The 71633-nt window shown below is 46.2% G+C and overlaps 1 pseudogene; it reads left to right on the top strand.

The window, feature by feature from the left end:
- Window positions 1-39846: 39846 nt before the first annotated feature.
- Window positions 39847-40306, top strand: LOC100629785 (small ribosomal subunit protein uS15-like; annotated as a pseudogene).
- Window positions 40307-71633: the final 31327 nt, after the last annotated feature.

The following is a 71633-nucleotide window of genomic DNA, read 5'->3' as shown; positions in this document are numbered from 1 at the left end:
CTAGTCTTTCATCCAGCTTGCTGATCCATTCTTCTGTATCTACTCTGCTATTGAGTCCCTCTAGTGAAGGTTTCATTTCTAGTATTGTATTCTTCATTTCTGATTGATTCTTTTTAAAATTAAATTATTATTTTTTTTAAGATTTTTTTTCCCTTTTCTCCCCAAAGCCCCCTGGTACATAGTTGTATATTCTTCATTGTGGGTCCTTCTAGTTGTGGCATGGGGGACGCTGCCTCAGCATGGTTTGATGAGCAGTGCCATGTCCACGCCCAGGATTCAAACCAATGAAACACTGGGCCGCCTGCAGCAGAGCGCACGAACTTAACCACTCGGCCACGGGGCCAGCCCCTGATTGGTTCTTTTTTATATTTTCCAATTCTTTGTTGATGTTCTCACTGAGTTCTTCTCCCAAGATCAACGAGCATCCTTATGACTCTTTGTTTGAACTCTTTGTCAGGTAGATAGTTTATTTCTGTTTCATTTAGTTCTTTTTCTGGGGTTTTATCCTGTTTCCTTACTTGGAATGTATTCCTTTATCTCCTCATTTTGCCTCTTTCTCTGTGCTTATATCTATGTATCATGTATGCCAGCTACATCTCCTGATCTTGGAGAGGTGGGCTTATATAAGAGATGCCTTATGAGGTCCAGCAGTTTGCTTCCCTCTCATCACCAGTTCCAAATGTTCCAGGAGTGTCCCCTGTGTGCGCTGTATGTGCCCTTCTGTTCATGTTGCTCTTGCTGCAGGTGCCTGGGGAGGCTAGGCTTAAGGTTGCTCCCAGCTGGCCGTGAAGCATCTCTGCTAGAAGGTGGTCTTTTTCTCTCCAGAAAGGAGTTTCTGCCTCTTCCACCTCAGTCAGCCCTGTCCCTTTTTGTGGGGGTTCTTTTTATCCAGTTTTCAGTTCTCTCTTAGGGGTAATTTTTCCAAAGGTAGTTGTAGATTTGTTGTGTCCATGGGAGGAGATGAGTTCAGAGTCTGCCTACACAACCACCTTGACCTAAAGTGGTAACTTTGAGTAAAGTTGGGCTGGGAAGTCCTTTCAGGCTGCATCTCAGAGTGCTGTAGTCCTGTATCTGGGATGATTCCTTGCCAACATCCATGTACAAACATGCCCTAATGTGTGTTAAACAGGCATACCTCCTTTGACCCCAGATTCCTCTCCATTTCCCATTCTGTTTCTCTGCTCCATTCAAGCTGCCTCTCCTCAGGTTCTCTCCTGAAGCAATTCAGGAGTTTTCTACACACCACTTCACCGAAATGGCTTTTTCCAGGTAACCAATATTTCCATTTTGCTAAATTCAAGGTTAAGTTTTTGGTCTCATCTCACTCAACCTTTCAGCTGCATTTGACACAGATTATACAATTGAACACTCCCTCCTTCTTGAAACACTTTCCTCTGGATTTCCAGACACCCCTTCTCTCCTGGATTCCCTCCCCCTATCTCTCCCTCCTCCTGCTCCTGCTCCTCCACCACATCTCTAGTAATACTCCCTTCTCGTTCCTGTGTGCTCTCTCTTCTCAGAGGAGTAAATATTTTTCCTATTATCTTAGTGGCTACCCTACTTTATCAAGGTCTAACATTAATTAGTATTTATACCTTCTTCCCAGAGAGTGCAAGAATCCCATTTACCTCTTTCTGACTTCTAGATTATTATTGTTGTGTGCTTAAATTATCATATAACTATAAAACTGTAAATGTAATATATGAAAATATATATTTGAAGCCTATCACATATTATCTTTGTTTTATAGATTATTTATTTGGAGCTACCCACATATTTATTAATTTTGCTGTTCTTAAGTTGTTCCTACTTCTCCATCCTGAGGTTTCCTCCCTTTCTCTCAAAAAATATCCTTCACTATTATCCTTCAGTTTGATATTTTAGGGGAGCAAGAAATTTTCCTCTTTCCTCTTGGTTCTTCTGGCTGGTCTAAGAATTAAATTGACATGAGAAAGAATAACAGGAGAAAATCAAAGAAAGTTAAGAACATGTATACATGGGAGAAGCCCAGGAAAACTGAGTAATTCCCCAAAATGGCTGGAGCCACCACCTTAAATACCTTAAATACTTCAGCTAAAGACAAAAGAGGGTTTTGAGGGCAGTGGTTTGAGACTTCAAAGGGGAGGGAGGCAATTCACTAAGAGAAGGAAAAGCAAATGTTGGTCAACAAAGGTTTGCCATGTTTGGCAGAGAGTGTGGGACATGAGGAGGGTTTTGATCAAATGGGCCTTGCTAGGCTCCTCCCTGTCTACCACACCTAATACATATTACACTATAGTTATCTATGATGAGAGCTCCTTCCTCAAACAGGCCTTCTATCTTAAATTCCTTTAGGAAGTTAGGAGGAAAGTCAAAGGATCTTCTTGGTCTTTTGTTCTTAAAAATAATCGAGCCAAGGGGCTGGCCCCGTGACCAAGTGGTTAAGTTTGCACGCTCTGCTGCAGGGGTCCCAGTGTTTCATTGGTTTGAATCCTGGGTGCGGACATGGCACTGGTCATCAAACCGCACTGAGGCAGCATCCCACATGCCACAACTAGAAGGACCCACAATGAAGAATATGCAACTATGTACTGGGCGACTTTGGGGAGAAAAAGGAAAAAAATTTAAAAATCTTTAAAAAAATAATGAAGCCAAAAGTACACATTTTGGGGTAGCAAATTCTGCTCCCCCACAATGATAAATTTCAGTTTTTGTTTTTCTAGAAATGTTTTTATTTTCTATTGTTTTCCAAAAGTTATTTTTGTTTTCTTTACAGTTCTTGAGTTTGTCATTGTATTGTTTCAGCACATTAAAGCTATTTTTTTCCCACTGTGATCCAGCTTCCATTTTTGCTGTTGAAAAATGAGATATCGGTTGAATTTGTTCTTTCTCTCTTTCCTTATTTCCTCCTCTCCTTCTTGTTTTTGCCCCCTCCTGACTGCTTTCAGGTTTTCTCTTTGTCTTTTCATTCCTCTCTTTTTTGTGATTTTATTATACTCACTGTAGATGCGGAATTTGTTTTTTGTTGTGCTTGTGATCCACTGAGCTTATTGTCTCTATGGAGTAGTCATTCATTAGTTTAAACATTCTTAGTCATTTTCAATTCAATATTGCTGCTGCCCATGTGTCCCTTTAACCTGTGGTAATAGCTGAATGCATTTTAGAATTATTTCTATTTCATTCTCATGGTCTCTCTCTCTCTTCTGCAAAATTTTGCCTCTTTGGACTTTATTCTGGATTTCTTTCCAACCATTTATCCTGCTTATTAATTTTTCCTTAGCTGTCTCTAAGATGTGTACTTTCAAACACATCAATTGAGTTCTTAATATTATTTTACTTGTCAGTTTTAGAATTTTTATTTTCATTTCTCCAAATTTACTTTGTCTTTTTTAAAGTTTTTGTTCCACTTCTCCACCAGAATTTTTTTTTTAAGATTTTATTTTTTTCATTTTTCTCCCCAAAGCCCCCCGGTACATAGTTGTATATTATTTGTCGTGAGGCCTTCTAGTTGTGGCATGTGGGATGCTGCCTCAGTGTGGTCTGATGACCAGTGCCATGTCTGGGCCCAGGATTCGAACCAATGAAACACTGGGCCACCTGCCATGGAGCATGTGAACTTAACCACTCGGCCACGGGGCCAGCCCCTCCAACAGAATATTTAAACTTGTCTTTTATCCTCCTGAATCTTGTAACACAATTATATAAAGATAGTGTCAGGAGATCAGCTGGGCTGAGAGAGAGACAGCTGAACTGCCAGGTGTCAGAGTGACTAATTAAAAAAAAACCCAAAATGAAGGAGTTAAGCCTTTAATCACTTACTGTGATGGTATAAGCAAGAAACTAGAACTGGAATTTTAGTCTCCTCCTATTTAATTTTCTCCCATGGAATGGCTCACTGGTTGAGGGTCATGTGGATCAGCACAGATATGTGGGTCATCTCACTGTTTGGAGAACCCCAGACAAAAGGCTTCATTTTTTTCTCTGGATGCTGGGGGCTAGGAGGGATGAGATAGGAGTGGAGAAGTGTGGGGTACTGAGTCAGAGAGGGAAAAAGTGTCGTCAAGTTTTTCCTCTTCCCTTCATAGGAAATGTCTAGCAGAGGTACCTGAGGAAGAACTCTGTTGGTGGCCTCAGAGAAAGTGACCTGGGAATGGAGGTGCCAGGGCTAGGAATGCAAATATGGGAAGTGCTGAGTGTTCATGAAGCACCATGGTGAGTGCTCCCCAAGCACTTTGCTGAGTGCTCCACAGGCAGGTAGTCTGCTGAGTGCTGACCAGGTACTGTGCTGAGTGCTCACCTGACAGGCAATATCCTGAGTCCTCACCAGACAGGAACTGTGCTGATGGCTCACCAGCCTCTTTGCTGAATGCTCACAATGTAGGCACTATGCTGAGTACTCACCTGGCTGTCACTGTGCTGAATGCTCGCCAGGCAGACACTGTGCTTATCACTCACCTGGCATGAATTTTGCGAATGTTCACCAGGCACTGTGCTGAGAGCTCACCATGCAGGCATTGTGCTAAGTGCCCACCAGGAAGGCACTAGGCTGAGTGAGCACCATGCACAGTGCTGAGTTCTCACAGGTGTCAACGAAAATAATCCATAACCAATCTATAAGTGAAAATTTGGGTGAGTTTATTCTGAGCTAAAATGTGAGGACCATGGCCTGGGGCCCTTCTTCCCAAAGGAAGAAAGGGCACCAAAGAAGTGGGGTGCACAGAGTGGTTATATACCCCCAAACAGCATGTTTCACATAGGATTGATATGTCCTTTTACAACAGTCATGAGACTGCTCTGTCAGCACGGTGATTGATGGAAACAGCAGGTAGGTCTGCTGCCTCAGTGAACACATCAGGGTGGGAGGTCTGCTGTCTCGAGCTGGGTGGTCAAAGGTGAGCACAGCAATCAGTTCCTAGCCTAAGGAAAGATGCTTATCCCTAAGGAAATGCCAATGTGGGGGGAAGTTGCACCTTTATCTTAATTAAGGCCACTTGTTCTTGCCATAGTAAATGTTTTCAAGCAGATATACAATGCCTGCTCTATGGCCGCGCTCAGGCCCTTTTGGAAAAATCAAAGTCAGGCCGAATTAGGCTTACACCAAATGGCTTCCTCATATACTCCAATATATCCTATTGCTTGCCATTTCTATTTGTCACAGGAAGGCACAGTGCTGAGTGCTCACCAGCCACTGTGCTGAATGCTCAAATGGACAGCACTCTGCTGAGTGCTAAACAGGCAGACATTGTGTTGTGCTCCCAAGGCATTGTGCTGAGACATTGAGCCTTCTGGGCTCTTGACTGCTCATCCTCCTTGCTAATGTCATCTCCATAACTGTACACAAATATCCATCATAACCCTGCCCACAGCTCCTTGGGGATGAAGCCAGGGCTCCAGCTTTGAGGAGGCAGAACTGAATTCAGACCATTTTTTTTCTACCAGTTCTGTTTCCTGGAAAAGCCGTTGTGCCTCTCAGGGCTTCCCCACTCTCCCAACTTGCACAATGGTGATGATGCTCAAAACTACCACCTAGGCACATGGTCAGGTGTATATGAGATGACATCTACAACACCTGTGGGCTAGCATCACATGTGTCTGATGCACAAACTTACAGATGAAATAATTACAGGAAAGCATGGGATATACCATGGACTATCTCTCAAAGCTGGCCTGGGTTTCAGCTGTGTGATCTTGGGAAATTCACTGCCCCTCAGGCCTCATATCCAGGCCTGCATCTTTAAAGGGTTGAAATTAAGTGAAATTCAGATATTCATCTAATATCATCCACTGGCATTAAACCTTCCAGGGTCTCCTGTTTTATGGACCCAAGTACCTCATGTTGGCCTATGTGTTCTTCACAATGGCTCCCAATGCTCCCTGCCTCCTGGTGTGCATATCCTCATGTAACCACGATGTGGTTAGTTACTGGCTTCTGAACAACTTAATACAGCCAAGGTGATGGGATCATGTCCAAGTTTTTTGTTTTTTTTAAGATTGGCACCTGAGCTAACATCTGTTGCCAATCTTTTTTTTTTTTTTTTGCTTATTCTCCAAAAGTCCCCTGGTACATAGTAAATGTTTTGGGTGTGTATGTGCAATAGTTTCTATGTAGGTATTATGTTTTTCAAACAGATAAGATAGGCTATTGAATATACCAAGAAAATGGATAAGTTGATCAACTTTTTTCAATGTGTGAAGTCTTTAGAGAGCAAATATCATTATTAGGAGCATAGAAAATGGAGCAAACATCTCATGCTCAAATTCTAGCACAGTCACTTACTAGATATGTGTATTGGGCAAATTACTATGTCATTGGTGCCTCAGTTTCTTCATCTGTCAGTTGGCAATAATGATAGGCGTACCCACTTTGTAAAGTCATGGAGAGTATTAAAGGAGTTAATGTCTGTAAAATGCTTGGAACACCTAGCATATTATAAGCACTGTATCTATGCATTATAAATAAAATTTTAAAAATCTTCTGACACTGTTCATAAGCTCCAGAGGGTGAGGCTAGTGCCCGGATGTATGTAGAGAGCACTCCATGACATACAATGAATAAAAGAATGAACAACACTGTTGAATGCTTTACCACTGTCACATATGTCATCCTACAGGCTTTCCAAGCAGAATCACACCCAAACCTATGTGTTCTGTCCTTAAGCGTCTTCTTTGATTCTATCCAGGAATCACTGGGGCTTCTTGGACCCTAGTGACTGTACCCTCTAAAAGTTCTCTTCTCTCTGTCACAAACCCCAGTCCTTGTCCTAATTGCTGCAGCTCACAGGGTCTGCACTCTGATCCTTTTCTTCACACTAAGGAGAAGTGTCATCCCCAGATCTGGGCGTGCACAGAACATGAGCCTTGTAGAAACGTTTCCCTGGCCTGTGGCAGGTAGAAGCATGCAGTGACAGGGTAGGATTTGTGTAAAACTCTCCAGGTGTTGTCAGAGGGGTGGAGTCAGGGGAGTTGTCAGCAAGGACCGGTCCTGCTGGTGGGCCTTGATAGTTAAATTGTGTGTCGGGGGGGGGGGGATGGCTGTTTCATGGGTCCTAGCATAATACCTGCAATATGATGGTTCATGAAGTCAGAATCATCCTAATGAGGTCCAAATTAATCCAATGTCATCTATTCCCTGACCAAGTCGCTAATCCAGTAGTGATTTATAGTAGTGATGTTTGTATTCTATCATCTCCTTTTCATTGATTGGCTAGTGTAATTCAATTATTCTTTACATATCTTGTATATATTCACATGGTAAAGAAAAGTGAGTTTTAAAATAACTCTCCTTCAAAGAGTCTCCCTAGCATATTGAATTAACAACAGAAGCCATTGATGGAAAATTCACACAGAAAATTTTGACCCTTAGTCTCTGGTTTTAGATCTTCCTAATTGGTAAATTATCTTGATTTCTGATTGCTTTCTTGAGATTAGTCCATTTAGGACTATGTAGGAGTGCAACTTCATGCCACTTGAGAAGTAGTGGTGGGACTCTAGGATGACATTTGTTTCATTGTGTGTGTGTGTGTGTGAATGAGAGTGTTTACTGCCTCTTGCAGTGTGGGCCAGAGTACACTCCTTTTCTTGGGAAAAATGTTCCCTAGCCACTTTTTTTTGAGGAAGATTAGCCCTGAGCTAACTACTGCCAATCCTCCTCTTTTCACTGAGAAAGAGTGGCCCTGAGCTAATATCCATGCCCATCTTCCTCTACTTTATACGTGGGATGACTACCACAGCATGGCTTTTGCAGATCGGTGCCATGTCCACACACGGGTTCCAAACCGGTGAACCCCAGGCTGCCAAGAAGCGGAACGTGCGAACTTAACCACTGCACCACCTAGCGGGCCCCCCTAACCACTTTCTCTGTGCTTTATTTTCACTCATGCCTTGACTGGTACTGTCCAATAGTAGCATTAACACTCTATAACATAAAATCAAAACTTTTTAGTGGCCACATTTAAGAAAATAAAAACAAACAACTGAACCCAATTTTAATAGTATATTTTAACCCATTATAACCATGATATTATCATTCGTGCATGCAATCTATGTAAAAATTAATAATGAGAGAGTTTACATTCTTGGTTTTTTTTATTGGTTCCACAAATCCAGTTTGTACCTTCCAGCTGTAGCATAATCTCCATTCGTAACTTGAATTTTTTCAGATATACATCCTATGTATTGAGATGTTATAACGTTGACAGTTGTAACATAAGATTCACATTTCTAAGTTGTTGCAAACATACTTAAAAGATTTCCATTTAAGGATCACACAGGATGAATAATGAAAAGTTTCTGTTGGGTCTAGTAAGAAAGGAGTCAGTGCGGCCTTACCAAGGGAATCACCCATAGAATAGTGAGGGCAGATGGAGTGTGGGGGATCTGAGGAGGTGGTGGGACAGAGACACATAATATAGATGATCTTTTCGCAATGGTTCACAACTACAGAGAAGGAGTTATAGACAGCAATTTCTCTGTGAAATGTGAGGAAAGTTAAGTGACTTTGAATATGTATGAAGGAATAAGGAAAGTGGGGAATATTAAAAACAAGCTGTAAATTACTGACACATAAAAAGAAAGTAAAATTTTCAGGCTCTATGGATGCTTCCCAGTTGAGGTAGATGATATTGGATATACAGTGGTACCAACACATGTTATGTGCTTTTCTTAGCAGTTAGCATAAGATCAGCAGCAGGTAAGCCATGGCAGATAACCAGGATCTTCTGGGTTTGAAGTTTTACAAGACAGATATGAGCAGTAAGAAAGTTTGGATCATTCCAAGGGAATTATTGACATCATAGCCCATGGAATCCTGGGATGATAGGAGAAGGGAATGAAGAGGAGAAGAGAAATGAAGGTGAGGATGTGGTGATCTGGCATTATTTCCAATCTTGAGGAACGAGTATCTATTGTATGAGCATTTGAGTAAAAACTGGAAATCAGGAATTGGTGGTGGGTGGATATGTTTTCTGAGTTATTTATTTTTGCATATGACCATTTGGGTTGATGGAAATATCTGGGATGTGGGAGTGAGTCGCTAAGAATCAGGTAGATAATTTCACTATTAATTTAAGCTCTAAAGGAGCTCTGCATACCAAGTGGTCAATGGGAGAAAACATTTGCAAAACATATTCCTAGCAAAGCACATGTATTTATAATATATAAAGAGCTCTTACAACCCAATAGTAAGAAGACAAGCAACACTTCCCTACTTGCCAGGAGACAGCAGATCCGGCATGTGATGAGCACCATGAATCCTTCCAAGCAAATGAGAACGATGGTCTAGAAGGGGAGATATGGGCAGACAATTGCTCCTGTGAGCCACCTCCTGTAATTCCCCCAGGGCTGCTGCTGTCCCCTCACTGTGTTGTGACACTCCTTGACATGGGTTGGCCAACTTTCATCATCACCCAAGACCCTGTTTGCATGGTTATCTTTTATGGGTCAGAGCATCAAGATATTCCCTCCCCACCCTGGGCTGGGGCTTCCTTGAGGTTGACTAGAACTCTCAGTCAAGGCACCATTTCTGTTGGGAGAATACCCTGGAAGTGAATAGAATGGAGAATGCATGTGTGTTTTACTTTTTTAAATAAAACTTTTCAAACACAGAAAAGTAGAACAATATCAGAAACATCCATCACCTAGAGGATCAGAGGGGAGGTGACCAGCCTGTCTAGGAGAAGGCCTCCTATATTCCACTGGGTCTCCTTTTCTCTCCCTCAACGGTGGGTAAAGCCTGGGGGACTATGCCACCTCCCACTAGCCTGAGAAGGTTCCATGCTCTCTCCGCTCCAGTCCTCCAGATTCCCAGGAACAACCCCAGGTGTAGAAGTTGGAAACCTACTCCTGCCCCAGTGACCAGGGAGCCTTCCCATCCACAAAGACACTGATCTTGTCCAGGGTAAGGCTCTGTAGCTGGGTACCATTCTGCGTCAGTCACAGGAATTCCTCACAGATGGCAACTCTGTCCAGTCTCCACATCAATGGTGAGAAGTTACACAGACGGTCCCCCAGTGTGGTTACTGTGGGGACAGAGCTAGAAGGGCACAAGGGATGCACGAGGGTGTCTGGAATTCTGCCCTGATTCTAGGTCCTGTTCAAGAGAACTTTCTGTAAGGATGTGAACATTTGTCTGCCCTACCCAATACAGTCATCATTAGCCCTATGTTGTTATTGAGCAGTTAAAATGTGCCTACTGGGCATGAACGAGGAGCTAAATTTCTCATATATTTTAATTTAACGTAATTGATTTATAAATAAGTAGTCACAGGGAAATGTTGGAGAAAGGATTTCTGAAAATACAAAAAAAATGAGAAGACTGGTCAAAATGGTCAAAATCAATATTTTCAGAAGTCTAGAAATTAACCAAAGTCTTACAGCAAGCTGAGGACTGTTTGGTTAAGAAAAACTTGATTCTTGGTGAAGCGAGTAAGCTCTGTGGCATTATAACTTGCACTATTCCCATCCTGCTCTCACAATATTCTCAATAACTTTGAAAACCGTCAGTCTCAGAACCATGGAAGCTCTGAAAACCAGCATCTTAGCAGCCATAATGGATTTGGAGCTCCCAAAAGACCCATCCCCACTGAATTGTCACTATTTGACCTGTCTGGCAGCTCCTTGAAAAAGCCTCACTCTCAGGGCTTCTCTTTAGTTGACTCAGAGCTTGCTCGGTGAGGAAAGCTTTTCCCCAGAGCACTTGAAGAAAAAACATCAATGGCAAGTGTTTTACATTTCAGAGGCCTGAGTGAGCTATACCAGTTGAGGCAGGCAAGAGGTGAGCAGAAGCATAAAAGAAAAATTGTGGGAATGAAATGTCCATAGGGGGCTTTGGAAAGCTCCAGTGGATTTGTGGTTATCTAGAAGGCTGTAAGTGTGCAGGGCTCTGTGCATAACCAGGAAAGACTTGAGAAGGTCTTAATCTCTCACCTTTAGCTGAAAGTTTGGTTTATCTGAAAAATTGATTAACGTAATATGCTGTATTAATAGAGTAAAGGACAAATACCACATAATCTCAATACACACATGGAATATATGTTTCACAAAATACAAATCCTTCAGGATTAAAAAAGAAATCACTCAACACGTTAGGAATAGAAAGAAATTTTCTCAACCTGATAAATATCATCCTTGAAAAACCCACAGCTAACGACATACTCAACGGTGAAAGACTGAAAATTTCCCCCTAAGACCAGTGACAAGAGAGCAATGTCTGCCTTCATCTCATGTGGCAACCGCATTGTACTAGAGGTTCTAACGAGGGCAGTTAGGTAAGAAAAAGAAATTAAAGGCACCCAGTTTCGAAAGGAAGGTGTAAAACTATTTCCTTTTGCAGATGACATATCATATATAGAAAATCCTAAGAGATAAGCAGATGAACACACGGTATGTAAACCCTATCCCAACAGGTGTATAAAAACTTAAATTGCCTCAGGTGGTTAGTGGATACACTACTGAACAGCACAGTTAGACTGCTGGATCCTAAGTCAACTGGTTCTAGGCCCCCATCTTCCATGAATCTTGACTAAGGCATGATTCCTAACACTATATTCCACGGCTCCCAGCACTAGGTACCTCCATGACTTCTGAGTTTACACAGGCTTCCTTGAGGTTCTAAAACCTGTTGGGCTCACTGGTTTAGCAAGAAGCTGGATTTTAGGTAACAGTTCTATATTCCAAGGATTCTCTTCCATAACAGCTGGAACTGAGAGACTATGGAATGGGAATACTTTTACAGAAGGAGAACTTTCCAGAGTCATTAGGTCCTGAGTTGAAACTCAACTGAATGCTAAAACTTGACAGTCAGAAAAATAACTCCTGACACTGCTGTTTCAGAAGAGCTAGTTGAGCTGAAAGACACGGCAATATTTCCGAGGTCAGAATCCCAGGCTCCGTGGCCTCTGAGAGTTTTCAGCTACTGAATGAACTTCCCTATTTATTTTTTCTTGTCTCAATGAACACTAGACCAGGTATGTGTACCAAAGGATGTCTTGTTCCAGGCTATGACTTAGCTATGTGACCCTGGGCCAGCTATTGAAACTCTCAGTGCCTATTTCTTAATTTGTAAAACAGGAATAAGGACCTGTCTCCATGAATTGTTAAGAAAAGTCAAACTCTGACCACCCAGTGTCCATAGGTCAGTCCTTACATGAGAACAGAGTGGACAAGCAACTCTATTCTCACCGCATCTTCAATACTTCTCTTGTTCTATTGGTGTTTGGTGGTGCTTGGCTGGGTTATGTCCTGGGAATAGAGTAGGTTGGTGACAGTGAAATTCAGCTGGAAATGCTGGGGACTGGGATCGCTTCTTGGCTTGTCTGTCAGTAGATGAAATGGTGCCTCCACTCCTAGAATAAACAGAAAGTATAAAATTCCTCGGTCGGGAGAAGATTTTAACAAAGAAGTCATTCCAGCCAGATCCACTTATTCCTGGCAACATGACCTGAGCTTGTTTTTTTTTTTTTTTAAAGATTTTATTTTTCCTTTTTCTCCCAAAGCCCCCCAGTACATAGTTGTGTATTTTTAGTTGTGGGTTCTTCTAGCTGTGGCATGTCAGATGCCTCCCTACCATGGCCCAACGAGCAGTGCCATTCCTGCGCCCAGGACCCGAACTGGTGAAATCCCTGGCCACCAAATCAGAGCATGCGAACCCAACCACTCAGTCACAGGGCCGGCCCCTGAGCTGGGTTTTTAAAGGTGGGCTGCAGAAGACACTTCATCTCCCTGTCCACATTGAATCCATTCGTATGTCTACCTGTCCAACTCCCAACCAAGAATTATGAGAGTTCACTAGGATGGGGGAAGAGGAGATTTGGCCTCTTGGGGGCATAGTCAGCAAGTGCAGGTGCTAGTCACCCCAGTGGGCATCTGTCACATACCTTTTCTGACCTAGGTTCCTAATGGGGCTTTCTGCCTCTGGTCGTCTTCCCCCTCCCAATCCATTCTCCAAACATCACCTAGAAGATGAGCTTTCTAAAGCAGGACTCTGAATGTGTAGTGTCCCCCCATGAACCATTCCAGTGCCCAAAGACCCTGCCCACATCTTTAGCCTCAACTGTCACCTCTCCTGTGTCAAACTGTATGGTTCAGCCTCACCAAACTTCTAGCAGCTTCCCCAAATATGCTCTGATCTTTCTCTCTAGGTTATAGACACATTCAGGACCACTCCCCGTCTCCTCCCCCTTTCTAGGTCCTGTTCCCCATCACATCTCTGTTTCCTCATCACTTCCTCAGAAAACTTTTCAGGACATGGCTGTGTGTCCCTCCTTGAGATTCCCACAGGCTCTTGAAATTCTCTGATTATAACAATCATGAAAATGTACCATCAGTGCCCATTTACTTCCCTTAAATGTTTGTTGAATAAATGAATGAGAATGAAACAATGCATGACTCATAACTAAGGGGCCTAAGAAGTCAACTCAGGGTCCTTCATGTTTTGAGTTGGAAAAATTGATGTGTAATAATAACCATTCCCTTTGGTGCAGTTGCTTGATGTCGTCTTCCTGCCTCCTGTTGGATGGCACACTTCCATGGGTATCTAGATAGACCCCCTTTCACCTCCAGAGCCTCCATCCATTACATTGCTACTGAGAAAACCCATCCTTCCTCACAGCCCCATCTCTTCGAGCCATGAAACCAGACCCCATCTTGCACCTGTCACATGCACATCAACCACCAGTTAAGTTGCACCCAGGCAGTGGGATGAGGCATTCAGGATGTTGTCTAAAAGCACTTGCTTCACCATGAGGTGGTCCAGATTGGAGGAGAACAGTGCCTGGATGGTGGCCAACATGTAGTCCAAACTAGAGACAGAGACCAAGGGAACTCCTGAGATCCTGCTTTATACAGCCAGAGACCTAGGGACAAGCAGTGCGGGGTTATCTGGCTGTCTTTTCTCCCAGGCTGGGAAAGAGAACCTGACCAGAAAGAAAAGGCTTCCTGGAGTTGGGAATAAAAGCAATAACAGTGACAATAATGAACATCTATTGAGCAATTCTGAGAAGTGACTTACACATTCCCTCACCATTACTGTGGTGGAAAGTATTATTATAATTATGCCCATGTTAAAGACAAAGGAACTGAAGTTTAGAAAGATTCAAAGATAGCACTGTGTCCCATGATCTCCCTCTTCCCCTGTGTGGATGTCCTAGTTTCTCCACCCATCCCTCAGAGACCTGGATTCAAACCCATGTGCACTTCTTGGCCTGTTTGCTTCACCTCTCTGAGCCTCAGTTGCCCCATCTGAACAACAGGAATGTTCATTTTCTCCACCTCATGGAGGCTTCTACGGGATTTAAATGAGGTGATCATGAATGAAAGTGCTCAGCAGGGAGCTTGGCCATGGTCAATGTCATTATTGGGCTGATATTTGCCAAAAGTGCCAGGAAGAGTTGAAGGAGGTGGATGTTGGGGCTTAATGCTTTTCCCACCCCTGAGACCTATGGAAGGAGATGGCAGGATTAGGGATGTAGGGGAGAATGGGAAGCATGTCAGTGACTTCCAGATCAAGGATGAGCCACAGGAGCTCATCAGAGACACCAGCCACTGGCTCAGCCAATGTTTCCAATCTCTTCAACTTACATCAAGTCAGGGAGTGTGATACTTCCAGCTTTGTTTTTTGTTCTCAGGATTCCCTTGGCTGTTTGGAGTCTTGCTGTGCCATATAAATTTTAGGATTGTTTGTTCTATTTCTGTGACAAGTGTCATTGGAACTATGATGGAGATGGCATTGAATCTGTAGATTGTTTTAGGGAGTATGGACATTCTAGCTGTGTTAATTATCCCAAGCCAAGAGCATGGAATACCATTCCATTTCTTTGTGTCTTCTTCTATTTCTCTGAACGTTTTATCATTTTCAGTATAAAAGTCTTTTACCTCTTTGGTTCAGTTTCTTCCCAGTTATTTTATTCTTTCTGCTTCACTTGTAAATGGGATTTATTTCTTAATTTCTCTTTCTGCTACTTCCTTGTTAGTGTATAAAAAAGCAACTGATTTCTGCATGCTAATTTTGTATCCTACAACTTTACCATATTCATTTCTTATGTATTTTATTTATTCATTCATTCATTCATTATTGTGGTAAAATTGGTTTACACCATTATGTAAATTTGGGGTGGAAATCAGTATATTTCGATTTCTGTGTAGAGTATATCATGCTCACCACCCAAAGGCCAATTACAACCCATCACCATACACATGTGCCTCATCACTCCTTTCACCATCCTTCCTTCCTCCTTACCCTCTGGTGACCACCAATCCAATCTCTGTCTCTATGTGTTTGTTTATTGTTTTTTATTTATGAATGAGATCATACAATATTTGACTTCCATACTTATTTCACTTAGCACAGTGGACCCTCAGGTTCCATCCATGTTATCACAAATGGCCAGATTTTATCCTTTTTCATGGTGAACAGTATTCCATTGTGTATCTATACCACATCTCCTTTTTTTTATTTTAAAGATTTTATTTTTCCTTTTTCTCCCCAAAGCCCCCAGGTACATAGTTGTGCATTTTTAGTTATGTGTCCTTCTAGTTGTATACCACATCTTCCTTACCAATTGGCCCTTGATGGGAACCTTGTTTGCTTCAAAGTCTTGGCTAGTGTGAATGATGTTGCCATGAACATAGGGGCGCATATATATTTACATGTTCATGTTTTCATCTTCTTTGGGTAAATACCCTTCATTGGAATAGCTGGATTGTATGGTAGTTCTACTCATAATTATTTTGAGGACTCTCCAAACTGTTTTCCATAGTGGCTGCACCAGTTTGCACTCCCACCAGCTGTGTATGAGAGTTCTCTTTCTCCACATCTTCTCCAACACTTATTTCCTGTCTTGCTAATTATCGGCATTTTGACGGGCATGAGGTGATACCTCATCGTAGTTTTCCTTTGCATTTCCCTGATAATTAGTCACGTTGAACATCTTTTCATGTGCCTGTTGGCCATGTGTATATCTTCTTTGGAGAAATGTCTTTTGCCCATTTTTTTATTGGGCTTTTCATTTTTTTCTAGCTGATATGTATGAGTTCTTTATAGATTTTGGATATTAACCTCTTATCGGATATACGGTTTGCCAACATATTCTAGCAATTTTTAGGTTGTCTTTCTGTTTTGTTGGTGGTTTCCTTTGCTGTGCAGAAGCTTTTTAGTTTGATGTAGTCCCATCTGTTTTTTTTTTTATTGTTTCCCTTGCCCGGTCAGACATAGTACTTGAAAATATACTGCTAAGACCAATGTCAAAGATGGTACTACTTTTATTTTCTTCTAGAATTTTCATGGTTTCAGGTCTTACATTCAATTCTATAATCCATTTTGAGTTAATTTTTGTGTACGGTGTGAGACAATGTTCTACTTTCATTCTTTTGCAAGTGGCTCTCCAGTTTTCCCAACACGATTTATTGAAGAGGCTTTCCTTTGTCCATTGTATGTTCTTTGCTCCCTTGTCAAAAACTAGCTGTCCATAGATGTGTGGGTTTATTTCTGCCCTCGTGATTCTTCTCCGTTGATCTGTGTGCCTGTTTTTGTGCCAGTACAGTGCTGTTTTGATTACTATAGCTCTGTAGTATATTTTATAATCAGGGAGTGTGATATCTCCAGCTTTGTTATTTTTCTCAGGATTCCTTTGGCTCTTTGGGGTCTCTTGTTGTGCCATATAAATTTTAGGATTCTTTGTTCTATTTCTGTGACAAATGTCATTGGAACTTTGGTAGGGATTACATTGAACCTGTAGATTGCTTTAAGAAGTATGGACATTTTAACTATGTTATTTCTTCCAATCCAAGAGCGTGGAATATCATTACATTTCTTTGTGTCTTCCATTTCTTTCACCAGTGTTTTAACTTTTTGAGTGCAAAGTTCTTTCACCTCATTGGAGAAGTTTCTTCCCAGGTGGCTTATTCCTTTTGCTCCAATTGTAAATGGGATTGCATTTGCAATTTCTCTTTCAGCAAATTCCTTGTTATTGTATAGAAACTCAACATATGTCTTCATGTTGATTTGTATCCTGCAACTTTACCATATTCATTGCTTTTTTATTTATTTGTTGCAGTAACATTCGTTTATAACATTATATAAATTTCAAGTGTACATGATTATCCTTCGATTTTGGTGTAAGTTACATCATATTCACCACCCAAAGGCTAATTACAATGAATCACCATACCCAAGTGTGTAATTACCCCATTTACCCTCCTGCCTCCCTCCTAACCTCTGGTAACGACCAATCCAATCTCTGTCTGTATGTCTTTGTTCTCATTTTTATCTTCTATATAGGAATGAGATCCTACGGTATTTGACTTTCTCACTGTGACTTATTTCACTTAGCATAATACCCTCAAGTTCCATCCATGTTGTCACAAATTGCCAGATTTCATTCTCTTTCATGGCTGAGTAGTATTCCATTGTGGACTAGTATTCCATCGTGTATATATACCACATCTTCTTTATCTATTCATCTCTTTTTTTTTTGTTTGAGGAAGATTAGCCCTGAGCTAACATCTACCACCAATCTTCCTCTTTTTGCTGAGGAAGACTGGCCCTAAGCTAACATCCATGCCCATCTTCCTCTACTTTATATGTGGGATGCCTACCACAGCATGGTTTGCCAAGCAGTACCATGTCCGCACCTGGGATCCTAACTGCTGAACCCCAGGCCACCAAAGCAGAATGTGTGAACTTAATTGCTGGCCCCCATTCATCTCTTAATGGGCACCTACCTAAATGCTTCCAAGTTTTGGCTACTCTGAATGAAGCTGCCATTAACATAAGGGTGAATATGTCTTTACCTATTCATGTTCTTTGCAAAAATACCCAGCAGTGGACTAGCTGGATCATACTGAAGTACTATACTTAATTTTTTGAGGAATCTCTATAGTGTTTTCCATAGTGGCTGCACTCCCACCAGCTGGATATGAGAGTTCCCTTTTCTCCAGATCCTCCCCAATACTTCTTATTTCCTTTTTTGTTAATTGTAGCCATTCCGATGGGCATAAGTTGGTATCTCTTGATAGTTTTCATTTGCATTTCCCTGATAATTAGTGATGGTGAACATCTTTTCTTGTGCTTGCTGGCCATCTGTATATCATCATTGGAGAAATGTCTTTTCCCATTTTTGAGTTGGGTTTTTAGTTTATTTGTTGTTGAGATGCATGAGTTCTTTATATATTTTGGATATTAACTGCTCATACCGTATATGTGATGAGCACGAGTTTGAAAATAACTTCTCCCAATTTTCAGGTTGACTTTTCGTTTTGTTGATGGTTTCCTTTGCTGTACAGAAGCTTTTTCGTTTGATGTACTCTCATTTATTTATTTTTTCTTTTGTTTCCCTTGCCTGGTCAGACATGGTACTTGAAAATACACTGCTAAGACTGATGTTGAAGAGGACAGTGCCTATGTTTTCCTCTAGAAGTGTTATGGTTTCAGGTCTTACATTCAAGTCCTTTAATCCGTTTTGAGTTAATTTGTGTGTGTGATGTAAGATAATGGTCTTTCATCCTTTTGCAGGTAGCTGTCCAGTTTTCCCCATACCATTTATTGAAGAGACTTTCCTTTGTCCATTGTATGTTCTTTGCTCTCTAGTCAAAAATTAGCTGTCCATAGATATGTGGGTTTATTTACCTTGCTGTCAATTCTGTTCCATTGATCTGTGTGTCTGTTTTTGTGCCACTACAGTGCTGTTTGATTACTATAGCTTTGTAGTATATTTTGAAATCAGGGAGTGTGGTACCTCCAGCTTTGTTATTTTATTCTCAGGATTCCCTTTTTTACCAAACCAATGTGGGTTTGCTCCTGGTGAGTTAAATCAGGCTCTCCATCAGAAGTAGCTATCTCACAAAGTAAGGCATATTTGCAGCAAATAGGAGACTATGAGGAATCATCTCCCAAGTCATGGCCTCCCTGAACAAAGGGAAGAAGGGAAGTTTATTTCAGATAAGAAATGAATATTCAAAAGGGTGAGGTGGGTATTTCCTTGCACAGGCTCAGTTTGAAAACATGCTTCCACATACACTGTAGGTTATGGTAATAAGGACTAAGCTCCTCCTGGAGAGATCTTAGCCTTAAAAATAAGGCAAAGGTCATAGGCATTGCTCTTGTGATGAGGCTTTGTCTGATTCAGAGAGCTTGGTGATTGCATCTCCTTAACATAAGGAACAATAACAACTTGGAAAAACCGTTAAAATATCCACACCCACCCTTGAGTTTCTCGGGGTAACTAGTCGGTGACACAAATCGCTCCTCTGGTTTTACCCTGCGCCTTGTTCTTGAGGGGCACAGGTTGAAGGTCCATGTTCTGTGACTGCTGAGCATGGGCATTGTCACAGGGACCAGAAGAGGAGCTGAATTTCCAGCTACTCTCAAATAGGTTTGTGGCTCACCACAGGCATAGCCCCAAGTTGTTCATGACAACCACCTGTAATTTTATACCCTCAATGTGTTTAGTATATGTTTAGGATCTGGGCATACTTGACCCCGATTCCACCAGCTCTTTATAGTCTAGAAACTGAGTTGTCTATCCTACTCTGATGGACCTAGTCTTGCTGCCCAGGAACTTGCCACCCCCTTCGAAGCACACCATCCCTAATTGGTGTGGGGTTGGTTAGGATCCAGGGAAGAGCCTGGGGTGAATAGGGAGTCATTACTAATCTGTATAGTGTCACCAAAGTGAGAGTTTCAAAACAGAGAGTGGTTTGCAGGAAAACTCCGATTCATCAAGTGTCTGTGATGACCTCTCTTGATGTTCAGGCGTGGGCGCCTTTTAACTCCTGTGTGGTGGATCCAAGGGGCGACTCCTTAGTTTAGGGAAGAGTGTGTGATTAGTAACACCAAGCGATGCCCTACCCAAATAGGACATAGTAGATCTTGGGACAAACCGCTTTTCCAAGTTTTAAGGAAGACCCAGTCTCCTGGCTCATATGGGTGGAGTTTGACCTCCATGGACAAGGGAAGTCAGAAGTTTCCATATTTATTGAGTTCTTCTAGCACCTGCTTCAGATTGATTATGTGTTTGATTGCCATGGAAACCTCTTTGTCTGGGTTTGTAGCGAATTTGAGTCCTTAGGGAACAGCCTCCCATGGGTGATTTCCAAGGGGCTAAGCTTCAGTTTGCCTTTTGAAACTACCCTTATCTGAGTGAGGGCTATTGGCAGTAATTTAGCCAATTTTCCTGCATCTCTTGGCACAATTTTGCTAATGTTTTCTTTAAAGTTTGATTAGCCCACACAGTTTTTCCAGAAGTTGTAGTCTGTTTGCAGCATGTAGCCCTCCGTTTAATTTTTAAAACTCTGGCTACTTTGGAGGTTATTTGTGATATAAAAGTTGGCCTGTTGTCACTCTGAATTGATCTAGGCAACCCCAAGTGGGCAATTATTTCTTTTAACACTTTTGTTACCACATTCGCCCTTTCTGACCTACAAGGAAGGGCTTCAATGCATCCACTAAACTTATCCACAAACACCAAGAGGAATTTGTACCCTCCAGGGGCCATGGACATAACAGTAAAATCAGCTTGCCAGTCTTCCCCCACTAAAGTTCCCCGAATTTTCATTGCTTTGGCCAGGGGAGGTACAGGAGGCCTGGTTTATGCATTATTCTTCTGGCGATAGATGCACTGCCCAGTTATTGTTTTCAATAAGTTCTTTTATACCTGGGGTGCTTATGACCTTTGTCAGCCATAAGTATATAAGTTTTCTTTTCCATGATGGGTAGAATCATGAGCACTCTTAAGGAGCCCCCAAGCTGTTTGGGGACCTAAATCTTCCCTCATGGGTTTATCATCCAGCCCTTGACTATTGGAGACCACTGATAACCCTGTGTAGTGGTTTCCCTGACTTCATCAGGGGAATTTACACTGGTGTAAATTCATAGAAGGGTAGAATGGGAATTAATGATAATTGGAGAAGCTCTCCTGATATAGCAGCCCTTTTTGCAGCTGCATCTGCCAAATCATTCCCCTTTATATTCTCTGATTCCCCACTTTGATGGCTTTTACAATGGCCACAGCTACTTCCTTGGGGCCATGCACCAGAGGATCTCTGGCTCAAGTTTGATTTCTCTTACTGCTGCCGTTACAAAGTCCTCTTTCTTTCCAAATGGCTCCATGAGCATGAATTACAGAGAAAGCATATTTAGGGTCTGTGTATATTGTTGGTATTTTTTCTAGTCCCAATTCCAAAGCTCTGATTGATGCAATTATTTCTGCCTTTTGGGTCAAGGTGACTGGTGTCAGCCCCTTGGCTTCTATAGTTTCATGCAGAGACACTACTGCATAATCTGCTCTTCCTTGTCTGTTACTCACGAAGGTGCTCCCATCTACAAATCATACCTCTTCTGCATTCGGCAATAGTTCACCCTGGAGATCTCTGTGGCTAGAGTAAACCTGATCAATCACTTCTGGGCAAGCATGGGTAATAGGTCCCTTGGAATCAGAGAGCAGGGTAGCTTGGTTTAACGTATGACAAGGTTTTAAAGAAATCTGAGGGGACCCTAACAGCATAGCTTTATATTGTAGTGTTCTATTCTTGGATAGCCAGAGATGTCCTTTAGTCTCTAGTAGGCTAGAGACTTGCTGGGGGCTCCACATCAGTCAAAGTTTGGCCCATCATCTCCTTTTCTGCATTCTTGATTAATAAGCAGGTGGCAGCTATGGTTCTCAAGCATGGGAGTCATCATTTTGCCACAATAATAGGCTACCACGCTTTTAGGGGGTCTCAGCATTTGGGTTAGCAGTCCTGTAGCTACTCCCTGTCTGTCACAGACACATAGGCCAAATGTTTTGCTCAGGTCTGGTAAGGCCAGTGTAGGTGCTTCCATTAACAAGTTTTAAGCTTATTGAAAGTTTAATGACATAGCTTATCCCATTCAAAGGGGTCTATTTCTGGCCCCTGTAGTTTATCCTAGAGAGGCTTAGCAATTAATCCAAAGTTAGGGATCTAAATGCAGCAAAAGCCAGCCATCCCCAAGAATCCTCAGAGCTGCCTACAAATTTTTGGTGAAGCAAGTTGACATATTACCATTTTCCTTTCTAGGGGAAGGCTGTGTTGTCCCCTTGAAATGATGAACCCCAAGTACTTTACAGTCTCTTTAGATATTTGTGCCTTCCCTTTAGACACTTTATATCCCTTACTGGCTAAGAAGTTTAACATTTTAACTCAATTTTGACACTACCTGGGGATAGAATCAGATCCCACAGGTTAAGAGTTCAGTCCCACAGGATTACCCTTTGCCTCCCATTTTAGATGCCAATTGCAAGTTCAGGTTGTCACCTGTGCTTCTGACCAACCAGCCACAGAGCAGATGTTCCCACAGCCCCCTCATTGTGTTTGATTATTTTGATAGAGCGGCTCACAGAACTCAGGAAAACATTTTACTTAGCAGCCAGATGGAAGAGATGCATAGAGTAAAATACGTGGGGCAAGGATGTGGAGCTCCCTGACCCTCTCTGGGCATGTCACTCTCCCCAAATCTCCCTGGGTGTTTACCAACCCAGAAGCTCTCTGAAGCCCATCCCTTTGGATTTTAATGGAGAACCCCCTACATAGGCACAGTTGATTACGTCATTGGCCTTTGACAATTGAACTCAATCTTCAGCCCCTCTCCTCACCCTGGACTTGTGGAGAGGGGGATGGGGCTGAAAATTCCAACCCTGAATCTCACAATAGGTTTCCCTATTTTCCCACACACCAGCCCCCACCCTTAGGGGCTTTCCAAATGTCACCTTATTAACATAAATGTAGGTGTGGTTGAAAGGGTCTTGTTAGGAATAACAAAAGACACCTCTTTCCCCTTTATTGCTCTGGAGTTATTTCAGGAACTGAGGACTAAAGTAATTATTATAACAAAATATGCCTCTATGGCTCTTATATGGGAAATTACAAGAGTTTTTGGATCTCTGTGCCAGAAACAAAATGAAGATATTTACTATTATAAATCCAGTACTGTACAGCATTGACAGCACTACGGTCTTGAACAAATCTACATTCCCCAGTTCTAAAAACGTATTGATTATAAGAAAGATTCATCTTTATGGCTTCTGGCTTCTAGGGGTATTGTTTTACCTGGGGCCAGCAATCTACCTGCTTCAGTTTTACCTTTACTGACATGGCACTGGCTGCTCACTCCACCTGTCCTTGTGCCTATAATTCTGAGTTAGCTCAGCTTAAAACATTTAGGGGAATCTCTTCCTTCTCAGGTGCTGGTGTATCCTGTAATAGGGCCATAAGCTCAACTCCCCAACTTTTTGGATCTTGGATCTCTACTTTATCTTTTCCCAGCTTATTGAGGCCCCCAACTTAGATAGCCTGTCCCTCCCTAGAGGGGGAACAGGGCATTCTGGTACATACAGAAAGAAACGCTTAAGTATTTTTTATCCTGTTTCATAGGTCAAGGGGCTTCAGAAAACTTTTGGTATCTCTTTTGCCTGATACTCCTTTGATGCTACATCTTTTTCTTTTTGAAATGTTTCTCTTTTTGGTATTCAGCACCGAGAATGTGGCTCCAGTATCGAGTAAAAATTCTAACATGTTCTCCTCCTACTGCCAAGGTCACCCCTAGAGCCAACTGGGGAGCCCCATGGCCCTGTCACATCTCATCTGTGGTCAAGAGAAGATGCTGTGTCTTGGTCCTGTTCAATCTCTTCCCTCTCTGGCGATGGTTGGGACAGTCCTGCTGCTAATGCCCTGCCTGTTTGCAGTACACACACCCAAATTTGTTGGTGGCTTTCTGGTCACTCATTGGGGGCTGAGGTCACTCACTCCTTCTCTTCCTCAGGTTACCTTGAGCAGACGTGAAGGGCCACACCCAGCAGGGTGGCTTGCTTTTTCATCTTCTTGTCTTCCTCTTCGTGATCATCAGGATCATTGGGATTCCACCCAGCATCGGTCCCTCGCACAGTCTGTTCCTCCCTTAGTCTGTTCACTAAGCCAGCGAATGGCTGATCCTGGGTCATATTCATTACATGCTTGTTCTCTAGCTTTTAACAGAACAGCTGACTTTTCCTCAGCCATAAGGAGAGTAGATAACAGTCTTTGAATGTCTGCCAAGTTTGGATTATGAGTGGCAGATTTATGACTTCCTCTGAGTAAGCTCTCAATCCTTTGTTGTGTGCCTTCCAATTATACAAATCAGAGGGGAAAAGGGGATGTGTACATTAATAAGTTTCTTCTCACCATCAGGCTCCTGTCTTAGGGGATATATCCCAGATTTGTAACTGGTTCCTAATCTAGTTGTACTATCCGAAAGAAAAGGGTGAGGGTCTTTGGTTGTTGGAGAGTCCAATTCCCTGTGGAAGGATTGCTCGGTGGGGGACAGTAACGACTTTGACCCTGGTACATCCTCCAGAGGTCTCTTGGGGCTCACCAGCTGGTCTACTGATGGGGCCAAAGCTGGTGGACTCTGAGGTGGGCTTTCCTTAGTCCCATGTTTCCTTCTTTGGTGGAGCAGGTCCTCCTCATCAGAAAGATGTCTTCAATTCAACCTTTAACCTTTCACTTAGACGTAGTGCCATGAAGCACTGGACACAAGGGATTTCTTCCAATTTCTTGGTTCTTTTTCAAAATAGATCTAATTTTAGTATTGTGTTAACACTTAGGGTCTCATTTTCTGGCCATTTTCCCCCATCCTCCAGTGAATATTGCAACCAGCTGTGTTGCATAATAAGATCATTATCCTCTGGGGTCAATGGGGAATATACAAAAGCCTTTCAAATCTGGAGGATGCAGGCCAATGAGCTTTCCTCTGGTGTGGAACTTGGTCCCCTCATTTTCTAGCATCTTTTCTGATGGTCTGTTTCCAACCTCCCAGGAGAAACTTCTAAGGTTAGTGGTGATACAGATGCCACAAGGTTGTGCCCATAGGAAGCTTAGTACCTTAATCACCCGAAACTAGGCTCAGGCCAAGTTTCCTCAGGCTGTTTTTCTCAGGCTAAACTAAATCCTTAAAGGGAAAATCAAACTGGTGGATCCTGGGTGTCACCCAGGGAGCACTGATAGGGAGGGCCTGTGTTACGGAAACAAGTGGGTTTGCCTCTGGGTGAGTTAAATAAGAATTGATGCGGGGTCGGTGAGCCGAGGAGTTGAATGAAAGATTTCTTGGACTCTCAAGCTCTGCCAGTAATGCTCTTTTATTTAGAGAATAGTGTGGAAAAGCATGGGCACAGGATCCATGGGCAGTAAGAGCTGCTGCTGCAAACATGAGTTGACAGTAGGGCTAAATTTAAAGCATAGGTGTGTGAGTTATCTCTTTACAAGACAAAGGAAAGAATATGTAAAAAGTTGTTAAGATAGTAACAGTGCAGGTGGGGTCTAGTTATTGGGTGGTCCTATAACTTTAGATAAGAATCAGACCAGATTAAGTCAGGATGTCTTATGCTTCCCTGAGGATGTTGGTGGTGGGGGGAGTCAGCTGTGTGAGGTTACCAGATGAGCACAATAAACAAGACTTAAGTCCTTGCCATCCCCATTAAGAGTTTCTAGACCTAAGGTCATCCCCCCTTCCTCCTGCTGCAGAGAGGGAGACACACCCATAGATGGAGACTTCCTTCATAAATGCAAATGTCTCTCATCAAGGGGCAAGCAAATTTCACTCCCCAGAGTCCAGGGCTCAGAAATCTTTTGGTCTCTCCCTTTCCTGAGACCTCCTTCAGTTCACACTTTCCTTCAGAAAGGCTTCCCTTGTGGACATTAAACACCAAGAACATGGCTCCACTAGGGAGCAAAGATTCAGCCTGCTGTCCTCCTTCCTGTCAAGGTCACTGGGGCTTCCTGGAGCCAACTGGGGGGGGATCCCTCAGCCCCATCACATCTCATCTGTAGTCAAAGGAAACTGCCACGGCTGGGTCTTCTTTGATCCCCTCCCTCCCTGGGGACAGTTCGGACAATCCTGCCACCAACGCCCTTCCTGTTGGCAGTCAGGACACCGATTAGCCCCCGACGTTGTTGGTGGCCTCCTGGCCCCTCGGTGGGGGCCGGGGTTACTCACCCATGGTATATGCCTCCTCTCCCTCAGGTTACCTTGAGGAGACTGGCGGGCCACAGCGAGCAGGGCGGCCTGCCTTTTCATCTTCTTGTCTTCCTTTACATCCTCAGCTTCAAGCCGGTTATTGAGCACCCTCCATGCAGCCTCTCGTAACTGTGCAGGACTGGTAGCAGGACCGATCACCAACTTTTGGAGTTTCCCATGGGTGTCTGGAGCACTTCTGAGATCTGAAATACGGATTCAGGATCACTGTACTGCCCAGGGCCTCCAGGTCCCAATTTGTGTATCGCCTGAGGCAGTTCTGCGGCCTCTGGAACAAAGTGTGTGTGTGGGGGTTGGGGAGGAGGGCGGCTTTCCCCAGGGCCCTATTGGACCTGTCTTAATTTAGGCCATTTAATGTGTGGCTGGCTTACTCTTTTCATGGCTTTCAGAAGATGACCCTGAAAATATCCTCCCTTTCCTCGATCCTCAGGATCATTGGGATTCCACCCTGGTTCAGTCTCTGGCACAGCCTGTCCACCAGGCCTGCAGACATCTGATCCTGGGTCATCTTCCTTACCCACTTGTTCTCTGGCTTCGAACGGAATGGATGACTTTTCCTCAGGCATGAAAAGTGTAGTCAACAGGCTTGGAATATCTGCCCAGGTTGGATCATGAGTGCAGAAGATTCCCTCCATCGGGCTTATGAACTATGGGTCAGCGCTCAGTCCTTTTGTGTGTGCCTTCCAATCACATAGGTCAGAGGTAGAAAAGGGGACATGCACATCAATAAGCGTCCCCTCACCATCAGGCACCTGTCTTACGGGCTGTATCCCAGGTGTGTCACTTGTTCCTAATCTGGCTTTACACTCTGGAAGAGAATGGGGGAGGGTCTCGGCTTGTGCCAGTGTCCAATTTCCCGCAGGGGGATGGCGGGGGAAGAACAGCAAGGGGTTTGGACCGGTGCCGGCCTCTGGCTCAAGCAGGGGTAAGGTAGGAGGATGAGGTGGAGGTCCGCCAGGGCTCACCAACTGGTCTAACTGTGGGGCTGAATCTGGTGTATGTGGGTAACGTCGGCTTGCCTCAGTTTCACATTTTTGTTTTTTCCGATCTTGTTGGCCTCTTCAGAATAATCAATCTTAGATTCAACCTTTATCCCTTCTTTGAAGCATACTGCCTCCATACAGTGAACATAAGGAATTTCTTCTTCTTTCTTGGTTCTTTTGCAACTTAGATCAGATTAGAGCATGGCATTAACTTTAGAGTCCCTTTCTTGACATATTTACCTATATTCCAGTGAATATTGCAGCCAGGTTGTATATATAAAAAGACCATCTCCTCTCTGGCCAATGGGTGAACACTTGAACACCCTGTAGTTCTAGAGTACACAGCACAATGTGCTTTTCTCTTGGATGGAGCTTTCTCCCCCTCTTATTATAGCATCTTTTCTTATGGTCTCTTTCCAACTTTCCAGGCGCTGCTTGTAATGGTTAGTGGAGACTCAGATGTCACAAATCTGTGCCCAGAGCACATTTGGCACCCTAATAGTCTAAAATGAGACAAAAGTCAAGGCACTAATACATTAAAAGGAAAAGAAAACTGTTGGATGCTGGCTTTCACCCAGGAACATGTGATAAGGGAGGGCAAGGAGCAGAAAAAGGAGACCTAGGAGTCCAGAAAAGCCAGACTGTGAAAAAACAATATGGATGTCTAGCGTCCTTGACAAAAACAAACCAATGACCAAAAAGGACAGACTCAGCAACTCCAGAGGGGCCTAAATCCCATCTCAGGGGACCTCTCCTCAGGTCACAGGCCCAACACAAAGACAGACTCAGCGACTTCAGGGACAGTTTAACTCCATCGAAGGGGAGCCCTTCTCCCATCACAGACCCAATTCAAAGACAGAATCAGTGTCTGCAGGGGGAGCCCAAATCCCCACCTCATCACTCAAGAGGAAATTATTTCTGCAAAGGACTCAAACCCCTGAGTAGTCAAGAGGGATTGCCCCCATTCACCCGAGTATCTGGGCCATGCCATCCAGACAAGACTCAATCTCTAAAGGGGACTCAAACCCCTGACTAGTCAACAGGGATTGCTCCCATTTTGCCAGAGTCAAGCGTCAGCCCTTCCGGAGTGGGCAAGTCCTGTGGTCCCTCCGACCATAGGGGACTCTCGCTCCCCTAAGCCTGTCAACCCCCAAATGGGGATTCAAACCCCAAATTCAGGCCCCAACAGGCATGCTTTTGTTAGACAACTTAAAGAAAGACCTCTTATAGCCATGCAGTGGGTTTGGCGCCCCCTCCTCCATTGAGAGAGCCACCAAGCAAAGTGCTCAGTGTGGCTCTTGGGTCTCCTGAGGGGGCAGCGACATGAAGCTGGTGGCACAGGCACGATGAAGGGGCCAGTGCCCCATTGGGAGCCCACTTGTCACCGAAACCGAAGTGAGTTCCCTCCTGGTGAGTTAAATCAGACTCTACACCAGAATTAGTTGTCTCACAAACTAAAGTGTATTTGCGGTAAATAGGAGACCATGAGGACTCATTTCCATAGTCGTGGCATCCCCATACAAAGGGAAGAAGGGACATTTATTTGGGCTGGGGAATGAATATTGAAAAGAGAGGTGCATATCCTCTTGCACAGGCTCTGTTGGGAAATATGATTTCACACACACTGCAGCTGATGGTAGTAAGACCTAAGCTCCTCCAGGAGAGATCATAGCACTAAAAATAATGCAAAGGTCACAGGCACAGCTTTCATGGTGAGACCTGTTCCAGTTCATGATGGTTGGTGGTGGCATCTCCTAAACATAACAAAAGGAAGAAGAACAATGTGGAAAAGTTGAAATACCCAAAATTACCATTTAGTTCCTTCCAATAACTAACCTGTGGCAGTCATTTGCATTCATGATATGAGTGTAAGATATTTGTGTAGACTGATCAACATTGAAATAAAAGTCACTTATGAAGACGGTGTTAAAGTACCACAAGCAGAAGATTTTCTAAACCATATAAGAGCATTCCCTGAAAGTTACAGACAATCTGTTGCAGTGCTAGTGAAAGGTTTTCAATGTCTCCTTGAGAGACCTTCCTTCACAGCTACATGTAGCTCAGTTCAATGAAAATGTGCTTTCCTAAGGGCCAGCCCGGTGGCACAGCAGTTAAGTGTGCACGTTCTGCTTTGGCTGCCCGGAGTTCACCGGTTCAGATCCCCAGTGTGGACATGGCACCGCTTGGCAAACCATGCTGTGCCAGTCGTCCCACATATAAAGTAGAGGAAGATGGGCACAGATGTGAGCTCAGGACCAGTCTTCCTCAGCAAAATGAGGAGGATTGGCAGCAGATGTTAGCTCAGGGCTAATCTTCTTCAAAAAAAATAAGAAAGAAATGTGCTTTCCTGACATTTGAGAGAGAGCTTGAGTGAAGTCTGGGGACTGCAATGTGTGAGGCACTTACCTAGATGATCTGAAACAAGTAGAAGTCAGGGCTCTTCAGTATAGAGTACTTGTCTTGAATATGTGTTATAGATATTCTCTCCCAGCTGTAGTGAAATTTTTATTCAAGGGAGATTAGCCCTGAGCTAACTACTGTCAGTCCTCCTCTTTTTGCTGAGGAAGACTGACCCTGAGCTAACGTCCGTGTCCATCTTCCTCTACTTTATACGTGGGACGCCTACCACAGCATAGAGTGCCAAGTGGTGCCATGTCCGCACCCGGGATCTGAACTGGTGAACCCTGAGACGCCTAGAATCGGAACGTGTGAACTTAAAAACACTGTGCCAGCGGGCCGGCCCCTGTAGTGAAATTTTTAATAGCTCTCCTATTGCAGTTCCTGGCATGTTGAGGTCACCAATAGTCTTTCTTCATCTCATGCACAGGAGAGCCTGTGTGTAGGCTGTTCAGCATTGAATTAATAGTCAATTATGAAGATGATATTAAAGAGCCACAGGCAGGAGTCTTTCTAAACTGCATACCTGCATTGTCTGAAAGTTACAGATAATCTGTCCCAGAGGTAGTGAAGGGTTTTCAATCTATTTAGACGAATCCCTTCACAGCTACAGGCAGCTGAGTTCAGCAGGAACATGCTTTCGCATCAAGGGAAAGAGAGCCTGACTGAAGGGGTGAACTGCAATGTGTGTCGTTGTTCTCACTAGCACGATCCTAAACAGCTAAATGCCAGAGCTTTTCTCCACAGTGTACTTTGCTTGATTGGGTGTGAGATATATTCTTTCCCAGCTCTAGTGGAATGTTTAAAAGCTCTCCTAGGAAAATGTCACTTGAAGCTTCTGGCAAGCTGATCTCAGTCATAATTTTCCTTCCACACATGCGCTTGAGAGCCTGTGTCTAGACTGCTCGGCATTGACTTAAAAGTCGCTTATGAAGATGATATTAAAGAGCCACAAGCAGGACGTTTTCTAAACATCCTCTATTGTGGTGCCATAGACATAGCCTAAGTTAAAAGTTTGTGTTATATTATTTTGGCTTTGCCATCGTCTTACTATTGCAAAGATCACTGTAGTAGACACTGTGTCTCCCCATCCTTTGTCACGTTCAGCCACCTCTGACGTGGCTTACAGCCATGGTAGACTGTTTCTGGCTTGCTGGCAGCTTCCCACTTTGAAAATTTTGCTTATTTTTCCTGAGGACAGACTGTCTTGACAGCTTGCTCGGACCATACATAAGACAGTTTGGTATTGCCTGAGATTCATGTGCCAAGGAGCAGTACTCAACCAGTAAGGGACAAGAACCAATGGATAAACACTGAAGCTTTCCTAGTCTTCTTTCAAACAATTCCTAGAAATGTATAAGTGTTCTGAAGGATATGTCAAAGCATTTCAAGTGATGGATCTTTAGTTGCTTACAACAGTAATCTATACTTTATTGCACACGTCAGTAACTTTCTCTCTTCTCAGGTGCACATTCCATATTCCCTCATTTTTGCTTCCTGAAATCACCTACCAAATAAACATTGTATACCCAAGTCCTTGCCTCAGGGTCTGCTCTTGGGGCAATTTCCATTCTTACAATCCTAGTCTCTTGTATGCCATTAGTAAAATGAGGCCACACTTATCTATAGTACAAATGACACTCTATGGAGTCTTGATAATAAGAGATAGTGATAATATTGCAATACTGGATAACTGGAAGCCCTATCAGAAACCATTAATATCTGAGGCACAGACAGCGTCAATATCCCTGACCTGAGCATCAGCATCTTTGCTTAGACAACATTCTAGGTGGAGCTTTCCAAAAATGCTTGTGTCTGGAACTGATCCGATGGTGTTGCATCAGCTATCCTGTATCTTTTGTCTCCCACCACCACATCTAAAAAGAACTGCACTAGCATACACAGTATGAAAACTGACAGACAGGTTGTATGGTTCCCTGAGCTGAAATAAACCCAGACCACAGCAAGTAAAAACACCAAATCTTAACCAGGAGACCACCAGGGCTGGCTCTATTTGCAAAAATCCTGAGCTATTAAAATTCCCTCTTCTACTGAAATATAACTGATGGCAAATCTAGGGTGACTTTTTATTTCAGTAAGTATATGTCACTGAAACAAAGATTCTCTAGAACAACCCCAGTTTTCTCCTGTTTCTTTAGAATCTTGTTTGATTTTGTACTTGTTCCTGATAAGAGTTATTTTAATATTTTACATGTAGTTTTTTACAAGTTTGTTATGAAAAGAAATATTTTATAGTTCTACCAAAATAAATTTGCAATAAATTGTAAAAATTGCCTGATCCTAATAATTTTATGTTACAATTGTGGATGAGAAATAATATTGCAAACTAATTTTTAAATAGCTTCTGAAATGATTTCAAGAGTATGTTCCATTGGTCTCTAACAGTAGAATTTGAAACTCATTTAAGCCTAGGTTGTATTAGAGACAAACTGCGTCTTGATATGAGCTCTTGGTGTCCACCAGCAACATAGAGACTGACTGTTGACACTAGGAATCCTTCTGTCTTATGATTTGTCACTCTGAGAAAAATGGAAACTTGTTTTTATTGATGTTAAGTCATTTAATAGGTCTTTCTTGGAGACATAGAGTCTTGTATTTTAAAGACACTTGAGAAGTTTCTTATCTTGTCTAAAACATCCATCTATCCTGTCAATTCAAAGGCAGATAACATTCCTCTTGATATTAAGGTGAAATATACTCCCTATAACGACTATTCATTATTCCGTATATGTCTAAGCCATGTAATTTATCAGTAGGGATGCTGGACTCTATTGTTTAGGTCATAACAGCTTCACGTCCACTTAGCAGTGAGCAGAGATTTGAGTCTAGGGAAAGAGACTAGAGCAGATAGCAATAGAGCAGAGTCTGACTTGAATTGATAAAACTTTCAAGGTACTTGGTCTTCACATCTAGAATTAGTAATAAGTAAATTATTTCATTTAACCCAATTGTACACAGAGATCTGTTGAGACCCACTCCTGAGCTTGCTGCATGAAGCATGCAAAATAGTTTCAGAAGTATCTGAAGTCCCTGAAGACCTTCACACTGAAATATGTTTATTTATGACCCTATTCCCTGAATGAGAACCAGAATTCCCAAATAAAGGTCTCACTCCCCAGGGAAAGAAAGACAAATTGAATGTTCATTAGTCAAGTCTCGACTAGAGTGAAAAAGTGGAGATAGACACGGGACTCTCTTAGGTGATCATTTTGAATAACCATCACATGAGATGATTCCACTTTTTGTTTGTGTGTTTTGAATGGTAACCCTACATTTGCTGGGAAATGTTGCTTCTGGCCCCAGGATGCAAGCAAATCCAGCAGTTGGAAAACAAAGGATTCTGGCTCCAATGTTTAATTTTAATGGAGTATTATGAATAAAATTGAATGCCAGACCTTCATTCTTCTTTTTAATAACAGAAGATTATTTTCTTTATTCTTTTTTCTTTTGTTTCTTTTGCTGGGAAAGATTCACCCCAAGCAACATCTGTTGCCAATACTCCTCTTTTTTTTCCTCCTCGAAGCCTTAGCACATAGTTGTATATTGTGGTTCTAAGTCCTAGAACTAGAGTTCTATGTGAACTGCCAGCACAGAATGGCTACTGACACACGGCTGGTGTTCTTCCATACCCAGGAGCTGAGCCCAGGCCAGCAAAGTGGAGCATGCTGAACTTGAACTGCTAGGCCAGCAGGGCTGGCTTGCAAAACCTCAATTCTTATGTCAACAATAAGCCTTCAGGGTCCAGCCCGGTGGTGAAACAGTTAAGTGCGCATGTTCTGCTTCAGCAGCCTGGGGTTTGCCAGTTCAGATCCCAGGTGTGGACATGGCACTGCATGGCAAGCCATGCTGTGGTAGGCGTCCCACATATAAAGTAGAGGAAAATGGGCATGGATGTGAGCTTGGGGCCAGTGTTCCTCAGAAAAAAAGAGAAGGATTGGCAGATGTTACCTCAGGGATAATCTTCCTCAGACAAAAAAAGTGATAAGCCTTCGTGTATTTGCCATAAAAATAAGAGGATGTAAAACATAAATTCAAAATATGAATTGTTGTAATGATACTGAATATCAACTTTTCATTGAAATTCATAAAGAACTTATCATATACCTCATCCAATTTCTAGCTTGTCATAAAAAATTATTTGGATAGAAAATATACTTTTCATATAAACCTGTGATCTCTCTTCAAGCAAAAATAAATATTGTAATAAATACCCACAACATTTTTTATTTTACTTTTTGTCTGGAATTTGCTAGTCGATAAGCTTTTTCATAAAAAAGGGTATGTCTAAATGGTTTGTATTAACAGCTTGTAAAATAGTATCCAGGAAACCGTCAATGTTCAAAAGATATTTGTTGGCTGACTGATGGAGTGAATGATGAATAAGTGAATTAATGAATACAATATACACTCTAAAATTCTGAAATAAAATATATGATTTTCGTTCCCAGTGCTGGATTCTACCTTTAATGAGATTTTAACTTTGATAAAGAAACACAGACAACTTGTGTATCATTCTATAGAATATTTACTACTTCAGGGTAGGACACAAGTGTTCTTTCTTCATTTTCATGTTCCTAATAGCTAATAAGGATGTTGCACATTCTAGGCTCTAAAATAATGAAGTAACAGACAACCTGTGGACAATGCAGAGGAAATTACAAAGATTTCTCCCAACTTTGAGCTATTTATTACAATGAATTTATATCCTTTTGGTTAGCTCCAGAGTCCAAATATCCACCTGAAGTTCTTGTTCCTTCCTGTGTCATTTCCTTTGTATATTGTCTGTTGTGTGACCAAAGGCAGTCTGTACCATGCTCAGTTAACAATACTTTCATTCCCACCTCAGCTCTATCAATTTCCTCATCTAGTTAGCATTTCCATAATTTTGTAAAGCTTTTTTGAAAAAAGTATTGCTTTTACTCTTTCCATTGTTATTGATGCTTTATATTACAGCTTGATCTCTCATTTGAAGCTTACCATTTATTGTACAAGAGGCATTTCACATTTCCTAAGTTTTGGTTTGGTATTAATAAACTTACCTTGGTCAAGCAGATAAAATTATAAGACAGGACCATCACGTGGATCACAAAATTTCACCTTTCTAAATATTTGTAGGTAACACACCCACACACACCTACATACATATGCATACACACACACATATGTAAATATGCAGAAAATGACATTATAGAGACCATATTTCCATCACCCACATTAAACAATAGTTCTGCCTGATAAGATTAATAAAGTACTACATAATTACTTATAAGCTAAGTTTTCACTCATACAGTGTCCCCCATTCCCATTCCCTCTACCCTGTCTGGAGACAACAACTATCAAGTGTTAGAATCTTTTTTCTATTTTTCCAAATCTTTTTATATTTTTATTGAGGTAACAACACTTTAACAAGAGATCCACACTCTTAAGTTTTTAAGTATACAATACAGCAATGCTAACTATAGGCACAATGTTGTACAGATCTCTAGAACTTAATCATCTTGCATAACTGAAACTTTCTACCTATTGCATGGCAACTCCTATTTCCCCTTCCCCCAGCCCCTGGCCACCACCATTCTACTCTCTGCTTCTATGTGTTTGACTATTTTATATGCCTCATATAAATGGAATCATGAAGTATTTGTCCTTCTGTGACTAGCTTATTTCACTTAGTATAATGTCCTCAACGTTCATCCATCTTGCCTTCTGAAAAAATAAAATGAATTTAGCATTATGTTCTTGGATAAATAAATTATATTCCCGATTGTTAGTTACGTGGTTTTTAAATTTATATAATTAGGGGCCTGCCCCGTGACTAAGTGGTTGAGTTTGTGTGCTCCACAGCAGCAGCCCAGGGGTCTGCCGGTTCAGATTCTGAGCATGGACATGGCGCCTCACATCAAGCCATGCTGAGGTGGCATCCCACATGCCACAACTAGAAGGACCCACAACTAAGAATATACAACTATGCATCAGAGGGCTTTGGAGAGAAAAAGGAAAAATAAAATCTTTAAATTTAGATAACTAGATTTGTGATGTTTACATCATTTTGTGATTGGCACATACATATATATTTTGCTCAAACATAAAATTTGGATATTTAACTACCTTGATTGCTATGGATTTGGTTTATGAATTTAAACTAGATGAGCATTATGTTTGCTTCTGTCTTCTTTATTAAGAACAATAATGCACTTCACATATTTCTATTCCCCAGTTTGCTCACATACAATAATGCATCTGGGGCCGGCCCAGTGGGGCAGCAGTTAAGTTCACATGCTCTGCTTTGGCGGCCCAGGGTTCATCAGTTTGGAACCCGGGTGCAGACGTGGCACCACTTGGCAAGCCATGCTGTGGTAGAAGTTCTACATATAAAGTAGAGGAAGATGGGTACACATGTTAGCTCAGGGCCAGTCTTCCTCAGCAAAAAGAGGAGAATTGGCAACAGATGTTAGCTCAGGCTAATCTTCCTTAAAGAAAACAAAAAAGAAACAACATAAGTGGGGTGTTGAGGCTTCCTTCAATTGTTGTGTTGCTGCCAATTTCTCCCCTTAGTTCTTTTAAAACTTGCTTTAAATTCTTTTACTGTGTGTTTATCCAAAGAACATGAAATTAACAATTCAAAGAGATTTGTTGCACACCTATGTTCATTGTAGCATTATTCACCATTGCCAAGATATGGAAGCAACTCAAGTGAACATAATGGATGAATGGATAAAAAAGACGTGGTATATATATATAGTGGAATGCTACTTACCATAAAAAATGGAATAGTACTTACCACAAAAAAAGACAATATTGTGCCATTTGTGACAACATGATGGACCTTGAGGATATTATACTCAGCAAAATACGTCAGTCAGAGAAAGACAAAAACTCATCTGTGAAAGATAAACACTTAGATAAGGGGAATAGATTAACGGTTACCAGAGGAATAGTGGTGGGGTGGGCAAAAGGGGTAAAGGGGTACATATGTATCATGATGGATGAAAACTACACTATTGGTGGTGAACACGATGCTGTTTATACAGAAACTGATATTTAGTAGTGTACACCAGAAACTTACACCACGTTATGGGCCAATATGACCTGAACAAAGTAAACAAAAAAAGAAGCTAGGATATCCACCAATCCCTAATGCCCAGATATTTAATGTACTCCAGCCTCCTCCATCTCCCCAAGGCACAGATAGCCAGTGAGATTCCATTCCATACTGTGTGCACCAGCCTGAGTACACCACTGGTTTGTACTACTCTCCACATCTCTTTTTTCTTTCTCTTCTCTTCTCTTTTTTCCTCTCCTCTCCTCCCCTCTGCTCTCCCTTCCTCTATCCTCTCCCTTCCCCTTTTCTTTTCTCTATCTCCCCTCTCCCCTCTCTTATTCTCTTTCTTCTTTATTTCATTCATCAAATATTTATTGACACTTACTATATGTGGGATGCTCTATCAGGCAATGGGAACATAATATTAGAATTTATGGTTGGATAGAGAGGTGAATATTAATAAAATGATCACAAATTGTGATGAATTGTACAAAGAACTGAGAGACATAATAGATTCCAGGGACCTGGTCTGATCTGCAGTGTTTCACAACACATCCCTAGTTTTAAACTTAGATCTGAGAAATGAATTGAATTTATTAAAATTCCTTTTTTGGTCTTTTGTTTCATTTCTCAGAGTCCCCATCTGCCATCTGCTGACATATATGACCCAATGTAATGTTTTTATACCTTCTCTCTTGCTATGCTAAAATTTTCCTACTAATCTATAAAGATTCTCTGAAACTACGTTTTGGACACTTATTTGATACTTAAGTGTAAAGATGATATCAGTGCAAAATTGACCTTGCTTCTCCCCCATTGACTGGTGTCCCCCTAAACATATGTCTCCCTTGCCCTTCTTTTCCCTCTGGTTTTCCCAAATTGCCCAACCCCTTGGTTTCCATCACTAGGTTTGGTCGTGGCCTCATCTAGAAACCAGACTAGATTCAATCTCTGTAACTACCTCATCCCTGTTTCCTCTTTCTGCTAATTTTTCATGAAATGAAACACATCAAAAATCTTATTAAAGAAAATTTCCAATGTCACTGATTTACCTTCCAGATTCTAAGGCAGAAAAATACATTTTAATCATATTTTTAATTGCAAAGTATGATTGAAATGTTTTACTTGATAAAGCTGAATGTTGGTAAGTGGGTGGAGAAAATAGAAATTCTAATTCAATGTTACTGATGCTGTAAAATCTGGAGGGTTTATTGGCAACGTCCACCACAATTTTAAATGTACACGTTCCTTGACCCAGCAGATCCTCTTCCAGGACATACTTCTAAAAGTTTCATAAAGATGTATGTCAAGAATCCTCACCGCTTCAGTTATAATAAATATTTAAAACAACAAAAAGGTCCACCACTGGGGATTGGAGAAATCAATAGTTCAATCATACACAAAGAATCTTGCTGCCAATAAAAACAATGAGATAAATCAGTATGGACTGACATGGAAAGGTGTTCACAATATATTGTTAAGTGGAAAACATCTAGCTACAGAACAATATAGGTATATGAGCCTATTTCTGAAAAAAGATTACAAACAGCGACTCTGAAAGAATAAGTGAATACTAGTCATCTCTGGGTGGAAGGCTATCTGGGTACATTCTTTTCCCAAAGCATCACCTCTGTAAAGTTTCAACTTCCACAATGAGCACGTATTATTTTGTTAAATAAGTAATCATGGCTGAATAATATTATGATATAAGTTACAGTGGAGTTTTCCCCTCCTATTCCCGTCCCTTTATTTGAGAAATTTCTGTCCTTCATTTCCTCAAGGAATGTAACAGAATTTTTTTAAAAAACCTTTCCAAGCTTTCTTGCTTTTCTGTTCCAAAATCATAAGCCCTCAGGGGGAGAGAATTTATTATGTGCATAAACAAAATGTTTCATTTAGCAGCAAGAGGAAAGCAGAGTCTCCTTTGGACTAGGGAAAGATGCCACCTGACTGAAGTGATGAGGGAGAGAAAGCCTGAGAGGCCGTCAGAGGGAGAAAGAGAGCTTTTGACTTCCTAGAACAGAAATAACCTACATACTGTTCTCAGTAGCTGGTTGGTGGGGCAGGGAAGAGGGGTAGGAATAGGTAAGATTCCAGAAAATAATTGTATCTAGGCCAGGAGTTACAACTCAGAGGCCTACATGGGCTACACAGGTGACATAAAGGAGGGAAGCACAATGGTTGTAAAGGACTGTGAAGGAGTGATAGGCCATGCCATCCTGGAACAGCTGTTACTCAGGGTCAGCCTACTATTGTGCAACAGGGGTAGGGGCCCAGCATTGCCAGACTTTTTGATTTTTGCTTCTTCTTCTCCCCAGAGCCCCCAGTATAGAGTTGTATGTTCTGGTTGTAGGTCCTTCTTGGTTGCGCTATGTGGGATATAGCCTCAGCATGACCTCATGACTGGTGCCATGCAGTTGGTCAGGATCTGAACCAGCAAAACCCTAGGGCACTGGAGGAGAGCATGTGAACTTAACTTCTCAGCCACAGGGCCAGCCCCCTTTTCAATTTTTTACATCAAAGTTTAAGTTAAAAACTCAATTTTTAATTGGCTTAAATGTGCAGGTCAAACTAAGAGTACCTGTCTGAGTACATTTGGGCTACTATAACACAATATCATAGACTGGGTGGCTTATAAACAACAGAAACATTTCTCACAGTTCTAAAGGCTAGAAAGTGTAAGGTCAGGCACAAGAAGATTCAGTATTTGATGAAGTCCCATTTCCTGTGTTCATAGTCATCTTCTCACTGTGTCCTCACATGGTTGAAGGGGTAAGGGAGCCATCTAAGACCTCATTTCTAAGGGCACTAATATCATTCACAAGCATTCCACTCTCATGACTTAAGCACCTCCCAAAGTCTCTACCTCCAAATACCATCATTTGGAAGTTAGGATTTCAACATATGAATTTGAGGGAGGGACATAAACATTCAGTCCACTGCAGTACGTATGTGTTAATCCCAACTTACAGGTCACACACATGTGAGCTATTGAAGGCGGAAGTTACAGCCTCATGAAAAAAATCCTGTGCTCCAAACATTGGCCAAGTAGCAGGAGCTGTGAGTATCTCTCTCCACAGGTGGCAGTGTAGACTAGGACCACATGCTCCTTCCCACCTCCAATGCTCTGCTTAAAACCCAGAATAGATCTTGCATTAAATAAGAGAGATGAGGAGACAAGCAACCCAGAAGGACTTGATGTGATGCTTTTTATCTGCTAGTCTATGTGAATGGAGACATAGAGTCCAAAATGAAATTGAGTAAGAAAAGAAACAATCATTAATAATATAGACTAGTTTTTGTAACCCTTTTGGGAAAAACAGAAGTGCTCTGCCCAATCCCCTGGGGAACCAGCTTTTTCTTAAGAACTGCAGCCCTGGGGCATTTTTTTTTGCTGCCTGACCACTGCCATCATGGGTCACATGTATGTTCCTGGGAAGGACTTGTCCCAGTAGGCTCTGCCCCTCTGCCACAGCATCCCCACCTGGCTTAAGATGATGTCTGATGACACAAAAGAGCAGATCTACAAACTGGCCAATAAGAGCCCGACTCCCTCACAAATTGATGTGGTCCTGAGAAACTCACATGGCACTGCACAAGTATGTTTTGTGAGAGGCAATAAAATCTTGAGAATTCTTAAGTACAAAGGACTCAAAGTCTTAAGTCTTACTTAATAAAGCTGTTGCAGTTTGAAAGCATCTTGAGAAGAACAGAAAGGATAAGGATGCTAAATTCCATCTGATTCTGATTGAGAGCCACATTTACCAGCTGGCTAGATATAAGATTAGACGAGTGCTCTCCCTCAATTGGAAATGTGAGTCATCCACAGCCTCTCCCTGGTTTCATAAATTTATCTATGTACTCAAGCAATAAACCATTGTTTAACTAGAACAATAGAGAATCACAGCCCTGGGCTGTCTTTGCCTGACTGCTCCTGCTGTCTCTTCCTTCCCACTAGCTCCATAGATGGTGCTTTCTTTTCCTGTCCAGCCCATGCCAGGAAGCATCAGTGCTCCATCTTCCACCACTGTCATCAGGACACAAGAGAAAGGTAGGTCCATGTAAGTGGGGTTGTTAGTGAGAGTCAGAGGGGAGCACTTTTATTTCTGGGGTTGTGAGAAAAATGAGCTTCTGGAATCCCCAGCTGGAACCCAGAACAAAGAGAAACAATGTAATAGTGAGGGTTCGGTTTCCACAGTGCATTGAATAGTATAAATTGGCCATATTAAGTCATGCCATGAGGGCTGTCCTGGAAAACTAAGCCAACTCTTGATTTAAAAAATGAGATATTGGAGGGGCCGACCCCATGTCCCAGTGGTTAATTTCACATGCTCAGCTTCAGCATCCCAGGGTTTTGTCAGATTGGATCCTGGGCATGGATCTAGCACTGCTCATGAAGCCATGCTGAGGTGGCACCCCACATAACACAAATAGAAGGACCTACAACTAGAATATACAACTATGTACTTGAGGGTTTTGAGGAGAAGAAGAAAAAAAATAAGATTGGCAACACATGTCAGCTCAGGTGCCAATCTTTAAAAAAATTTAAACAATTAAAATAATGAAATATTGGGGAGAGGCATTTTGAACTCCACTACCCTACAGTCAAACCTCAGGTTCTCATTACCAATGTCCTTTCTTCCATCTCTACTTTCTCACCTTTATTTTTCCCACTGATTCTTACAGCCTTGGTTCATACCTCTACATGGATGAGTCAAAACCTAGACTTCAAGTGCAACTTCTCTGAGCACCAGACAGACACTCTCTACAGCCTGGGGAATTTCTCAGGTGGGCTGTCCAGAAGGTTTCCCAGACAATGGGAATTTTTAATAAGGAGCTCCCTGGAGATGGGGGTGGGGTGAGGAAAAGGAGGAGAAAAGAATCCAGGTACCTGAGGGGTACTGTAGACATTAAACCAATTTACTCTTTTTTCTGTTTAACTTGAGGGGTGATTCAGGGGGCTCAAGGAATTGTGAGCTTGTTTTGAAGAAAAAAAGGATATCTTTGGGGAGGTTGTGATCACCAAATGGCCAGCTCTGAGCAGCCCTGGAAGCCCGGAAGTCAGATTCCTCAGGGGTCTATTGGGGGCGACCCAATTGTTTCCCTGAAGCTCCTCCTGCCAAGTCTCTCATTCCATAAAACCTCCCTGTTTCTGTTCTTATGGAGGTGGATTTGAGGGAAACCAGGCTCCCACAGATTCTTTTTGACAATTTGAGTAAATATTTCTCCACTTCTAACCACCAAAGTCTCAGTGTTGGCTTCCTGTGCATCGGGCACAGAAACTTGAGATTAAGAGGTTCGGTATCAATTTTGGCAAGCCAGTCAGGAGTCTTGTGCCCATGGCTGGATGGCCCTTGTGAGGGTTTCAGTGGTTGGTGGTCCCCAGGGGCTGGGGGGAAGTCTTTGCCTGGGGGCTTCCCTTGCTGTTCCTCCCTTCCTGCCAGTGTCTGCTGCCCTAGGCACAATTCTCCCTTGGAGTGGAGAAACATGTTGGACTTCAGTCTTTGTGTGTGAGTGTGCTTTTGTCTTGTATACGAGTCTGTTGTCAGTTGAGTTGCTGTGACACGTGCAGTGGTGAATCTCCTGTCTCTCTATTTGCATTCTGTGTGAATGATTCATTGGAAAGGAGGGTCTCTCATTTGGGAGAGATCCAGGGGATGTGTGTCGGACTTCATCATCTATTTTTGTCCTGCAGGAATTGGTTTTGCCTGTCAGGTGAGTGACCATGAGAAGTGCGGTCATGAATACCCCATCTTTCCATTTGCATCTGTGTGAGAAGTGGGCCCCTCATTTTGGAGAGATCCAGGGGAGTGTTGGACCTCACCTTGTGTTTTGTCCTGCTGGAGTCTGTTTGCCATTTGCTCAGTGAGTCAATACAGCACTCCCAGTCATCAGTCTCTGTATCTCTATTTGCATTTTGAATGTGTGAAAGCAGGGACCCTCATTTGGAAGAGATCCAGGGCATTGTTAGACTTCACCTTTTGTTTTTGACCTGCAGGAGTAGGATTTGTCTTTGTGTGGGTGCGTTTGTCTTGTGTGTGTGTACGTGTATTTGTTGGGTTCACTAAAATGAAAATGTCCTCAGAGATATTGGTAGTGGTGGTGGTCACAGGGGTAGGCAGCACACATTGGAAGGCAGTGAGGAGGATGGAGTGGGGCATCCCCATGCTCCCTGCTCCTTCATGGCAGCAGCGGTGGCCCCAACAGCAGTAGTGATGGTCATGGTGTCCTGATGGCAGATGGGCTCCTTTTTGCTCAACCCAGCCTGGCTCGGCCCAGGGGTCATGAGCAGTGGCAGTGGCAGCAGTGGCAGGAGAGGCTGGGTGCCCAGTCACTTTCCTGTGGGATGGCTGGAGACAGAAAAAATAAGTCCCTGGGTCAAAATTTCACGGGCCTAATGCGAAGGCTGTGCTGGGGACTAACCCTGAGTGGAATCACAATAACCCTGATGATCAAGAAAAGCTAGAATATTTTGGGAGTCTGCTTTTGAAAGCCACACATGTAGTAAGCCAGCCATCTATTAACTGGTCTAAATTAGGAGAGGTCCAGCAAGGCCCTGAGGACAACCCTTCTGCCTTTTTCTCCCAGAGGCTGTGGGACTGCCTTATACTATATACCCTGAGGCCCAGGGAAGTACAGTTAATACCTATTGTTGGGGTCCAGGAAAGGCCACCCCAAAATATGCCACAATGACTTATTGATTATTTTGATTTAAAGTTACTTGTGGAGCAAAAAGGGCTTTCTGTGCCTACTGTCTCTTCTCCTGAAAGCAGGAAATGAATCTCCCATGAGAAAGGTGTTCTCCCTGCATCCTTATCACCAGAGCTAGGGGATTGAGGGCCGAGAAGCCTGCATAAACAAACCTTACTAATTTACTGTTTCATGCTAAATTCCCCACTATTTACATGCTCCACACCTAAGTTTCTTTGCTCTGTCGATTTTCAACAATTTTATGTTTCTTGGTGTAAAAGATATATATACTGCCTGTTTTGTTCACTCTCTGAGCAACGTTTCTTTATGGTCTCCAAAAGGTATGCATTAAACTGGATTTTTCTTCTGTTAACCTGGTCTTATGTCAGTTTTACTATTAATCTGGCCATAGGAACCTAAGAAGGGAAGAAAAGGGATTTTCCCTGTCCTGACACTATGTCATATCTTAAGGCGCTCCAGATATCCATGGGGAAACTCCAAAAGTTGGCTATAGTTCCTGATGACATAAAAGAGGTATCAGGAAAAGGAGAGACCAAAAGATTTCTGGAGCCCTTGACCTGTGAAATAGGATCTCAACAAGAGGCATTCTTTTCTGTATGTACCAGACTGTCCTGTTCCCCCTCTAGAGAGGGACATGCTATCTAAGTTAGGGGTCCTAATATGCTGGAACAAGATAGAGGTCCAAGCCCCTAAAAGTTGGGGAATTGAGCTCATGGCCTTATTGGAAGATACACCAGTGCCTGATAGAGAAGAGGTTCCCCTATCATTGGCCCTGGTGAAACAGTACCCCTTGAAGCCAGAAGACATAAGAGGACTCCCTCCCTTTAATCAATACACTTTTAGAACAGGGATTGATCAGGAGATTCCCATGGAACACACCCATTTCAGCCATTAAAAGGCTGGAAACAAGGGAATATAGATTTGTTGAAGGCATTATGGCTGTCAATGCTATACAGTGCCAGATTCAAAAGATGCTTTTGGATCCTCAACCCCTCCCACCACCAAGTGATGTCTGGTCACCATTCCTTGCCTTCAGCAGGGAATTCTGAGGTTGGTGTGATATTGTGATTTATAGTAAAAAAAAAAAAATACCCTCATTTCATTTCTGGCACAGAGCTCCTAAAACCCTTGTAATTTCTGATATAAGAGCCATGGGGCATCTTTTGTTATAACAATTACTTTTGTCCTCAGTTCCTGAAATAACTGCAGGTTAATAATGGTAACATTGGTGTCTTTTGTTATCCAGAAGAAGTCCCTGTCAACCACACCTGAACTTATGTAAATAAGATGACTTTTGGAAAGCCCTTAAGGGTGGGGGCTGTTAGCCAGGGGAACCAATTGTGTGATTAGAGGGTTGGAAATTTCAGCCCCATGCCCCTCCTTATACCTCTGAGGTGGGGAGAGGGGCTCAGGATTGAGTTCAATATGGAGTTCAGGGAGCTTCTGAGTTGCAAACATGGGAGACTCAGGGAGACTGGCACACTCAGAGAGAGCTTGGGAACTCCACATCCCTCTCTCACATATCGTGCTCGATGCATCTCTTTGGTCTGGCTGTTAAGTAAAATGTTTTCCTGAGTTCTGTGAGCTGCTCTATAAAAATAGTTTAATGAAATCCAAAGGAGGGTGTTCATGGAAACCTCTGGTCTGTGGCAGTTTGGTCAGAAGGATGGGTGACAACCTGGACTTGCAATCGGCATCTAAAATGGAAGGCAAGGGGTAATCTTGTAGGATCTGATGCTATCTCTAGGTAGATAGTGTCACAAATAGTGACAAATACTGTTAAATACTTAGGTTTTGAACTGTCAGAAGCCCAGAGAATCCTGCTCCCAGACAGGAGAGAAGCAATCACTTGAGTTGGAACTCCTACTACCCATCAATAATTGTGGGGATGTTTTTTAGGAATGTCAGGCTTCTGTCAAATTTGGATAGTCAGCTTTAGATTAATGTTGAAATCTCTATTTGAGGACTTAATGGGAGGAGACCTCGAACCTTTGATGTGGACATGAGAGTGCCGGAATTTGTTTGTCAGGGAAGTGGGAGAATTCCCCCTGACTTTTACTTAGGGTTCTTACGGCTGGTAAAATAACTAAAAAGGAAGGTGAGCAGGAGAAAAATCAAACAAAGTTTAATAGCATGTATACATGGGAGAAACCCAGGAGAAACTGAGTAACTCAGCCAACTGAGTTAAAGAGGCTGAGGCTGCCTGTTTAAATATCTTAAGCTACAGATAAGGACGATATTTGGGGTAGTGATTTGGGGCTTCAAAGGAGAGGAAGACAACTCACATGGAAATGGAAAAGTAAATGGTAAATAAGACTTTGATAACAGTGGGCCTAGCAAGGATCTTTCCAGTCTACCAAAACCCAGAGCTAACTATGGTGATGGACAGGCCTTCATTTTAAATTTCTTTTAGGCAGTTGGGGGGAAATGTCGAATGTTCTTCCTGAGTTTGAGCCTTTATTGTCTTCAGATTGAAATAATCCTCATACCAGAATGACACATCTTGGGACGGCCTGCCCTGAACCCCATCAAGTACAATCAAGTTAAAGAAAAATTATTTAACTGCCCCAGCCTTGGGACTCCCAGATTTGAGAAAGCCCTTTGATTTCTTTGTAAAGGAAAAACAGGGCCTCTGTCTGTGACTCCTGACTCAGAACCTTGGACTCACCAGGAGGCCTGTGGCCTATTTTACTAAGCAGTCAGATCAGATGGTCAAAGGATAGCTGTCTTGCCTCTGAGCCATTGCCACCATCTGTAACATAGTACAAGAAGCTGAAAAATTCACATTGGCACAGGCCACAATGGCGCACACTCCCCATTGTGTCCTCCCTCTATGAGTCCTCTAAGAAAAGAACAGAATGGAGGATCTTGGCTAACCTCAGGATCAGCCTACTTTATGAGACAACCCAGAAGTAAAGTTAAATGCTATTTCTACCTTAAAACCTGCAACACTTCTACCTACTGAGTCAACAAGACCCCTTTCATGATGAGTGACTTCAGATCATTGAACAGGTATTCTAGAGTTGACCTGATTTGACTGTCCAACTGTTGGAGCAGTTGGACTTGGGACTGTTCACTGATGGAAGCAGCTTCTTGGATGAGGGCAACATCAAGCAGGGCATGTAGTTGTCACCCTTCAGGACACCATGGAAGCAAAGGCTTTGCCTCCAGGTGTTTCATCTCAGGAGGCTGAGCTAATAGCCCTAAATAAAGTTCTTCAAATAGGTAAAGACACAAGAGCACAGACTCAAAATATGCCTTTTTAGTGGTCCATGCCCCTGGGGCCATATGGAAAGAGAGGGGTCTCTTGACTGTTGGAAAGAGGGACATAAAATATTCCCAGGAAATATTGACCTTATTAGAGGCTATTAATGACCCATGGCAGTAGCCATCATGTACTGCCCTCCACATCAGAAAGGGGACACTTTGGAAGCCCGACGTAATCAACTGGCTGATCAGGCAGTGAAGACTGCTGTTAGCACTATGAGTTTCAGGGCACTCTTGGGTCCCTTAGTTCCCCAAATTGACATTGCTAAATTCCAGCATAGCTACACACAGAAAGATTTAGAGAGAGCCAGAGCATGGAGATTTGACTCCTCATCTGTGGAGTATCCAGGATATAAATGTAAGTCAGAAAGACTCATCTTGGTATCTGAAGCCCTTCTGGGAGAAAGTGTGAATCAAATGCATCAGAGCACTCACTATGGAAAGGAGGCCACCTTGCAGTGGATCAAGGAGGTGGTTTGTTCTAACTTGCAAAGAAACATTCAGAAAGTTACTAAAAATGTGTGATCTGTGCCAAAAACAATCCCAGGACAGGGCTGCTCTCCTTGAATAATGGGGTTCAACATTCACGAGTTTTCCCCTGTGAGGACTTGCAACTGGAATTTAACATGATGCCTTGAGCCTCTAGGAAAGCCAAGTAACTAGAGTACTCATAGACACCTTCACAGTGTGGGTTGAAGTATTCCCGTCCAAAACAGGGAGGGACACCAAAGTGACCAAGGATTCCCAAAAGGAGATCATTCCAGGGACAAAATTCCACTGTCAATCCAGAACGACAACAGCACTGAATTTATCTAAATCATTCTGGCATGGACCACTGTGCTTAAGGGGAAGATGGAGGCATTTGGAGTGAGCAGGGTTGGAAAGACGCAAATGTGGCAGAAGGAGAAGTTCTACAGGGGTGAGATGAGGGATGGAAAGAAATGGCATTACAGCCGCCTTTGTAGGAGACGTTCCCGGTCAGCTGTAAGAGCATGGTGCAAAGCGAGTTCTTTCTCAGCTTGACAAAGAGCTGCAAGCAAGATGGTTTGTGGCCTGTCTCCCTTTCAGGAATCAAGGCAGTGCTTTGTGCCTTCCATCTCTAGAGCACTGTCCGAGACAGCTGAGAGTAGAAGCTCTAATTCAGCAAGATCAGGGCTAGAAAGAAACTGCGTCTCACAGGCCTTTGTAAGAGATGTTCCCAGGAGGCTGTAAGAGCACTGTGGAGATTGAGTTGTTTATCAGCTTACCAAAGAGCTGGAAGCAAGACCATTTGTGGCTTGTCTTCCTTTGAGGGACTGAGTCAGTGCTTTGTGACTTCCACCTCTAGGGCAATGGAGGACATGGCTTTGAGCAGAAGTTCTACGGTGGTGAGATCAGGGCTGGAAATAAACTGCGTTTCAGGCCTTTGTATGACGGGTTCCCGGTAGGCTGTAAGAGCACTGTGGAAAGCGAGTTCTTTCTCAGCTTGCCAAAGAGCTGGAAGCAAGACGGCTTGTGGCCTGTCTCCCCTTGAGGAAACAAGGCAGGACTTTGTGCCTTGCATGCCTACAGCAATGTAGGACACGGCAAAGCAGAGGTTCTACTTCAGCGACATCAGGTCTGGAAAGAAACTGCGTTCCACAGGCCTTTGTAAGAGATGTTACCGGGAGGCTGTAAGAGCCCTGTGGAGAGCGAGTTGTTTCTTACCTTCCGAAAGACCTGGAAGAAAGACCATTTGAGGCTTGTTTCCCTTTGAGGCACTGATTCAGTTCTTTGTTCCTTCCACCTGTAGGGCAATGGAGGACATGGCTCAGAGCAGAAGTTCTAAGAATGCTAGATCAGGGCTGGAAACTAACTGCCTTTCAGGCCTTTGTATGACAGGTGCCCTGCAGGCATTAAGAGCACTGTGGAAAGCAATTTCTTTCTCGGCTTGCCAAAGAGATGGAAGCAAGATGGTTTGTGGCCGCTCTCCCTTTGGAGAAAAGAGGCAGTTCCTTTTCCCTTCCACCCCTAGGAAAGTGCATGACACGGCAGAGGAGAAGTTCTAATTCAGTGAGATCAGGGCTGGAAAGAAACTGCATTTCACAGACATTTGTAAGACATGTTCCCAGGACGCTGTAAGAGCACTGTGGAGAGCGAGCTGTTTCTTAGCTTCCCAAAGAGCTGGAAGTAAGATCATTTGTGGCTTGTCTCCTTTTGAGGCACTCACTCAGTGGTTTGTGCCTTGCACCTCTAGAGCAATGGAGGACATGGCTTAGAGCAGAAGCTCTAAGGCGACGAGATCAGGGCTGGAAACAAACTGCATTTCAGGCCTTTATATGACAGGTTCCTGGTAGTCTGTAAGAGCACTGAGGAAAGCGAGTTCTTTCTCGGCTTGCCAAAGAGCTGGAAGCAAGACGGTTTGGGTCCTGTCTCCCCTTGAGGAGACAAGGCAGGACTTTGTCCCTTGCAGCTCTAGGGCCATGTAGGACACAGCAGAGCAGAAGTTCTACTACAGCGAGATCAGGCCTGGGAAGAAACTGCATTTCACAGCCCTTTGTAAGAGATGTTCCCGGTAGGCTGTAAGAGCACTGCGGAGAGCGAGTTGTTTCTTAGCTGCCCAGAGAGCTGGAACCGGCACGCTGAGGGACTTGTCCCCCATTGTGGAAACAAGGCAGGACTTTCTGCCTTGCAGCTCTTGGGCCATGTAGGACACGGCAGAGCAGAAGTTCTACTTCAGTGAGATCAGGCCTGGGAAGAAATTGCGTCTCACAGGCCTTTGTAAGACACGTTCCCGGTAGGCTTTAAGAGCCCTGTGCAGAGCGAGTTGTTTCTTAGACTGCAAAAGAGCTGGAAGCCGGACGCTGTGGGGCCTGTCTGCCCTTGAAGACACAGCAGAGGACTTTGTCCCTTTCAGCTCTGGCCCATGTAGGACACGGCAGAGCAGAAGTTCTACTTCAGTGAGATCAGGCCTGGGAAGAAATTGCGTCTCACAGGCCTTTGTAAGACACGTTCCCGGTAGGCTTTAAGAGCCCTGTGCAGAGCGAGTTGTTTGTTAGACTGCAAAAGAGCTGGAAGCCGGACGCTGTGGGGCCTGTCTGCCCTTGAGGACACAAGACAGGACTTTGTCCCTTTTAGCTCTAGGCCCATGTAGGACACGGCAGAGCAGAAGTTCTACTTCACCGAGATCAGGCCTGGGAAGAAACTGCGTTTCACAGGCCTTTGTAGGACATGTTCCCAGTAGGCTGTAAAACACCAGTGCAGAGCGAGCAGTTTCTTAGCTGCCCAAAGAGATGGAAGCCTGACGCTGTGGGGCCTCTCTGCCCTTGAGGACACAAGGCTGGACTTTCTCCCTTTGAGGTCTAGGGGCATGTAGGACACGGCAGAGCTGAACTTCTACTTCAGCGAGATCAGGCCTGGTAAGAAACTGCGTTTCACAGGCCTTTGTAAGACATGTTCCTGGTAGGCTTGTATGCCCGATGCAGAGCGAATTGTTTCTTAGTTGCCCAAAAGCTGGAAGGGGGACACTGTGCTGCCGGCCTGCCCCTGAGGAGAGAAGGCAGGAGTTTGTCCCTTTCAGCTCTAGGCCCATGTAGGACATGGCAGAGCAGAAGTTCTAATTCAGCGAGATCTAGCCTGGGAAGAGACTGCGTTTCAGATGCCTTTGTAAGACATGTTCCCTGTAGGCTGTAAAACACCAGTGCAGAGCCAGCTGTTTCTCAGCTGCCCAAAGAGCTGGAAGCCGGACACTCTGCTGCCCGTCTGCCCTTGAGGAGACAAGGCAGGACTTTGTCCCTTGCAGCTCTATGGCCATGTAGGACACGGCAGATCAGAAGTCCTACATCAGGGAGAGCAGGCCTGGGAAGAAACAGCATAACACAGGCCTTTGTACGATATGTTCCTGGTAGGCTTGTAGGAGCCCTGTGCAGAGCGAGTTGTTTCTTAGCAGCCCAAAGAGCTGTAATCTGGACGCTGAGGGACTTGTCTCCCCTTGTGGAAACAAAGCAGGACTTTGTGAATTGCGGCTCTAGGGTCATGAAGGACACGGCAGAGCAGAAGTCCTACATCAGGGAGAGCAGGCCTGGGAAGAAACAGCATAACCCAGGTCTTTGTACGATATGTTCCCGGTTGGCTTGTAGGAGCCCTGTGCAGAGCGAGCTGTTTCTTAGCAGCCCAAAGAGCTGGAATCCGGACGCTGAGGGACTTGTCTCCCCTTGTGGAAACAAAGCAGGACTTTGTGAATTGCGGCTCTAGGGTCATAAAGGACACGGCAGAGCAGAAGTTCTACTTCAGCGAGATCAGGCCTGGGAAGCAACTGCGTTTCACAGGCCTTTGTAAGACATGTTCCCGGTAGGCTTTAAGAGCCCTGTGCAGAGCGAGTTGTTTCTTAGCCTGCCAAAGAGCTGGAAGCTGGACGCTGTGGGACCAGTCTGCCCTTGAGGACACAAGACAGGACTTTGTCCCTTTCTGCTCTAGGCACATGCAGGACACGGCAGAGCAGAAGTTCTACTTCAGCGAGATCAGGTCTGGGAAGAAACTGCGTTTCAGGGGCCTTTGTAAGCCATGTTCCCGGTAGGCTGTAAAACACCAGTGCAGAGCGAGCTGATTCTTAGCTGCTCAAAGAGCTGGAAGCCGGACGGTGTGGGACCTGTCTGCCCTTGAAGACACAACAGAGGACTTTGTCCCTTTCAGCTCCAGGCCCATCTAGGACACGGCAGAGCAGAAGTTCTACCTCACTGAGATCAGGCCTGGGAAGAAACTGCGTTTCACTTGCCTTTGTAGGACATCTTCCCGGTAGGCTGTAAAGCACCAGTGCAGAGCGAGCTGTTTCTTAGCTGCACAAAGAGATGGAAGCTGGACGCTGTGGGGCCTGTCTGCTCTTGAAGACACAACACAGGACTTTGTCCCTTTCAGCTCTAGGCCCATGTAGGACACGGCAGAGCAGAAGTTCTACTTCAGCGAGATCAGGCCTGTGAAGAAACTGCGTTTCACAGGCCTTTGGAACATGTTCCCGGTAGGCTGTAAAACACCACTGCAGAGCGATTTGTTTCTTAGCTGCCCAAAGAGCTGGAAGCCGGACACTCTGCTGCCCGTCTGCCCTTGAGAAGACAAGGCAGGACTTTGTCCCTTGCAGCTCTATGGCCATGTAAGACACGGCAGAGCAGAACTCCTACATCAGGGAGAGCAGGCCTGGGAAGATACATCATAACACAGGGCTTTGTACGATATGTTCCCGGTAGGCTTGTAGGAGCCCTGTGCAGAGCGAGTTGTTTCTTAGCAGCCCAAAGACATGGAATCTGGACGCTGAGGGACTTGTCTCCCCTTGTGGAAACAAAGCCGGACTTTGCGAATTGCAGCTCTAGGGTCATGTAGGACACGGCAGAGCAGAAGTTCTACTTCAGCGAGATCAGGCCTGGGAAGAAACTGCGTTTCACAGGCCTTTGTAAGACATGTTCCCGGTAGGCTGTAAAACACCAGTGCAGAGCGAGCTGTTTCTCAGCTGCCCAAAGAGCTGGAAGCCGGACGCTGTGGGGCCTGTCTGCCCTTGAAGACACAGCAGAGGACTTTGTCACTTTCAGCTCTAGGCCCATGTAGGACACGGCAGAGCAGGAGTTCTACTTCAGCGAGAGCCTGCCTGAGATGAAACTGCGTTTCATAGGCCTTTGTAAGACATGCTCCCGGTAGGCTTGTGAAAGCCCTGTGCAGAGTGAGCTGTTTCTTAGCTTCCCAAAGAGCTGGAAGCCGGACGCTGTGGGACCAGTCTGCCCTTGAGGACACAGACAGGACTTTGTCCCATCAGCTCTAGGCCCATGCAGGACACGGCAGAGCAGAAGTTCTACTTCAGCGAGATCAGGTCTGGGAAGAAACTGCGTTTCACAGGCCTTTGTAAGACATGTTCCCAGTAGGCTTTAAGAGCCCTGTGCAGAGCGAGTTGTTTCTTAGCCTGCCAAAGAGCTGGAAACCGGACGCTGTGGGACCAGTCTGGCCTTGAGGACACAAGACAGGACTTTGTCCCTTTCAGCTCTAGGCCCATGCAGGACACGGCAGAGCAGAAGTTCTACCTCACTGAGATCAGGCCTGGGAAGAAACTGCGTTTCACTTGCCTTTGTAGGACATCTTCCCGGTAGGCTGTAAAGCACCAGTGCAGAGCGAGCTGTTTCTTAGCTGCACAAAGAGATGGAAGCTGGACGCTGTGGGGCCTGTCTGCTCTTGAAGACACAACACAGGACTTTGTCCCTTTCAGCTCTAGGCCCACGTAGGACACGGCAGAGCAGAAGTTCTACTTCACCGAGATCAGGCTGGGAAGAAACTGCGTTTCAGATGCCTTTGTAAGACATGTTCCAGGTAGGCTTGTAGGAGCCCGATGCAGAGCGAGTTGTTTCTTTGTTGCCCAAAAGCTGGAAGGCGGACACTGTGCTGCCGCCCTGCCCCTGAGGAGAGAAGGCGGGAGTTTGTCCCTTTCAGCTCTAGGCCCATGTAGGACACGGCAGAGGAGAAGTTCTAATTGAACGAGGTCTGGACTGGGCACAAACTGCGTTTCAGATGCCTTTGTAAGACATGTTCCCTGTAGGCTGTAAAACACCAGTGCAGAGCGAGCTGTTTCTCAGCTTCCCAAAGAGCTGGAAGCTGGACGCTGTGGGACCTGTCTGCCCTTGAGGACAAAAGGCAGAACTTTGTCCCTTTCAGCTCTAGGTCCTTGTAGAACACGGCAGAGCAGAAGTTCTACTTCAGCGAGATCAGGCCTGGGAAGAAACTGCGTCTCACAGGCCTTGGTAAGACATGCTCCCGGTAGGCTTTAAGAGCCCTGTGCAGAGCGAGTTGTTTCTTAGACTGCAAAAGAGCTGAAAGCCAGACGCTGTGGGGCCTGTCTGCCCTTGAGGACACAAGACAGGACTTTGTCCCTTTTAGCTCTAGGCCCATGTAGGACACGGCAGAGCAGAAGTTCTACTTCAGCGAGAGCAGGCCTGAGATGAAACTGCGTTTCATAGGCCTTTGTAAGACATGCTCCCTGTAGGCTTGTAAAAGCCCTGTGCAGAGTGAGCTGTTTCTTGGCTTCCCAAAGAGCTGGAAACCGGACGCTTTGGGACCTGTCTGCCCTTGAGGACAAAAGGCAGAACTTTGTCCCTTTCAGCTGTAGGCCCATGTAGAACACGGCAGAGCAGAAGTTCTACTTCAGCGAGATCAGGCCTGGGAAGAAACTGCGTTTCACAGGCCTTTGTAAGACATGTTCCCGGTAGGCTTTAAGAGCGCTGTGCAGAACGAGTTGTTTCTTAGCTGCCCAAAGAGCTGGAAGCTGGACGCTGAGGGACTTGCCTCTCCTTGTGGAAACAAGGCAGGATTTTGTGAATTGCAGCTCTAGGGTCAAATAGGACACGGCAGAGCAGAAGTTCTACTTCAGCGAGATCAGGCCTGGGAAGAAACTGCGTCTCACAGGCCTTTGTAAGACATGTTCCCGGTAGGCTTTAAGAGCCCTGTGCAGAGCGAGTTGTTTCTTAGACTGCAAAAGAGCTGGAAGCCTGACGCTTTGGGGCCTCTCTGCCCTTGAGGACACAAGACAGGACTTTGTCCCTTTTAGCTCTAGGCCCATGTAGGACACGGCAGAGCAGAAGTTCTACTTCAGCGAGAGCAGGCCTGAGATGAAACTGCGTTTCATAGGCCTTTGTAAGACATGCTCCCGGTAGGCTTGTAAAAGCCCTGTGCAGAGTGAGCTGTTTCTTAGCTTCCCAAAGAGCTGGAAGCCGGACGCTGTGGGACCTGTCTGCCCTTGAGGACAAAAGGCAGAACCTTTTCCCTTTCAGCTCTAGGCCCATGTAGAACACGGCAGAGCAGAAGTTCTACTTCAGCGAGATCAGGCCTGGGAAGAAACTGCGTCTCACAGGCCTTTGTAAGACATGTTCCCGGTAGGCTTTAAGAGCCCTGTGCAGAGCGAGTTGTTTCTTAGACTGCAAAAGAGGTGGAAGCCGGACGCTGTGGGGCCTGTCTGCCCTTGAGGACACAAGACAGGACTTTGTCCCTTTCAGCTCTAGGCCCATGCAGGACACGGCAGAGCAGAAGTTCTAGTTCAGCGAGAGCAGGCTTGAGATGAAACTGCGTTTCATAGGCCTTTGTAAGACATGCTCCCGTTAGGCTTGTAAAAGCCCTGTGCAGAGTGAGCTGTTTCTCGGCTTCCCAAAGAGCAGGAAGCCGGACGCTGTGGGACCTGTCTGCCCTTGAGGACAAAAGGCAGAACTTTGTCCCTTCAGCTCTAGGCCCATGTAGAACACGGCAGAGCAGAAGTTCTACTTCAGCGAGATCAGGCCTGGGAAGAAACTGCGTTTCACAGGCCTTTGTAAGACATGTTCCCGGTAGGCTTTAAGAGCCCTGTGCAGAGCGAGTTGTTTCTTAGACTGCCAAAGAGCTGGAATCCGGACGCTGTGGGACCAGTCTGGCCTTGAGGACACAAGACAGGACTTTGTCCCTTTCAGCTCTAGGCCCATGCAGGACACGGCAGAGCAGAAGTTCTACTTCAGCGAGATCAGGTCTGGGAAGAAACTGCGTTTCACAGGCCTTTGTAAGACATGTTCCCGGTAGGCTGTAAAACAGCAGTGCAGAGCAAGCTGTTTCTCAGCTGCCCAAAGAGCTGGAAGCCGGACGCTGTGGGGCCTGTCTGCCCTTGAGGACACAAGGCTGGACTTTCTCCCTTTGAGCTCTAGGCCCATGTAGGACACGGCAGAGCTGAACTTCTGCTTCAGCGAGATCAGGCCTGGGAAGAAACTGCGTTTCGCAGGCCTTTGTAAACATGTTCCTCGTAGGCTTGTAGGAGCCCTGTGCAGAGCGAGTTGTTTCTTAGCTGCCCAAAGAGCTGGAAGCCGGACGCTGAGGGACTTGCCGACCCCTTGTGGAAACAAGGCAGGACTTTGTGAATTGCAGCTCTAGCGTCAAATAGGACACGGCAGAGCAGAAGTTCTACTTCAGCGAGATCAGGCCTGGGAAGAAACTGCGTCTCACAGGCCTTGGTAAGACATGTTCCCGGTAGGCTTTAAGAGCCCTGTGCAGAGCGAGTTGTTTCTTAGACTGCAAAAGAGCTGAAAGCCGGACGCTGTGGGGCCTGTCTGCCCTTGAGGACACAAGACAGGACTTTGTCCCTTTAAGCTCTAGGCCCATGTAGGACACGGCAGAGCAGAAGTTCTACTTCAGCGAGAGCAGGCCTGAGATGAAAATGCGTTTCATAGGCCTTTGTAAGACATGCTCCCTGTAGGCTTGTAAAAGCCCTGTGCAGAGTGAGCTGTTTCTTGGCTTCCCAAAGAGCTGGAAGCCGGACGCTGTGGGACCTGTCTGCCCTTGAGGACAAAAGGCAGAACTTTGTCCCTTTCAGCTGTAGGCCCATGTAGAACACGGCAGAGCAGAAGTTCTACTTCAGCGAGATCAGGCCTGGGAAGAAACTGCGTTTCACAGGCCTTTGTAAGACATGTTCCCGGTAGGCTTTAAGAGCCCTGTGCAGAGCGAGTTGTTTCTTAGCTGCCCAAAGAGCTGGAAGCCGGACGCTGAGGGACTTGCCTCCCCTTGTGGAAACAAGGCAGGACTTTGTGAATTGCAGCTCTAGGGTCAAATAGGACACGGCAGAGCAGAAGTTCTACTTCAGCGAGATCAGGCCTGGGAAGAAACTGCGTTTCACAGGCCTTTGTAAGACATTTTCCCGGTAGGCTTTAAGAGCCCTGTGCAGAGCGAGTTGTTTCTTAGCTGCCCAAAGAGCTGGAAGCCGGACGCTGTGGGACCAGTCTGCCCTTGAGGACACAAGACAGGACATTGTCCCTTTCAGCTCTAGGCCCATGCAGGACACGGCAGAGCAGAAGTTCTACTTCAGCGAGATCAGGTCTGGGAAGAAACTGCGTTTCACAGGCCTTTGTAAGACATGTTCCCGGTAGGCTGTAAAACAGCAGTGCAGAGCAAGCTGTTTCTCAGCTGCCCAAAGAGCTGGAAGCCGGACGCTGTGGGGCCTCTCTGCCCTTGAGGACACAAGGCTGGACTTTCTCCCTTTGAGCTCTAGGCCCATGTAGGACACGGCAGAGCTGAACTTCTGCTTCAGCGAGATCAGGCCTGGGAAGAAACTGCGTTTCACAGGCCTTTGTAAGACATGTTCCCGGTAGGCTGTAAAACAGCAGTGCAGAGCAATCTGTTTCTCAGCTGCCCAAAGAGCTGGAAGACGGACGCTGTGGGGCCTCTCTGCCCTTGAGGACACAAGGCTCGACTTTCTCCCTTTGAGCTCTAGGCCCATGTAGGACACGGCAGAGCTGAACTTCTGCTTCAGCGAGATCAGGCCTGGGAAGAAACTGCGTTTCGCAGGCCTTTGTAAACATCTTCCTGGTAGAATTGTAGGAGCCCTGTGCAGAGCGAGTTGTTTCTTAGCTGCCCAAAGAGCTGGAAGCCGGACGCTGAGGGACTTGCCTCCCCTTGTGGAAACAAGGCAGGACTTTGTGAATTGCAGCTCTAGGGTCAAATAGGACACGGCAGAGCAGAAGTTCTACTTCAGCGAGATCAGGCCTGGGAAGAAACTGCGTCTCACAGGCCTTTGTAAGACATGTTCCCGGTAGGCTGTAAAACAGCAGTGCAGAGCAAGCTGTTTCTCAGCTGCCCAAAGAGCTGGAAGCCGGACGCTGTGGGGCCTGTCTGCCCTTGAAGACACAACAGAGGACTTTGTCCCTTTCAGCTCTAGGCCCAAGTAGGACACGGCAGAGCAGAAGTTCTACTTCAGCGAGACCAGGCCTGGGAAGAAATTGCGTCTCACAGGCCTTTGTAAGACATGCTCCCGGTAGGCTTGTAAAAGCCCTGAGCAGAGTGAGCTGTTTCTTAGCTTCCCAAAGAGCTGGAAGCCGGACGCTGTGGGACCTGTCTGCCCTTGAGGACAAAAGGCAGAACTTTGTCCCTTTCAGCTCTAGGCCCCATGCAGGAAACGGCAGAGCAGAAGTTCTACTTCAGCGAGAGCAGGCCTGAGGCGAACCTGCGTTTCACAGGCCTTTGTAAGACATGCTCCCGGTAGGCTTGTAAAAGCCCTGAGCAGAGTGAGCTGTTTCTTAGCTTCCCAAAGAGCTGGAAGCCGGACGCTGTGGGACCTGTCTGCCCTTGAGGACAAAAGGCAGAACTTTGTCCCTTTCAGCTCTGGGCCCATGCAGGACACGGCAGAGCAGAAGTTCTACTTCAGCGAGATCAGGTCTGGGAAGAAACTGCGTTTCACAGGCCTTTGTAAGACATGTTCCCGGTAGGCTTTAAGAGCCCTGTGCAGAGCGAGTTGTTTCTTAGCCTGCCAAAGAGCTGGAAGCCGGACGCTGTGGGACCAGTCTGCCCTTGAAGACACAAGACAGGAGTTTGTCCCTTTCATCTCTAGGCCCATGCAGGACACGGCAGAGCAGAAGTTCTACTTCAGCGAGATCAGGTCTGGGAAGAGACTGCGTTTCACAGGCCTTTGTAAGACATGTTCCCGGTAGGCTGTAAAAGAACAGTGCAGAGCAAGCTGTTTCTCAGCTGCCCAAAGAGCTGGAAGCCGGAATGCTGTGGGGCCTGTCTGCCCTTGAAGACACAACAGAGGACTTTGTCCCTTTCAGCTCTAGGCCCATGTAGGACACGGCAGAGCAGAAGTTCTACTTCACCGAGATCAGGCCTGGCAAGAAACTGCGTTTCACAGGCCTTTGTAGGACATGTTCCCAGTAGGCTGTAAAGCACCAGTGCAGAGCGAGCTGTTTCTTAGCTGCCCAAAGAGCTGGAAGCCGGACGCTGTGGGGCCTCTCTGCCCTTGAGGACACAAGGCTGGACTTTCTCCCTTTGAGCTCTAGGCCCATGTAGGACACGGCAGAGCTGAACTTCTGCTTCAGCGAGATCAGGCCTGGGAAGAAACTGCGTTTCGCAGGCCTTTGTCAACATGTTCCTGGTAGGCTTGTAGGAGCCCTGTGCAGAGCGAGTTGTTTCTTAGCTGCCCAAAGAGCTGGAAGCCGGACGCTGAGGGACTTGCCTCCCCTTGTGGAAACAAGGCAGGACTTTGTGAATTGCAGCTCTAGGGTCAAATAGGACACGGCAGAGCAGAAGTTCTACTTCAGCGAGATCAGGCCTGGGAAGAAACTGCGTCTCACAGGCCTTTGTAAGACATGTTCCCGGTAGGCTTTAAGAGCCCTGGGCAGAGCGAGTTGTTTGCTAGACTGCCAAAGAGCTGGAAGCCGGAGGCTGTGGGGCATGTCTGCCCATGAAGACACAACAGAGGACGTTGTCCCTTTTAGCTCTAGGCCCATGTAGGACACGGCAGAGCAGAAGTTCTACTTCACCGAGATCAGGCCTGGCAAGAAACTGTGTTTCACAGGCCTTTGTAGGACATGTTCCCAGTAGGCTGTAAAACACCAATTCAGAGCGAGCTGTTTCTTAGCTGCCCAAAGAGCTGGAAGCCGGACGCTGTGGGGCCTGTCTGCCCTTGAAGACACAGCAGATGACTTTGTCCCTTTCAGCTCTAGGCCCATGCAGGACACGGCAGAGCAGAAGTTCTACTTCAGCGAGAGCAGGCCTGAGGCGAACCTGCGTTTCACAGGCCTTTGTAAGACATGCTCCTGGTAGGCTTTTAAAAGCCCTGAGCAGAGTGAGCTGTTTCTTATCTTGCCAAAGAGCTGGAAGCCGGACGCTGTGGGACCTGTCTGCCCTTGAGGACAAAAGGAAGAACTTTGTCCCTTTCAGCTCTAGGCCCATGCAGGACACGGCATTGCAGAAGTTCTACTTCAGCGAGATCAGGTCTGGGAAGAAACTGCGTTTCACAGGCCTTTGTAAGACATGTTCCCGGTAGGCTGTAAAACAGCAGTGCAGAGCAAGCTGTTTCCCAGCTGCCCAAAGAGCTGGAAGCCGGACGCTGTGGGGCCTCTCTGCCCTTGAGGACAGAAGGCTGGACTTTCTCCCTTTGAGCTCTAGGCCCATGTAGGACACGGCAGAGCTGAACTTCTGCTTCAGCGAGATCAGGCCTGGGAAGAAACTGCGTTTCGCAGGCCTTTCTCAACATGTTCCTGGTAGGCTTGTAGGAGCCCTGTGCAGAGCGAGTTGTTTCTTAGCTGCCCAAAGAGCTGGAAGCCGGACGCTGAGGGACTTGCCTCCCCTTGTGGAAACAAGGCAGGACTTTGTGAATTGCAGCGCTAGGGTCAAATAGGACACGGCAGAGCAGAAGTTCTACTTCAGCGAGAGCAGGCCTGAGATGAAACTGCGTTTCACAGGCCTTTGTAAGACATGCTCCCGGTAGGCTTGCAAAAGCCCTGAGCAGAGTGAGCTGTTTCTTAGCTTCCCAAAGAGCTGGAAGCCGGACGCTGTGGGACCTGTCTGCCCTTGAGGACAAAAGGCAGAACTTTGTCCCTTTCAGCTCTAGGCCCATGTAGGACTCGGCAGAGCAGAAGTTCTACTTCAGCGAGATCAGGCCTGGGAAGAAACTGCGTTTCACAGGCCTTTGTAAGACATGTTCCCGGTAGGATTTAAGAGCCCTGTGCAGAGCGAGTTGTTTCTTAGCCTGCCAAAGAGCTGGAAGCAGGACGCTGTGGGACCAGTCTGCCCTTGAGGACACAAGACAGGACTTTGTCCCTTTCAGCTCTAGGCCCATGCAGGACACGGCAGAGCAGAAGTTCTACTTCAGCGAGATCAGGTCTGGGAAGAAACTGCGTTTCACAGGCCTTTGTAAGACATGTTCCCGGTAGGCTGTAAAACAGCAGTGCAGAGCAAGCTGTTTCTCAGCTGCCCAAAGAGCTGGAAGCCGGACGCTGTGGGGCCTCTCTGCCCTTGAGGACACAAGGCTGGACTTTCTCCCTTTGAGCTCTAGGCCCATGTAGGACACGGCAGAGCTGAACTTCTGCTTCAGCGAGATCAGGCCTGGGAAGAAACTGCGTTTCGCAGGCCTTTCTCAACATGTTCCTGGTAGGCTTGTAGGAGCCCTGTGCAGAGCGAGTTGTTTCTTAGCTGCCCAAAGAGCTGGAAGCCGGACGCTGAGGGACTTGCCTCCCCTTGTGGAAACAAGGCAGGACTTTGTGAATTGCAGCTCTAGGGTCAAATAGGACACGGCAGAGCAGAAGTTCTACTTCAGCGAGATCAGGCCTGGGAAGAAACTGCGTCTCACAGGCCTTTGTAAGACATGTTCCCGGTAGGCTTTAAGAGCCCTGTGCAGAGCGAGTTGTTTCTTAGACTGCAAAAGAGCTGGAAGCCGGACGCTGTGGGGCCTGTCTGCCCTTGAGGACAAAAGGCAGGACTTTGTCCCTTTCAGCTCTAGGCCCATGTAGAAAACGGCAGAGCAGAAGTTCTACTTCAGCGAGATCAGGCCTGGGAAGAAACTGCGTCTCACAGGCCTTTGTAAGACATGTTCCCGGTAGGCTTTAGGAGCCCTGTGCAGAGCGAGTTGTTTCTTAGCCTTCCAAAGAGCTGGAAGCCGGATGCTGTGGGACCAGTCTGCCCTTGAGGACACAAGACAGGACTTTGTCCCTTTCAGCTCTAGGCCCATGCAGGACACGGCAGAGCAGAAGTTCTACTTCAGCGAGAGCAGGCCTGAGATGAAACTGCGTTTCATAGGCCTTTGTAAGACATGTTCCCGGTAGGCTGTAAAACAGCAGTGCAGAGCAAGCTGTTTCTCAGCTGCCCAAAGAGCTGGAAGCCGGACGCTGTGGGGCCTGTCTGCCCATGAAGACACAACAGAGGACTTTGTCCCTTTCATCTCTAGGCCCATGTAGGACACGGCAGAGCAGAAGTTCTACTTCACCGAGATTAGGCCTGGCAAGAAACTGCGTTTCACAGGCCTTTGTTGGACATGTTCCCAGTAGGCTGTAAAACACCAGTGCAGAGCCAGCTGTTTCTTAGCTGCCCAAAGAGCTGGAAGTCGGACGCTGTGGGGCCTGTCTGCCCTTGAAGACACAGCAGAGGACTTTGTCCCTTTCAGCTCTAGGCCCATGTAGGACACGGCAGAGCAGAAGTTCTACTTCAGCGAGACCAGGCCTGGCAAGAAACTGCGTTTCACAGGCCTTTGTAGGACATGTTCCCAGTAGGCTGTAAAACACCAGTGCAGAGCGAGCTGTTTCTTAGCTTCCCAAAGAGCTGGAAGCCGGACGCTGTGGCGCCTGTGTGCCCTTGAGGACAAAAGGCAGAACTTTGTCCCTTTCAGCTCTAGGCCCATGTAGAAAACGGCAGAGCAGAAGTTCTACTTCAGCGAGAGCAGGCCTGAGATGAAACTGCGTTTCATAGGCCTTTGTAAGACATGCTCCCGGTAAGCTTGTAAAAGCCCTGTACAGAGTGAGCTGTTTCTTGGCTTCCCAAAGAGCTGGAAGCTGCACGCTGTGGGACCTGTCTGCCCTTGAGGACAAAAGGCAGAACTTTGTCCGTTTCAGCTCTAGGCCCATGTAGAACACGGCAGAGCAGAAGTTCTACTTCAGCGAGATCAGGCCTGGGAAGAAACTGCGTTTCACAGGCCTTTGTAAGACATGTTCCCGGTAGGCTTTCAGAGCCCTGTGCAGAGCGAGTTGTTTCTTAGCCTGCCAAAGAGCTGGAAGCCGGACGCTGTGGGACCAGTCTGCCCTTGAGGACACAAGACAGGAGTTTGTCCCTTTCAGCTCTAGGCCCATGCAGGACACGGCAGAGCAGAAGTTCTACTTCAGCGAGATCAGGTCTGGGAAGAGACTGCGTTTCACAGGCCTTTGTAAGACATGTTCCCGGTAGGCTGTAAAACAGCAGTGCAGAGCAAGCTGTTTCTCAGCTGCCCAAAGAGCTGGAAGCCGGACGCTGTGGGGCCTGTCTGCCCTTGAAGACACAACAGAGGACTTTGTCCCTTTCAGCTCTAGGCCCATGTAGGACACGGCAGAGCAGAAGTTCTACTTCACCGAGATCAGGCCTGGCAAGAAACTGCGTTTCACAGGCCTTTGTAGGACATGTTCCCAGTAGGCTGTAAAACACCAGTGCAGAGCGAGCTGTTTCTTAGCTGCCCAAAGAGCTGGAAGCCGGACGCTGTGGGGCCTCTCTGCCCTTGAGGACACAAGGCTGGACTTTCTCCCTTTGAGCTCTAGGCCCATGTAGGACACGGCAGAGCTGAACTTCTGCTTCAGCGAGATCAGGCCTGGGAAGAAACTGCGTTTCGCAGGCCTTTGTCAACATGTTCCTGGTAGGCTTGTAGGAGCCCTGTGCAGAGCGAGTTGTTTCTTAGCTGCCCAAAGAGCTGGAAGCCGGATGCTGAGGGACTTGCCTCCCCTTGTGGAAACAAGGCAGGACTTTGTGAATTGCAGCTCTAGGGTCAAATAGGACACGGCAGAGCAGAAGTTCTACTTCAGCGAGATGAGGCCTGGGAAGAAACTGCGTCTCACAGGCCTTTGTAAGACATGTTCCCGGTAGGCTTTAAGAGCCCTTGGCAGAGCGAGTTGTTTGCTAGACTGCCAAAGAGCTGGAAGCCGGACGCTGTGGGGCCTGTCTGCCCATGAAGACACAACAGAGGACGTTGTCCCTTTCAGCTCTAGGCCCATGTAGGACACGGCAGAGCAGAAGTTCTACTTCACCGAGATCAGGCCTGGCAAGAAACTGTGTTTCACAGGCCTTTGTAGGACATGTTCCCAGTAGGCTGTAAAACACCAGTGCAGAGCGAGCTGTTTCTTAGCTGCCCAAAGAGCTGGAAGCCGGACGCTGTGGGGCCTGTCTGCCCTTGAAGACACAGCAGAGGACTTTGTCCCTTTCAGCCCTAGGCCCATGTAGGACACGGCAGAGCAGAAGTTCTACTTCAGCGAGAGCAGGCCTGAGGCGAACCTGCGTTTCACAGGCCTTTGTAAGACATGCTCCCGGTAGGCTTGTAAAAGCCCTGAGCAGAGTGAGCTGTTTCTTAGCTTCCCAAAGAGCTGGAAGCCGGACGCTGTGGGACCTGTCTGCCCTTGAGGACAAAAGGCAGAACTTTGTCCCTTTCAGCTCTAGGCCCATGCAGGACACGGCAGAGCAGAAGTTCTACTTCAGCGAGATCAGGTCTGGGAAGAAACTGCGTTTCACAGGCCTTTGTAAGACATGTTCCCGGTAGGCTGTAAAACAGCAGTGCAGAGCAAGCTGTTTCTCAGCTGCCCAAAGAGCTGGAAGCCGGACGCTTTGGGGCCTCTCTGCCCTTGAGGACACAAGGCTGGACTTTCTCCCTTTGAGCTCTAGGCCCTTGTAGGACACGGCAGAGCTGAACTTCTGCTTCAGCGAGATCAGGCCTGGGAAGAAACTGCGTTTCGCAAGCCTTTGTCAACATGTTCCTGGTAGGCTTGTAGGAGCCCTGTGCAGAGCGAGTTGTTTCTTAGCTGCCCAAAGAGCTGGAAGCCGGACGCTGAGGGACTTGCCTCCCCTTGTGGAAACAAGGCAGGACTTTGTGAATTGCAGCTCTAGGCCCATGTAGGACACGGCAGAGCAGAAGTTCTACTTCAGCGAGATCAGGTCTGGGAAGAAACTGCGTCTCACAGGCCTTTGTAAGACATGTTCCCGGTAGGCTTTAAGAGCCCTGTGCAGAGCGAGTTGTTTCTTAGACTGCAAAAGAGCTGGAAGCCGGACGCTGTGGGGCCTGTCTGCCCTTGAAGACACAGCAGAGGACTTTGTCCCTTTCCGCTCTCGGCCCATGTAGGACACGGCAGAGCAGAAGTTCTACTTCAGCGAGAGCAGGCCTGAGATGAAACTGCGTTTCATAGGCCTTTGTAAGACATGCTCCCGGTAGGCTTGTAAAAGCCCTGAGCAGAGTGAGCTGTTTCTTAGCTTCCCAAAGAGCTGGAAGCCGGACGCTGTGGGACCTGTCTGCCCTTGAGGACAAAAGGCAGAACTTTGTCCCTTTCAGCTCTAGGCCCATGTAGAACACGGCAGAGCAGAAGTTCTACTTCAGCCAGAGCAGGCCTGAGATGAAACTGCGTTTCATAGGCCTTTGTAAGACATGCTCCCGGTAGGCTTGTAAAAGCCCTGTGCAGAGTGAGCTTCTTCTTGGCTTCCCAAAGAGCTGGAAGCCGGACGCTGTGGGACTTGTCTGCCCTTGAGGACAAAAGGCAGAACTTTGTCCCTTTCAGCTCTAGGCCCATGTAGAACACGGCAGAGCAGAAGTTCTACTTCAGCGAGATCAGGCCTGGGAAGAAACTGCGTTTCACAGGCCTTTGTAAGACATGTTCCCGGTAGGCTTTAAGAGCCCTGTGCAGAGCGAGTTGTTTCTTAGCCTGCCAAAGAGCTGGAAGCTGGACGCTGTGGGACCAGTCTGCCCTTGAGGACACAAGACAGGACTTTGTCCCTTTCAGCTCTAGGCCCATGCAGGACACGGCAGAGCAGAAGTTCTACTTCAGCGAGATCAGGTCTGGGAAGAAACTGCGTTTCACAGGCCTTTGTAAGACATGTTCCCGGTAGGCTGTAAAACAGCAGTGCAGAGCAAGCTGTTTCTCAGCTGCCCAAAGAGCTGGAAGCCGGACGCTGTGGGGCCTCTCTGCCCTTGAGGAGACAAGGCTGGACTTTCTCCCTTTGAGCTCTAGGCCCATGTAGGACACGGCAGAGCTGAACTTCTGCTTCAGCGAGATCAGGCCTGGGAAGAAACTGCGTTTCGCAGGCCTTTGTCAACATGTTCCTGGTAGGCTTGTAGGAGCCCTGTGCAGAGCGAGTTGTTTCTTAGCTGCCCAAAGAGCTGGAAGCCGGACGCTGAGGGACTTGCCTCCCCTTGTGGAAACAAGGCAGGACTTTGTGAATTGCAGCTCTAGGGTCAAATAGGACACGGCAGAGCAGAAGTTCTACTTCAGCGAGATCAGGCCTGTGAAGAAACTGCGTCTCACAGGCCTTGGTAAGACATGTTCCCGGTAGGCTTTAAGAGCCCTGTGCAGAGCGAGTTATTTCTTAGACTGCAAAAGAGCTGAAAGCCGGACGCTGTGGGGCCTGTCTGCTCTTGAGGACACAAGACAGGACTTTGTCCCTTTTAGCTCTAGGCCCATGTAGAACACGGCAGAGCAGAAGTTCTATTTCAGCGAGAGCAGGCCTGAGATGAAACTGCGTTTCATAGAGCTTTGTAAGACATGCTCCCGGTAGCCTTGTAAAAGCCCTGTGCAGAGTGAGCTGTTTCTTGGCTTCCCAAAGGTCTGGAAGCCGGACGCTGTGGGACCTGTCTGCCCTTGAGGACAAAAGGCAGAACTTTGTCCCTTTCAGCTCTAGGCCCATGTAGAACACGGCAGAGCAGAAGTTCTACTTCAGCGAGATCAGGCCTGGGAAGAAACTGCGTTTCACAGGCCTTTGTAAGACATGTTCCCGGTAGGCTTTAAGAGCCCTGTGCAGAGCGAGTTGTTTCTTAGCCTGCCAAAGAGCTGGAAGCCGGACGCTGTGGGACCAGTCTGCCCTTGAGGACACAAGACAGGACTTTGTCCCTTTCAGCTCTAGGCCCATGCAGGACACGGCAGAGCAGAAGTTCTACTTCAGCGAGATCAGGTCTGGGAAGAAACTGCGTTTCACAGGCCTTTGTAAGACAGGATCCCGGTAGGCTGTAAAACACCAGTGCAGAGCAAGCTGTTTCTCAGCTGCCCAAAGAGCTGGAAGCCGGACGCTGTGGGGCCCCTCTGCCCTTGAGGACACAAGGCTGGACTTTCTCCCTTTGAGCTCTAGGCCCATGTAGGACACGGCAGAGCTGAACTTCTGCTTCAGCGAGATCAGGCCTGGGAAGAAACTGCGTTTCGCAGGCCTTTGTAAACATGTTCCTGGTAGGCATGTAGGAGCCCTGTGCAGAGCGAGTTATTTCTTAGCTGCCCAAAGAGCTGGAAGCCGGACGCTGAGGGACTTGCCTCCCCTTGTGGAAACAAGGCAGGACTTTGTGAATTGCAGCTCTAGGGTCAAATAGGACACGGCAGAGCAGAAGTTCTACTTCAGCGAGATCAGGCCTGGGAAGAAACTGCGTCTCACAGGCCTTTGTAAGACATGTTCCCGGTAGGCTTTAAGAGCCCTGTGCAGAGCGAGTTGTTTCTTAGACTGCAAAAGAGCTGGAAGGCTGACGCTGTGGGGCCTCTCTGCCCTTGAGGACACAAGACAGGACTTTGTCCCTTTTAGCTCTAGGCCCATGTAGGACACGGCAGAGCAGAAGTTCTACTTCAGCGAGAGCAGGCCTGAGATGAAACTGCGTTTCATAGGCCTTTGTAAGACATGCTCCCGGTAGGCTTGTAAAAGCCCTGTGCAGAGTGAGCTGTTTCTTGGCTTCCCAAAGAGCAGGAAGCCGGACGCTGTGGGACCTGTCTGCCCTTGAGGACAAAAGGCAGAACTTTGTCCCTTTCAGCTGTTGGCCCATGTAGAACACGGCAGAGCAGAAGTTCTACTTCAGCGAGATCAGGCCTGGGAAGAAACTGCGTTTCACAGGCCTTTGTAAGACATGTTCCCGGTAGGCTTTAAGAGTCCTGTGCAGAGCGAGTTGTTTCTTAGCTGCCCAAAGAGCTGGAAGCCGGACGCTGAGGGACTTGCCTCCCCTTGTGGAAACAAGGCAGGATTTTGTGAATTGCAGCTCTAGGGTCAAATAGGACACGGCAGAGCAGAAGTTCTACTTCAGCGAGATCAGGCCTGGGAAGAAACTGCGTCTCACAGGCCTTTGTAAGACATGTTCCCGGTAGGCTTTAAGAGCCCTGTGCAGAGCGAGTTGTTTCTTCGACTGCAAAAGAGCTGGAAGCCTGACGCGTTGGGGCCTCTCTGCCCTTGAGGACACAAGACAGGACTTTGTCCCTTTTAGCTCTAGGCCCATGTAGGACACGCTAGAGCAGAAGTTCTACTTCAGCGAGAGCAGGCCTGAGATGAAACTGCGTTTCATAGGCCTTTGTAAGACATGCTCCCGGTAGGCTTGTAAAAGCCCTGTGCAGAGTGAGCTGTTTCTTAGCTTCCCAAAGAGCTGGAAGCCGGACGCTGTGGGACCTGTCTGCCCTTGAGGACAAAAGGCAGAACCTTTTCCCTTTCAGCTCTAGGCCCATGTAGAACACGGCAGAGCAGAAGTTCTACTTCAGCGAGATCAGGCCTGGGAAGAAAGTGCGTCTCACAGGCCTTTGTAAGACATGTTCCCGGTAGGCTTTAAGAGCCCTGTGCAGAGCGAGTTGTTTCTTAGACTGCAAAAGAGGTGGAAGCCGGACGCTGTGGGGCCTGTCTGCCCTTGAGGACACAAGACAGGACTTTGTCCCTTTCAGCTCTAGGCCCATGCAGGACACGGCAGAGCAGAAGTTCTACTTCAGCGAGAGCAGGCTTGAGATGAAACTGCGTTTCATAGGCCTTTGCAAGACATGCTCCCGGTAGGCTTGTAAAAGCCCTGTGCAGAGTGAGCTGTTTCTTGGCTTCCCAAAGAGCTGGAAGCCGGACGCTGTGGGACCTGTCTGCCCTTGAGGACAAAAGGCAGAACTTTGTGCCTTCAGATCTAGGCCCATGTAGAACACGGCAGAGCAGAAGTTCTACTTCAGCGAGATCAGGCCTGGGAAGAAACTGCGTTTCACAGGCCTTTGTAAGACATGTTCCCGGTAGGCTTTAAGAGCCCTGTGCAGAGCGAGTTGTTTCTTAGCTGCCCAAAGAGCTGGAAGCCGGACGCTGAGGGACTTGCCTCCCCTTGTGGAAACAAGGCAGGACTTTGTGAATTGCAGCTCTAGGGTCAAATAGGACACGGCAGAGCAGAAGTTCTACTTCAGCGAGATCAGGCCTGGGAAGAAACTGCGTCTCACAGGCCTTTGTAAGACATGTTCCCGGTAGGCTTTAAGAGCCCTGTGCAGAGCGAGTTGTTTCTTAGACTGCAAAAGAGCTGGAAGCCGGACGCTGTGGGGCCTGTCTGCCCTTGAAGACACAGCAGAGGACTTTGTCCCTTTCAGCTCTCGGCCCATGCAGGACACGGCAGAGCAGAAGTTCTACTTCAGCGAGATCAGGTCTGGGAAGAAACTGCGTTTCACAGGCCTTTGTAAGACATGTTCCCGGTAGGCTGTAAAACAGCAGTGCAGAGCAAGCTCTTTCTCAGCTGCCCAAAGAGCTGGAAGCCGGACGCTGTGGGGCCTCTCTGCCCTTGAGGACACAAGGCTGGACTTTCTCCCTTTGAGCTCTAGGCCCATGTAGGACACGGCAGAGCTGAACTTCTGCTTCAGCGAGATCAGGCCTGGGAAGAAACTGCGTTTTGCAGACCTTTGTCAACATGTTCCTGGTAGGCTTGTAGGAGCCCTGTGCAGAGCGAGTTGTTTCTTAGCTGCCCAAAGAGCTGGAAGCCGGACGCTGAGGGACTTGCCTCCCCTTGTGGAAACAAGGCAGGACTTTGTGAATTGCAGCTCTAGGGTCAAATAGGACACGGGAGAGCAGAAGTTCTACTTCAGCGAGACCAGGCCTGGGAAGAAATTGCGTCTCACAGGCCTTTGTAAGACATGTTCCCGGTAGGCTTTAAGAGCCCTGTGCAGAGCGAGTTGTTTCTTAGACTGCAAAAGAGCTGGAAGCCGGACGCTGTGGGTCCTGTCTGCCCTTGAGGACACAAGACAGCACTTTGTCGTTTTAGCTCCAGGCCCATGTAGGACACGGCAGAGCAGAAGTTCTACTTCAGCGAGAGCAGGCCTGAGATGAAACTGCGTTTCGTAGGCCTTTGTAAGACATGCTCCCGGTAGGCTTGTAAAAGCCCTGTGCAGAGTGAGTTGTTTCTTGGCTTCCCAAAGAGCTGGAAGCCGGACGCTGTGGCACCTGTCTGCCCTTGAGGACAAAAGGCAGAACTTTGTCCCTTTCAGCTTTAGGCCCATGTAGAACACGGCACAGCAGAAGTTCTACTTCAGCGTGATCAGGCCTGGGATGAAACTGCGTTTCACAGGCCTTTGTAAGACATGTTCCCGGTAGGCTTTAAGAGCCCTGTGCAGAGCGAGTTGTTTCTTAGCCTGCCAAAGAGCTGGAAGCCGGACCCTGTGGGACCAGTCTGCCCTTGAGGACACAAGACAGGACTTTGTCCCTTTCAGCTCTAGGCCCATGCAGGACACGGCAGAGCAGAAGTTCTACTTCAGCGAGATCAGGTCTGGGAAGAAACTGCGTTTCACAGGCCTTTGTAAGACATGTTCCCGGTAGGCTGTAAAACAGCAGTGCAGAGCAAGCTGTTTCTCAGCCGCCCAAAGAGCTGGAAGCCGGACGCTGTGGGGCCTGTCTGCCCTTGAAGACACAACAGAGGACGTTGTCCCTTTCAGCTCTAGGCCAAAGTAGGACACGGCAGAGCAGAAGTTCTACGTCAGCGAGATCAGACCTGGGAAGAAACTGCGTCTCACAGGCCTTTGTAAGACATGTTCCCGGTAGGCTTTAAGAGCCCTGTGCAGAGCGAGTTGTTTCTTAGCCTGCCAAAGAGCTGGAAGCCGGACGCTGTGTGGCCTGTCTGCCCTTGAGGACACAAGACAGGACTTTGTCCCTTTTAGCTCTAGGCCCATGTAGGACACGGCAGAGCAGAAGTTCTACTTCAGCGAGAGCAGGCCTGAGATGAAACTGCGTTTCATAGGTCTTTGTAAGACATGCTCCCTGTAGGCTTGTAAAAGCCCTGTGCAGAGTGAGCTCTTTCTTAGCTTCCCAAAGAGCTGGAAGCCGGACGCTGTGGGACCTGTCTGCCCTTGAGGACGAAAGGCAGAACTTTGTCCCTTTCAGCTCTAGGCCCATGTAGAACACGGCAGAGCAGAAGTTCTACTTCAGCGTGATGAGGCCTGGGAAGAAACTGCGTCTCACAGGGCTTTGTAAGACATGTTCCCGGTAGGCTTTAAGAGCCCTGTGCAGAGCGAGTTGTTTCTTAGCCTGCCAAAGAGCTGGAAGCCGGACGCTGTGGGACCAGTCTGCCCTTGAGTACACAAGACAGGACTTTGTCCCTTTCAGCTCTAGGCCCATGCAGGACACGGCAGAGCAGAAGTTCTACTTCAGCGAGATCAGGTCTGGGAAGAAACTGCGTTTCACAGGCCTTTGTAAGACATGTTCCCGGTAGGCTGTAAAACAGCAGTGCAGCGCAAGCTGTTTCTCAGCTGCCCAAAGAGCTGGAAGCCGGACGCTGTGGGGCCTGTCTGCCCTTGAGGACACAAGGCTGGACTTTCTCCCTTTGAGCTCTAGGCCCATGTAGGACACGGCAGAGCTGAACTGCTGCTTCCGCGAGATCAGGCCTGGGAAGAAACTGCGTTTCGCAGGCCTTTGTAAACATGTTCCTGGTAGGCTTGTAGGAGCCCTGTGCAGAGCGAGTTGTTTCTTAGCTGCCCAAAGAGCTGGAAGCCGGACGCTGAGGGACTTGCCTCCCCTTGTGGAAACAAGGCAGGACTTTGTGAATTGCAGCTCTAGGGTCAAATAGGACACGGCAGAGCAGAAGTTCTACTTCAGCGAGATCAGGCCTGGCAAGAAACTGCGTCTCACAGGCCTTGGTAAGACATGTTCCCGGTAGGCTTTAAGAGCCCTGTGCAGAGCGAGTTGTTTCTTAGACTGCAAAAGAGCTGAAAGCCGGACGCTGTGGGGCCTGTCTGCCCTTGAGGACACAAGACAGGACTTTGTCCCTTTTAGCTCTAGGCCCATGTAGGACACGGCAGAGCAGAAGTTCTACTTCAGCGAGAGCAGGCCTGAGATGAAACTGCGTTTCATAGGCCTTTGTAAGACATGCTCCCGGTAGGCTTGTAAAAGCCCTGTGCAGAGTGAGCTGTTTCTTGGCTTCCAAAAGAGCTGGAAGCCGGACGCTGTGGGGCCTCTCTGCCCTTGAGGACACAAGGCTGGACTTTCTCCCTTTGAGCTCTAGGCCCATGTAGGACACGGCAGAGCTGAACTTCTGCTTCAGCGAGATCAGGCCTGGGAAGAAACTGCGTCTCACAGGCCTTTGTAAGACATGTTCCCGGTAGGCTTTAAGAGCCCTGTGCAGAGCGAGTTGTTTCTTAGACTGCAAAAGAGCTGGAAGCCGGACGCTGTGGGGCCTGTCTGCTCTTGAGGACACAAGACAGGACTTTGTCCCTTTCAGCTCTATGACCATGTAGGACACGGCAGAGCAGAAGTTCTACTTCAGCGATAGCAGGCCTGAGATGAAACTGCGTTTCATAGGCCTTTGTAAGACTTGCTCTCGGTAGGCTTGTAAAAGCCCTGAGCAGAGTGAGCTGTTTCTTAGCTTCCCAAAGAGCTGGTAGCCGGACGCTGTGGGACCTGTCTGCCCTTGAGGACAAAAGGCAGAACTTTGTCCCTTTCAGCTCTAGGCCCATGTAGAACACGGCAGAGCAGAAGTTCTACTTCAGCGAGATCAGGCCTGGGAAGAAACTGCGTTTCACAGGCCTTTGTAAGACATGTTCCCGGTAGGCTTTAAGAGCGCTGTGCAGAGCGA

This window comes from Equus caballus, chromosome 7 (assembly GCF_041296265.1).
Source record: "Equus caballus isolate H_3958 breed thoroughbred chromosome 7, TB-T2T, whole genome shotgun sequence".
NCBI classification, from domain to species: domain Eukaryota; kingdom Metazoa; phylum Chordata; class Mammalia; order Perissodactyla; family Equidae; genus Equus; species Equus caballus.
The sequence above is the reverse complement of the archived record's forward strand: the minus strand, read 5'-3'. Positions and strand labels throughout refer to the sequence as shown.